At 35.7% G+C, this 69,077-nt stretch overlaps 1 protein-coding gene across 1 annotated transcript; it reads left to right on the forward strand.

Annotated features, from left to right (window-relative positions):
* The first annotated feature begins 33,101 nt into the window (after positions 1-33,101).
* On the forward strand, positions 33,102-60,737 carry LOC104882918 (protein SRG1). Its single transcript, XM_010667335.4, has 4 exons — positions 33,102-33,475; positions 57,680-57,927; positions 58,969-59,299; positions 60,087-60,737. Exons 1-4 carry the CDS (start codon positions 33,212-33,214, stop codon positions 60,342-60,344), a joined length of 1,101 nt encoding a protein of 366 aa, XP_010665637.1. The 5' UTR covers positions 33,102-33,211; the 3' UTR covers positions 60,345-60,737.
* The last annotated feature ends 8,340 nt before the right edge of the window (positions 60,738-69,077 follow it).

The following is a 69,077-nucleotide window of genomic DNA, read 5'->3' on the forward strand; positions in this document are numbered from 1 at the left end:
ATATCTTCGAGTAAATTAAACTCAAATTACAAAATTTATTAAGAATATGTGTTGTATTAGATTATATTTCAAAAAAAAATTGACTTCAATTATAGTTTATTTAAAATTCAATTCAGAAATAGTTGAAATTCAAATTCAAATTACATCATAAATGCTCGAAAAAGAAAAGGAATTTCGACAAAAAGTTGTGACAAAAATATGAGAACTCGAATTTTTTTTGTGCCCATTTATTAAAAAAAATGGAATTTCGTTTAAAATTCGACGAAAAATTGAGACAAAATATCAGAACTCGAATTGTTTTTTTTGCCCATTTATTAAAAAGAGTTTTAGATTAAATAATTAAACCCATATATTGAGATCAAAAAATAATTCCTGTGATGGAATTTCAAAATATACCTTAATTTGGGGGAAATCGAATTTCAACATAAATTGTAGAGCTTGCGCCATGACTTGCCTGAGATAATCCTTAGCTAATAATCGACGGTCTCAATTGAATCAAAGAGAGAGAGAGCGAGAAAAAACAAGTGTGTGGTTTGATTTGGGAGAAATACGGGTTTGGGTAAATAGAGATTATCGGTTTCGAAATTGGGCAGTCGTGTGTTTTAGATATTCTAGCTGATCATGACTTGCATGATGTTCAATTGAATATAGAGAGAAAAAAATATGGGTGGAGGATTGGTGGTTTGGTTTGGGAAAAATGATGAAGATGACGAAGTTCAATTGAATTGAGGAAAATATGGGTTTGGGAAAAATGGGTTCAGCAGCTAACAATCGAAGAGAGATAAAAATGAGTATCTACTGAGTAACAGAGAGAATATCAATTTCTTCAAAAAATGGGAGCTTTGACTTAAAAATGGAGGAGTAGTTTGTGGAAATTTTTGTCAATAGCCAATATTGAAGAATTGGAGAGAAAGAAAGAGTAGTATATCTGTTTTTGTCATGGGACACATGGGGTGCATATTAACGTTTTAGTGAAATATATCTATTTCTATCAAGCTATATTAGCTACATGCAAAATGCAACAACAATTGTATTAACTTTTAGAGCAATATTTTAAAGTAGCTTAATATTTTAGTGCAATGTTATCTCACCTCTATCTTTTTGCCTTAATGGATGTTAAGAGCTTTGACTTAACATTGCAAATGGTTATGCACTCTTATTGACTTAAAATTGTAATACTAATTGATAGTGGTAATTGACTTAAAATTATAATACTAATTCATAGTGGTAATTGACTTAAAATTGTTATGCTACATGATACTTGGTTGACTTAGATTTATCTTACTACTCTAAGTTGGTTCTATAATCTTTTATTGTTTTGAATATTTCTTGTTTGATAGCATTTTTGCAAATGCATAAATTATCAAGGGAAAAAGATTTTTCAAGAACAAAGGTGATCAAATTTTTTTTAAAAATAAAACTTCCAAACATATTTATAGTATAAAGACTACACTAAGAACATTACATATGCTACGATATAGATTTATAATGGACGACTTCGAAGCGCAAATAACACAAGAACGTAGGACGAGATGGATGAAAATAAAAGGCGACAGAGAAATTCAATGACCCTTAAACAAAGAGATTTTGAAAATGCAAGAAGACGAGCTAGACGATAAAATGATGGTGTAACGCCTCCAAATATTCAATTTTCGTTTTTGGTTTGTTTTACTACTAAGTAATAGTTATACCCAATAATGTCATCGTACGCATCGCATGCATAAAAACCTAGTATCACATAGTTCATAGGCTTTTAAGTTGTTCAAACCCCAAAAACATTATTTCACAAAAAAATAAGGAAAATAACTTAAGGACAAAATTTTACTCTTTTACTTGCTTCTATTTTCCTTTATTATCTCATACACTTTTACCTGACTTTGTGGGCGTATATATGTAATTGTCTTCTAATATAAGACTAATTTAGTACATATAGTGTCCATAAGACTAATATAAGACTAATTTATTATCTCATATACAATTTATATGACTAATCTATACGTTTAATATAAGGAGAAATTCACAAGAGGGGACCCAACTATTATCTTTTTCTTGTATAAGTCCCAACTACAGATTATTCCCCGCATGTCCCAAGTTTACCATCTTGTGATTTTTGTAAGTCCTGAATTACTTATAAATGGTTTAAATGGTAAGATTTTTGGCGTCGGTAAGATAGATATTGATAATTATGAAGTTTTGGCGTCCAAGTTGGAAGTTGTGATGAAAAAGCTTGACAAGATCAACTTGTCATCGTCTTCATCATCAAGCCCGGTAAATGTCATACAACCTTGTGAAACATGTGGAGGTTGTGACATGTGGTGGCTCAATGCATGGCCATATTGGAGCAAGTAGCCGTGGTAGGGGCCCGAAATGACCTATACGCACCTACTTATAATCCCAGTTGGAGAAATCACCCAAATTTTGGGTGGAAGCAAGGAAATCGACAATCTCACCAACCACAACCCTACTACCAAGCACAACAAACACCCTTCCAAAACCAAAACCAATTCACTCATCAACCAAACAACTAATTTCAAGCCACTTCGAGCCCGGTTTCAATTAAGGGGACGGTTTTCAAGCACAAAGACCCACATATAACCCTCCCCCATCAGAAAAGACTTCACTTGAAGCCGCACTTGAAACCTTCATGACCCAACAAACTAAATCCAATGCGGAAGTGTCCTCCATCATCCAACAAATGCAAGCTCATAATAAGATGATAGAGACACAACTTGCCCAATTAGCCCAACAAATTAGCCAACAATAATCTCAACAATCACTTTTGTGCCAACATAGTAGCAACCCCGCTAATCATGATAGAGTGAATGTCGTTACCTTGAGATCGGGGAAGAGATATGAGGGTCTGGTTATGAAAGAAGTTGAGGTTGAGAAGGGAAAAAGTGAATTAGTTGTGGAGAAAAAGAGTGAAGAAAAGAAAAAAAAAGGAAGGAGAGAATTAAAAACAAAAGAGTGATAAAACTAAAGAGAAAGAAGAAAAATAAAACGGGAAAGGAGCACTCACTCGGCAATATATCTCATGCCAATCCCTTTTCCACAAAAATTTGCAGCGAAAAAGTTGAATAATAAACTTGCTCAATTTCTTGAACTCATGAAGGGTATCCAAATCAATATTCCATTCTTGCAAGCTATAAGGAGATGCTGACCTATGCAAAATTTCCAAAAGATCTCTTGACTCATAGAGATAAACTTGATGATGCAACGGGTTCTCACCTTCCGCACAATGTTAGTGCGATCATTCAAGGAATTATGCCAGAAAAGAAGTCCGATCCAGGTGCTTTTCTAATTCCGGAAAAATGGAAGGTGTTGAACAAAAGAGTGCTTTCGCCGATCTTGGAGACGGAGTGAGTTTAATGCCTTTAGCTATAGTTAGCAAGCTTAATCATACTTTGGAGTCATCAAGGAGAACTATTTAATTGGCCGACCGCACCATTAGAAGACCCATTGGAGAATTGATAGATTTTCTGGTTCAAGTTGGTAAGTTCACCATTCCTTGTGACTTTGTGGTGGTGGACATGGACGAGGATCCTTGCACACCTTTGATATTAGGGAGGTCGTTCCCAGAGACGGCTAGAATGCTCTTTGATTTTGATAACAACAGTCTTACCTTGAGAGTTGGAGATGAGAAAATGGTGTTACGTTCGGGTTCCTAAGGTCCATGAAAAAGCCACTTATGGAAGAAGTTATGAGAGTTGATGTGCTAGATGAAGAGATTAGGAAGATGGAGAGAGCCATGGAGCTTAAAGACCCTCTCCTAAAGACTTTGTGGGGTGAGATAAGTAGGGGTAAACTAGAAGAAGAGGAGTATGAGAAACTCCTAGATGAGTCCGAGGTCTACCACTCACCACATGGAAGGTTTGAAGTACTTAAAGTTGATTTGGAGGAGAGTTCTACGCCTCCTCCTAAGGTAGTGTTATAAAACCTCTCCCCGTCTCATTGAAATATGAATTTCTTGATGATGATGAAGCTTTTCCTGTTTTTGTTAATGCGAAGCCAGAAGGCACCCAATTGAAAATTTTGATACATGTTTTGAAAGAAAATAGAAGTGCCTTCAGCTACTTGCTTAATGATCTCAAGGGGATAAGCCCATCGCTTTGTATGCACCGTATCCATCTTGAAGATGATCAAGCCTCCTCCATTGAACCTTAAAGGAGACTAAATCAAAATATGAAAGAATTTGTAAAAAATGAGGTTTTGAAACTACTCAAGGTCGGGATTATCTATCCTATTACGGATAGTAAATGGGTAAGTCCGGTCCAAGTAGTTCCAAAAGAAGGAGGCTTGACCATAGTTGAGAATGAGCATGGTAAAGTTGTATCCACAAGGTCGATTACGGGTTGAAGGATGTGTATAGATTATAGAAAGTTTAACAAGTCAACCCGTAAAGACCATTTCCCAAACCCTTTCATTGACCAAATGTCAAAGAGATTGGCGAGTCATACACACTTTTGTTTCCTTGATGGGTACGCCAGATTTTTACAAATCCCGATACACCCACAAGATCAAGAGAAAACAACTTTTACGTGTCCTTATGGCACCTTTGCTTAACGAAGGATGCCATTTGGATTGTGTAATGCTCCTTCACCGTTCCAAAGATGTATGACCGCCATCTTCTCCGACATGCTTGAGTCGGAAATAGAGGTTTTTATGGATGATTTCTGGGTGTGTGGTTCTTCTTTTTACATGTCTTAATAATTTGTCTAAAGTACTTCAAAAATATCGAAAGATGAACTTGGTATTGAATTGGGAAAAATGTCATTTCATGGTAGAAGAGGGAATTGTTCTTGGTCACGTGATCTCTAGTCAGGGCATTAAGTTGTTCCCGCAAAAGTTGAGACAATCAAAGCCTTCCACCACCAACAAATGTTAGGGGTGTAAGGAGTTTTCTTGGCCATGTCGGTTTTTATTGGCGTTTCATTAAAGGTTTTTCACAAATGGCTAAGCCTTTGACTCAAGTTTTAGGAAAAGATGCCCCTTTGTGTTTACTAATGATTGTCTACAAGCTTTTGATAGGTTGAAAGATGCGCTTGTTTCGGCCCCAATAATGCAACCACCTAATTGGGATCGGAGCTCCCTTTGAGTTCATGTGTGATGTTTCAGATGTTGCAGTGGGGGTCGTTTTAGGCCAAAGGAAGGAGAACAAGCTTCATGCAATCTACTACGTAAGCAAGACTTTAGATGATGCACAAAAGAACTACTCCACAACCGAGAAAGAGCTATTGGTGGTGGTCTATGCAATTGAAAAGTTTCGTCCTTACTTTTTGGGGTCGAAAATCACTATATTTACCGACCACTCAGCATTGAAGTATTTAATGTCAAAAAAAGAAGTTAAGCCAAGGCTTATCCGTTGGATCCTATTGTTACAAGAGTTCGACAATGAACTCAAGGATAAAAAGTTTGCGAAGAACTTGGTGGCCGATCACTTGTCTAGGCTTCCGTTAGAATGCATGGAAGGAGTTGAGCCAAAGATTGATGACTCATTTCCAGATGAAAAGCTAGTCGCAATAGTGAAGGATTCGATTCCTTGGTTTGCCGACTATGCTAAACTACCTTGGTTGCAACTTGATACCTCTGAACTTATATTCCCAACAAAGGAGAAGGTGTTTGAGAGATGTCCAAAATTATATTTGGGAAGATCCTTTGCTTTTCAAAAGAGGTCCGGATAGTATATACCTTAGATGTATTCCGGAAGATGAGGCGGAAAATGTGATTAACATGTGCCATTCATCCCCTTGTGGTGGGTATATGGGTGTCGCCAAAACAGCGGCAAAGATCTTAGAGAGTGGTTTATGGTGTCCTACCTTGTTTAGAGATGTGTGGATGATTGTTAAAAGATGCGATGCTTGTCAAAGATCGGGTAACATTGGAAGGCAGAATGAAATGCCTATGAACACAATTCTTGAGTTGGAAGTATTTGACATTTGAGGCATGGACTTCATGGGACCCTTCCCTAGCTCATTTGCAAATAAATACATTCTAGTGGCATGCGACTATGTTTCGAAATGGGTAGAAGCTTTGGCATCTCCTACCAACGATGTCAAGGTCGTAATGAAAATGTTAAAGAAGGTGATGTTTCGAAGGTTCAAAGTTCCAAGAACAATCATTAGTGATGGAGGATCACATTTCGCAAAGAGGTCCTTCAAGGCACTTTTAGAGAAGTATGGGGTCTGACATAAAGTTGCTCTTTCCTATCACCCGCAAACGACTGGTCAAGCGGAAGTCTCAAATCGGGAAATAAAGATGATACTAGTATAAGCTGTTGATCAAGCGATAAAGGATTGGTCAAGTAAGCTTGATGATGCTTTATGGGCTTATAGAACGGCCTACAAGACTCCTATCGGTACTACACCTTATAAGCTTGTCTATGGCAAGTCATGCCATTTGCCGGTTGAGCTTGAACATAGAGCATATTGGGCTATCAAGGCTTTGAATTTTGACCTTAATTCGGCCGTGAAAAACGAATGCTTGACCTACATGCATTGGAAGAGTTAAGAAGGGATGCTTATGAGAGCTCCCGCATTTACAAGGAAAGAACAAAAGCATGGCATGATAAACATATTGTGAGAAGAGACTTCAATGTTGGTGATCGTGTCCTTTTGTTCAATTCAAGACTTAAACTCTTTCCCGGCAAACTCAAGTCAAGGTGGAGTGGTCCATTCAAAGTCAAGGAAGTATATCCTTACGGAGTGGTGCTTATATGGAGTCAAAGAACGGGGGCATTCATGGTCAACGGTCAAAGGCTCAAGCTTTATTTCGGAGAGCTCGTTCCAAAAGCTGGTAGCATTGATCTCAATGAGTATGACTACTCCTCCTCTCATCATTGAAGATTCTCAAGACCGTCAAGCTAATGACGTAAAATAAGAGCTTCTTGGGAGGCAACCCAAGAGTTTGTGTATTTTAACTTCATGTTTTGTTATCAGTTTTAGAACAATCGAGTTTTGTTGTGGATAGTTTGTATTTTATAATATCGCCTTTGTGATATGTTGTAGATTAGTGAGGCATAATGAGCTAAGCTTGGGGGAATTCAAACACAAAGTATGATTGACTCAAGTTGGGAAGTTTAGAGAAGAATAAAGAAATAAGAAGAAGCGGAAGCGCTGCCCAATATGAGCGAGCGCTCTAAGGAAGTGCGAGCACTCCTTGGCAACCCTCCAAGAAAATTTACCCTGCCCGATCTGAACGAGCACTCTAAGGAAGTACGAGCGCTCCTTCGCAGCCTTCCAAGGAAATTTGGCCTGCCAATTCTGAGAAATCGCTCAAGACGAGAGCGAGCTTTTCAAGCAGCAACGAGCGAACGCTCCTGGAAAGAGCGAGCACTCCCTGGGGCCTGCTCGAAATTTTTTTCCCTGCCAAAAATGAGCGATCGCTCCCTTCAGCGCTGCCCATCCTTCGATTTTCTTAAACACGGTAAACCCCCTTTCTCCCTTATTTCTTTCAAGCCCCTTAACTTGTGCTATACTCTCTCTCTAACCCTCCCTAAAACACTCAAGAACTCCCTCAAGCTCACTCAAATATCTCACTATTTCCCTCTCACAACCACAAATCTTTATCCCTAACCTCTAACCACCATCAAATACCTCCATTCTCGCTCTCTTCAAGCTTCACAAAACTACTAAGTCAAGGTTAGGGCAATAATTTTCAGAAAAAGGGACCAAATTCAAGCAAGCAAGGTGCTCAAATACAAAAGAAAGGCTCAATTCTAGCTAAAAAAGGGAGTTCATGCATCAAGGGTAACAATTTCTTCGAAACTCCTTTTTATTTTGCTCAAACCCTAGATTGAGACTTGTGAATTTTCAATCTTATATATTGCTTGTTTTTGTTTCTTATTGGGTGATTTTGTGATAAATTAGGTTAAACTACATTCCTACTTTGATTTGTTGATTGTTGTAAGGAAAGGAAGTCACTTTGGTTGAGTAATTGTGGGCTCTTGTCTTGATTGTTTGATTGTTTCTGCTTACCTTTGTCTCCATTGTTATGGATGGAAATAAATGAGCCCGAAACACTGAGTAGGCCTTCCGGTTCCCGTGCTTCACCCGAACCGGAAGTCGAAGTCCCCAACCTTGTCATCCCCCGTCAATTCCAACACATCTATAAAACCCTAGAGTCAAGGAATATAGTTTCAACCCAATTTTACAACCAAAGGGCATGTAGAAATTTGGGTATTCATCGAGATATGGACACTTTATTAAGTAGAATCAGTTGGGTAAAGTTCAACACTGAACAACCCAAAACAATTAAGAGGCTAACCTTGGAATTTATTTCCACCTTACAAATTGTTGTCACTTTCGAGGAAGACGTCTTGCCTCCCGAAACCCAAATCTCATTTCGCATTTTCAACTGACAACAAAACATCTCCCTTGTGAAATTAAATGAGATTTTTGGGTGGGATAAAAAGGCAATATGCCTTACTCCTAGTGGCCCGGAACAAACTTTTAATGCCACGTTGTGGTGGAAAGAAATCACCAACAAAAGCTCTTATGTGTCCTGAAATGCATACCCAAATCATGTCATAAGTCCCTCCCTTCAGGTGCTTTTAAGACTTTTTAGTTACATTCTCTCACCGAAGGAGACTTCCACAAGATCAACACGGAAGAACTAGCAACATTACATGTCATCCTTTATCCCTCATACAAATATGAATTGAACTTTGGTTGGCTTTTGCTTGTAAAAAAATTCTTAACACCAAGGGAGACATTCATATACGGGGGATGGTGACGTGGCTGACAATTGGGCTAGGGTTCAAGGACCTAGTAGAGGCTTGTGACCCAGTTGACCACAACCCCTCACTGGACATAGATGCCCTTAGAACCTTCAGCTTCATTCGTAACACGAATAAAGAAGATAGATTTAGCTGGAGGGTCCATGGGGTACACTATTGTTATTTGCCGAACTCTAACCTAACCTCCTGTCAAGGTCCCCTGGGTAGTACTTGGCTTAACTGGATGTTCCAATGGGGAACCTCGACAACGAGGATGAGATTAACGAGTTCCCAAATAGGAATAGGATAACTGTGGCCCAATCTGTTGGACTATTTGAGGTACGAGCACCTTCCTCTCCTTCCCGCGCCCCAATTGATATTAATAACGCAATCCTTGACATCCGTAACCGATTGGAACGGATTGAATTGAACACTAACATCGTACCTGAACCTCCTTACCTCAACTACCCCTACCAACCTCCCCAAGATGGACCCCTAAACCAATATGGGCACCCCTATTTCCCGCCTAACACCCAATATGGGTATGATTGGCAAGTTTCGGGGTGGATGAACCCTATGGGTGACCCCGCTTATCCTTACACCCTTGACCCAAATGCGCGGGGGTATAACCCGGACACATCCGTTTTTCCAATAGGATATACAGGAGGATGGGAGCCTCATGGTCCACCGGTGTTCGGGGACTACTAGGTTACACGCTAGATCGCCGAGGACGACACTCACCTAAGCTTGGGGGTAAGTGAGGTACTTTATTTATGTTCGGTTTTGTTTTCTTAGGTGGTGGTTGTTTGAGATTTCGTTAGAAAGTGAATGCATGAGGTTGTGGTTGGTTTTGGTTGTGTGCTCTCTTTCTTGTTTGCTTAGTCGTCTCTTGCATATGTGTTTGCTCCCATTTGAAAATCCAAATCACCTTAAAATCCAAATTTCCGTTAATCCAAATCAAGTTTGGTAATTAGTTGTTTTTATTTTGAATGCACTAATTCTTTGTTTTCTTTTCATTGGATTTCTTTCTTGTTTTCTTTATTTTTCTTACTTTATTTCCTTATTTTTCACATGTTTAGTCTTTTTTTTTTCTTTTTCTCTTTCATTAGTATTTGATGTATTTGTGTCGTTAGTGCTAGTTGTAGTGTCGTTGCGTCCCCTTAGATCGAGTCTAGGTCCTTTAGTCGAGTCTTGTGCATGATTAACATCCTAGTTGGTTCATGTCTTGTTCCCAATTCCCGTTCCCCGCTTTGATGCGTAATGGTTCTCGGTGTAATGTGGTAAGCTTGGGGGAGGGTTTGTCATGGTGTAATTCCTAGTTGTGATGCTTGAAAAACTTGCCAGAACCCTGTAAGCCTCGTACCTCTCTATAGTTTGGATGTGTTAGGGTCTCCTTTTTCACATTCGTATCCTGCACCATGAATCACTAGGAAGAAGGATAGTGGGTGTTCATTTAGAATTTAGGATTAACTACATAGCCAAAAAGCCTACCTTTTCATCAATTTTTTTCAGACTTTTGGTCTCTTTTAGCCTTTGTTCTCCCTTCTCTTTGAAGACTACATCTCTAATCACATGCCAAATAATTCTCACTAGTGGAGTTCATTTTTTGAGAGGTTAGGACATTCGGTACTAGCTCGTTGTGGATTGATGATTCGGTTTGCTTGATGGCATTTTGTAAGTCTTATGTGATTTTGTTGATTTTCAATACTATCTTCCTATTACCCCCACCTAGGGGTAATTCAAAAAAAAGGGGAGAAAAAAAATTATATGAAAAAAATGAGATAGAAGAAAAAAAATAAAGAAGGGAAAATAGGAAACACCTTCAACTCGTACCCTTATGTTCGTTTCCTAACTTTGAGTAGTTGTTTGTATTAAGTAAACTCCTTTTTGTAAATAGAATAATTTTGCTAGTTTGTTGGTGTTTAGCTCCCGCCCTGTGGTTTTTGAGTTGTGGTTTTATCTTTAGTAGTGGATTGATGTCTCGGTTCTCTCGACTTTCCTTATCTCTCTAACTCCACTAGGACCTATGTAGCACCACTTTTCCAAATTTTTCCCACCCCCTAATATTAGCCAACATTACAAGCCGTGAGAAGTCCCCTTGACTGTCTAGTCGCTTTCATGGTCCTTCAAGACGGTTATGTTGTGAATATGTGTTCAGACCTTAATAGTGGTGGTCGTCCTTACTTAAGGGTCGAGCAATTGGTGAGCGGTTTGATTGGTCCCGACTTGGTTTCCGCGCTCCTCTCTCCCCCATTCATTACACCATTATCCCCTTTTTCAATCACGAGTGTTCTCGCGTTCGATGGGGCTTGGGATTGAGCTATGAGCTAGATTCGGAATGTTTCTCATGCACATATTTTGAGTTTTGTGTCCTCTTTCCTCATGTTTGCTTGAGGGCAAGCAACCCTCAAGCTTGGGGGAGTTGATGAATGAGTTTTTGTGCCCATTAAAGGTCGTCTTTTTTATGCTCCTTTTAAGCTTTGGTTGAGTAATTTTCGTTAGTTTTTAGTCCATTTTCCATAATTTTTGTGTCCTTGAGTCTTTTTGGTGTCCTATAGTAGTTTGTCATTGTGTTTTGGTGTTATTTCGCAGGTTCCCGCGGTGGCTCATGCCTTTGGTTGGGGTGCTCTCACCATAGTGGAGCTGATTTTGCTGCTTCAAGCTCGGAGCTACCGCTCCTCACTGTAGCTCCAGCTCAACTTGGGCAGATCTTTTGGTTGGACTGCGGAATCTTAGGAGCGAGCGCTCCACGCTGGAGCGAGCGCTCCACGCTGGAGCGAGCGCTCTGTGAAGGAGCGGCCGCTCCTCTGTGCTCTGGCCGATACTTTGCTTTCTTCGCCACGATTTAATATTTTATTTGGAGTGCCATATAAAAGAAAAAAGGGGGGAGATTGTAAAGGGGGGGACTGATTCTACTTTCTAGTTTTTAGTTTTTAGCTTTAAAAGGAGTGAGAAACAAGAGAGAGAAGGGGTGACAACTTCAAACTCTTGAGGATCTCCATTAATTTTATGCATTCATATTGGATTTTAAACTTTAAACTTGACAATTATTTCTTGTAATTTATTTCTTTTTGCACTTGATTTCAATCCAAGTAGTTGCATGTTTGATTTTCTTTAGTTTATTTAATTTCTCTACTCGATTTCTACTTGCATGTTGGCAATTCGTATTTCTATGAATGCTATATTGTTTATCATGAGTAGTGAGTAGTTCCATTTTAGGGCTTGGGGGTGAAAACCTTTCTTTGTGACTATGAATAGTTGATTGGAGCATGTTGATGGGATTGTGAATGTGAAAATTGAGTTTTAGTGTAATTTGATTGTGGTTCTCTTTGCTTGATCACCATTGAAACTCTTCTAAGCTATCCTAACTGTAATCGACAGGTGAATTTAGGATGTGTAGCTCACTAGACTCACTTGTCTTGAATTCACTAAGAGATTAGGTCTTTGAGTCAAGATTTTGTGAATTGATGTGCTTAAGTATGTTGAATTGAGTAATTACCACGAGAGTAGGAGTTGCTTAGTCTAACATAGTATTAATTTGCTTGAGAAGGTGATTAGTTATAACATGTAGTTCACTTCATCACATCCATACCTCAATTAACTAGTTCTCCATTGACTATCTCATATGAACTTAGATTGAAGCCTCATCCACAAGACCTATTTTCATCATATTGTATTCTCCTTATAACTTAATTACGTGCCCTAGTTTAATACAACCCTCAATCCTAGTTGTAAGCGAGACTCATCCTCTAATAGTCCGAAATTTGTGTTCAATGCGAGTTCTCTCTTGGGTTCGATCCCTTGCTTGCTCTTGCTACTTGTTAGTGGGTTGTGTTGAGGTGTTTTATAAATTGTAATTTGGAGGGGATTCTTTGGCCTTAACGACATCCCGAGTGTCGAGATCCTGCCCTACCATTCTCGACTTGCATGAATGATTTGAAAGATTAGAAATCAATGACCCTAACTATGTTCATATATTGTTTGAGTAAAAATTATAAACTATTTGTATTGGTAGATATACATAATATCTATTATATACTAGGAGTATATATCTATTTACGGTTGGCAAATATTACAATCCTGATTTTAGCCTTAATTTGAGTTGTCATATATTATCTGATTATAATTAGGTTAAATCATGATGTAATATATATAGAAGTTTAATTTCGAAATATATATATTTTAATTCATGAAAATCAGAATCACAGTGAATATTAAGAAAATAGTTTTTTAGAACTTTGTTATCATCGCAAATAATATTGAGTGCATTGCAACTATATTAAGATAATGAGGTATATAGATGTTATATAGAAATAATTTTAAAAGGTATGAATAATTTATTGAACATGTAACATACCTTACTTTGCACCTAAATAATTAAATTGCCGATAGAAAAAGCTCCAACACGTGAAATAATCTTAATGAAAATTTTTTTGGGAAGGCATATAGTAGACATTTATTTCGAGATGCAGGCTTCATAGTAAGAATTAGCTTAGACTATTTGGCTCTATGAATTTTCAGATCATCTAAGTTGTATAAATAACTTATTTATAAGTACAATAAATTTAGACCTCAAGAATAAATTTTATATATGTTGATTTCTATAAAATAGTACGAAACGTATCTATGTGACACAATTTGTTTGTACAATAAAGATATTTTCATAAGATTTAATTTCATGAATGTTTATTTTCCTAAATCTATTTGATCATAATATATGCTAAATTATAAACAACTATGTAATTATAGTTATTTAAGTTTTCAACCATGTTAAATGTATATTTTAACTAAAGATTACTGATTCAAATAAATTTGAAAAAGCAAGTTCTATATGATAGTTTTTAGCATCTAATTACCTGTTTTGAAAATTACAAAATCGCCTTACAATCAACTCTATTTTAAACTATTTTGTGGTGTACACAAAAAAATCCGTTTACCAATCAAATAAATCTTTTTAAGAACATTATAAACGCTTTTTACTACTTTACTCAATTTTTCGTAAGTTACATTATTTTTATCGTCTACACGATGACTAAAAATAATTGTTGGACGAAGTACGAAATAAAACAATCTTACATAAAAAAAACAATTGCCATACATAATATATATCGAGCAGACAATATGGAGACAAAACTTAAATAATTTATTAATGAAATTTATTACAAACTAAACATATAATTCTAATTAGGACATAAAGGATAGAAAGAACATAAGTTCTCGATTTCAATTGCAAGCATCACATACTATGCTAGATTCATCTGAAACTTCATAATACTCCCTCTGTTTCAAATTATAAGGCATTTTAGCTAAAAGAATTTGTTTCAAAATATAAGGCATTCTACAATACCAATGTAAGATTAAATGCAACTTTATAATATCAAGATAAGCTTATAGGTTATTTTGTATTATCAATACAATATTTAATGTCAATTCTTATTACCCATGCAAATCTAACTAAAATTAACTAAATTCTTAATCTATGTGCAAAAACCTTAAACGACTTATATTTTGAAACGGAGGGAGTAGTAATCATCACCTTCCCAAAGGTTTCTTTGACCTCGTGTTTATTTTTGTTATCGCATTAAAAGAACTCTGATTCTATAGAAATCTGATTTTCTATCCATATAGTTGAGAAATTATAGCGAATTTTCTTCCGACATTCTTCAATCCCTTCTAAATTTTAAATATAAACATCATGTTTATAAATCGAAAAAGTCGCTATATTATAAAATTGTAAACTAATATTTCATAGACAATCGTGTACAAAAATAAATATATTACCATTCCAACTCGTACAATAGCCTCAAGATTGTTGCACTCTAAACATTGTATAAAAAAATCTATCTTATCAATGTAAACCTATTATGATACGTTTAGCAAGCTTTCAATAGATAGTTTTTGTAGAACTTTTTCATCGTCAGAAATATCATTAAGTCCCTTGCAACTACATCAATAGATTAGGAATAAGAATTATATATATAACACGTGAAATTTTGCATCTAAACAAATCACCGATAGAAAAAGCTACAACACGTGAAATTATGTCTATCACAATTTCTTTTGGAAGACACTCAAATAGGCATTTTTTTCGTGAATTACGCTTATTGTTGTGGTCATTAAGTGGCTTATTGCGGCGGTTTATTTTCGCCGCGCAACAATTAAGGGAGCAGCAATAGGTAATTAATATATTGATGCGGTTTTAAACTGCAGCAATATTTGAACATATTGCTGCGGTTTTAAACTGCAGCAATATTTGAACATATTGCTGCGATTTCTGGGTAAAACCGCAGCAATATGTATTTTATCAATATCAAAAATACTGGTCTATTGCTGCGGTTTCTTCCTAAAACCGCAGCAATAGACGCAGGACAGTAAATTTTTTTTTATTTCTTTTGACTTAATTTTTTTATAATTATAACACAATTATAATATAAATACAGTTACAACAATCCACTGTTACAAATTTGAGAAAAACAAACTTAAAAATTATCCTCTAGAAACAATTATAATATAAATACAGTTACAACAATCCACTGTTACAAATTTGAGAAAAACAAACTTAAAAATTATCCTCTAGAAACCATCACAATTCAGATCAACACTTGAACAAAAACAAAAAAACTCAAGTGAAATTCAGTAAAGCCAACCAAAAAATAAAAACAAAAAAAAGGAAGCAAAATCAAACTTAACTTTAATTTTCTTAACCTAACAAAAAATACCAATTACTTGAATATAAAAAAACACAACTCAAAAAAGACCAAACATTAACACGAAATAAACATCAAATTAATGAAAATCTAAAACCTAAAACCACAAAAATGACAAAAAATAAAAAATTCAGAATCCAAAAGAATTCAATCTAATACCACGTAAACAAAACTAAATCCTTAAACACTAACATATAAACAAAACATCGTAAAATTGAGCAACGTTAACATAATAAACCTCAAAAACCCTCCGAATTCGAACAAAATCGCTGCGAACATTCGCGAAACAAATTAACACAAACAAATTACGGAATTCGCGAAAGTAGTTCAGCTAATCATTAAGCATAATCCAGATCTGAACTTATTGCGCGTCCATTTCGAACAAAATCGCTGCGAAGAACAAAATCGCTGCGAAGAACACAAAGACGAACGAAATCGTCCAGATCTGAAGCGATTTTGTCGAATAGCAAAGACGGACATGCGAGTCTGCGCACTAGGCGACGACGTGATGCGAAGATGAAGTATGCGCTGACTCTTTGAAGACGCCGGCGAGCATTAAGAGGTGCAAAGATGAAGTTTGGGAGGATGAGAGGATGAGTGGGGTGAGAAGGTGACTGAGGTGCGAGAATTAAGAGGTGTTAGAGGCAGAGTGATTTGGGAGGATGAGAGAGCTGAGTGATTTGGGAGGATGAGAGAGGCGCGAAGATGAGGCGTGAGAGGAGAGATGATGAAAATGAAAACAACACTCAACCACCAAACCCTAGTAGTTTTAAATATTTACCAAAGACATATTGCTGCGGTTTTTAGCAAAATCCGCAACAATATATTAAAATAATATATTTTTATATTATTTTAATATATTGCTGCGGTTTTTGCTAAAAACCGCAACAACATGTCTCGGTCAAATAGTCAAACTTTTTCAAAAAATATTCGTTGAAACCATATTGTTGCGGTTTTCTGTCGAAACCGCAGCAATATGGTTATTTTATATTTTTTCTTTTCTTTTTACGTGATATATTGATGCGTATGGGTAAAACTGCAGCAATATCACCGCAGCAATAATCAATTATTCTACTAGTGCCTCTTTTGCTTTATTCCTTATTTGAATTTTTTCCCCTTTTTACCCTCTCATGTCCCTATAATATGGTCCACCATTACAATATTAATTCAATTTTACTCGTTTTCTCTCTCCTACTTTAACCCTTTTTTATTTGTTTATTTATCTTGACCCCTTTCTCTCTCATACTTTGCCCACTCCATACCCCACATGATATGAATGTGAATGTACTTTGGTCGAGTTTTATGGAAATCTAAGAATCTTGAAAGAAAGATTGGATCTTTAGGGTTTTCTTTAAGTATTAAGGATAGAACAATTCGATCAAACACAAAGTAACTCACGAATTGGGTCTTGATTCACTCTCAAACACAAAGTAATTAAGCAATCAATCTTAAATCTCAAACACAAAGTAATTGATTCAAGGTTTGGAAATCACAAAGAAATCCGAAAACTTCACAAAGAAAATTAAAACTCTAATCTCATAAATCTCTTATCTTATTAATGGTCGAAAATCTTGTATTTATAGTACAAGTTTCCTAAGCATATTAAAACTAATAAATCTTAAAGATAACAACTAACAAACTTATCTATCTTTATCTTAAGGATAAAGACAAATAACAAACTAAAAACTATCTATATCACACGCATAATATAAAGCAATTAAAATACATAGACCCCTAACAGAACTAGGACACTATGTACGAAGAATCCTAACAGAACTAGGACTCCTGGACAATGGCTGGCACTGTCTGGCGAACTTGAACTTGATGCTCCTCACACGCATCATACTCCCCTTATTCGAAAAAACTTGTCCTCAAGTTTATTGTGATCCATGAAATCATCCAAATCAAGCGTACAACAATATACACCATGAATATGTGGCGTCGTTCATCACCCTCTTCTGCTGCACAAAATTTTTGGCTTTTTAAATCTTGATTTTTCCTTAGTTGCAATTCATCCTTCCTAAAAAAAACATGTAAAACTTTGGGAAAACCACAATCATCAGCAGCCCTAGGCACCAAAGTAAATGAAATATTAACTAAAGGCTCATATCTTTGCAAATCAACATTAGGTACCACCGCTTCCTCATGAGAAACTTCAAAGTTCAAATCTTTATCCTCAAGACAAGAAAAAGTTTCGATCTTTTCTTCATCCTCAACAATAAGAAGTTGTTGTTTTTCTTCATGTCGTTTGTCTTGAAGTTGAACCAAATCATTCAAATCTTGAAGTTTCCATGAGTGTGGCCAAGTTTTCTTTTTCCTTTTGTTGCCTCTCAAGTTCCTTTTTCTTTCTTCGATTCTTTGGACATGCCTTCGAATAGCCAATTCATTTTCATAAATGCCTCTTTCCGTCTTTGTTAGCTTAGAATAAGTCAAGAGATCTACTAAAATATCAATAGACTCTTCAAGATAATTTATTAATGGCTTTAATAGTTCTATACCAATCATCCATAATTTTGTGTCAAAATAGTCCATCAAAAACTGTCCAGAATACCCATGCAATTTAAAGATCGAAAATTCAAGAAATATAACTCCAAATTCAATGAAATTTTGTCAGGATCTAGTCCTATATATTTTCAGCACTCAACAAAATTTCACCAAAAATTCCAAGTATATCAACCACAACGACCATTTATCACAACCTGCCAGATTCAACGAAACAGACCAATGAACAAAACGTCCCGAAACTATACGAAACGATCTTCAATTCCCACGAAATTTTAGGACAGTAAACTAGTTACGTAGTAGTTCAGTTTAGGCTTAAGAATAACCCAAAAATTCGTTTCCAACTAGGAGAACGAAAATAAACAAAACGCACCTGGAAACTGTTTGAATCTGGACGAACAAACTGCAAGTTTTTTTGAATTTTTTCGACCAGCTCTGATACCACTTTGATATGAATGTGAATGTACTTTAGTCGAGTTTTATGGAAATCTAAGAATCTTGAAAGAAAGATTGGATCTTTAGGGTTTTCTTTAAGTATTAAGGATAGAACAATTCGATCAAACACAAAGTAATTCACGAATTGGGTCTTGATTCACTCTCAAACACAAAGTAATTAAGCAATCAATCTTAAATCTCAAACACAAAGTAATTGATTCAAGGTTTGGAAATCACAAAGAAATCCGAGAACTTTCACAAAGAAAATTAAAACTCTAATCTCATAAATATCTTATCTTATTAATGGTCGAAAATCTTGTATTTATAGTACAAGTTTCCTAAGCATATTAAAACTAATAAATATTAAAGATAACAACTAACAAACTTATCTATCTTTATCTTAAGGATAAAGACAAATAACAAACTAAAAACTATTTATATCACACGCCTAATATAAAGCAATTAAAATACATAGACTCCTAACAGAACTAGGACACTATGTACGAATAATCCTAACAGAACTAGGACTCCTGGACAGTGGCTGGCTCAGTGGCTGGCACTGTCTGGCGAACTTGAACTTGATGCTCCTCACACGCATCACCACACAAATGGATCCTCCTTGGTATCTGTAGGAACAGTAAAAGGAAGATCTTTAGGAAACGGAGGGAGTACTTATTAAACAAAGTTAAAAGTATATTTTATGACCAAAGGTAACTTATTCAAACAACTCTTAGAAGGAAAATATTTATTATTTTTTGTAAAGAAAATTTGTTTTTTAATTACTTTTAAATATCTATTCATGCATAATATCTATTGATTAATATTTTCCACATAAATCCTTTATTACAAATGAAGGAAGTATATCACAAAAAATTATATCTATTTTTTGCTCTATATTCTTTCATTAAAATACATCAATTTCATAAATAGTACTACTGCTAATTTTATGTAATTTTAATCAAAGTTGTAAGAATTATTTGTCAACGTTATTATTTAAATTATTTATGAAAAATTATATTATATTTTTGTCTACATATTTTTTATAATACAAATATATTAGAAGATTATGATTATGTATGTATTTTTTATGAAAAGGCTTAAAAGAATTAGATCGAAAATTAAATAATACAAAATAAATATATGAATATAGCATCGAATATAAAGCAAAATATCTATTTTCTACTAAAAAAATCATACGAAGATAGAACATCACATAATATCAAATCTTACAAAAAAAACTTCTTAACAAATTACACTAATATAGTGAGCAAATATGAAAAAAAAAATTTAGACCAAATCCTCCGTCAATGAGGATATTTATTCTTTAGATACTAAAGACTCTTTTAATGACTAATTGAAATAGTGTCATTTATTGCTCTTCAATAGCCTTCAACTTCTTTGTAGTAGATTCTTGCATGTCAAGTGAAGACTTGTCATTATCTTTCTTTCCATTCTTTTCCAACGTAATAAGTCGCTTTCAGGTAGTGTCTGAGATGCCGATGATTCACCTTCAAAATTTAGCAATTCCTATAAGTTAGAAAAAGTGGACTAGTAAGAACTAAACATTAAAAATATCAAACGTTGATTTATTAAATTTCAAGCATCAACACAACATAGAATGAACCAAACCTAATTAAACATTATAATTAAAAGCTATCTTAATTGGTTTTTAACTTGAGAATATTTGAATTTCAACATACCTTATCACCTCCACCATCTTTAACATTTTATGCCTCATTTAGCTTCTTCATATACAAGTCATGCTATGAAATGAGAAAATATAAATAACAAATATTATTATGAGAAGAAAATTTACTAAATATTCGTTCAATTTAATTGCCGAAATAATAGTTGATGATGTAATTACCTCAATATTGATATAAAGTCCCATGCATCCACTTGTCGATCACACTAATCTCATCAGTTGTGCTTACAATGGTGTAGGTAGAATTTCATCTACAACATTATTATATGGAACCTTCACTTTAAACAAGAATATTTTGCCAAGGAAAATATTGAATTCTTCGAGAAATGTAGTTTCCAACGAATCCTTAAGATAAATTATTTAAGAGATAATTAGAGGTCATTTCAAGAATGATTTTATTAAAAAAAAATCTAAAAACCGTGAACTAATTAAATCAATTCATAACAATCTTGTCTTGCAAGTCCAGTGTCTCTTTGGCCGTCTTACCAACCAACTTGGATACTTCTATATCAAACATTAAGAAAGAAGTATCTACAGTCTTGTATGATACGATAAACTTGATCTTTTAACCTATTATATTAGTATTTTGTGAAACATAGCCAACAACAAAAATAAATGTTACATTATTATTGATTTAATATAAAAATAACATAAAATATAAATTTAATTCTAAAATTACGTCCTACCTTAGGACGGTTGATTCGACAACATGACCATCCTTCTTACATAAAGTTACATCTCCTTCTTTAACCACTCCACTATTACATCTTTCTCAAGCATCATAGTACCAATTATATTGAATATCAATATCTTCAATAGTTGTCAAGCTAACACATATTTCAGCCTATAATAAAAATAATATTGTTCATCTTTTCCAAACAAAATAATAGAATACTCGTTAACCTTATTAAAAGATATAGACAAAGTACAAATTTATTAACCTTATTCATCTCAAGTAGATCCGATATATCCTTGATTGATTTCTCCTTAAAAAATCATTTGTGTCATTAGATAATTGTGTCAATTGTCCACTCTTTTGTTCACCACTTGGAGAAAAGCTACACAATTTAAATAATTATATTAATAAAAAGTAATATATATATATATATATATATATTATTATTAATATATTTATTAATATATATTTTATATAATTATATATATATATATATATATATATATATGTACACTGATAATTGAATAGTAAACAAAAGAAAGTAAATTGAACTCGAACCTATTCTTAGCTTGAATGTGTTAATTTCAGGAATATCATTATTAATGAACAATCTTGAAGCATAGCATGAAGTGCAAACTTGAAGCTCTCCGACATAATTCAATTTATTAAAAACAATAATCAATATAATCAAGTTCATGCATATTAATATAAAGAGAAGAAAATTATATATATATATATATATTTAAAACAAACCATGAAAATTAGCTAGTTTGCCAAATTGAATTATGACAATAATAACACCATCATTTCCTTCGCTGTTGAGAAATTGAGTCATCTCGTCAGCGTGGGTTGTCCAAAACACACAATTCAAGCTTGTATTACTAAAGAAAAGATGCACACAATTGACAATCGATATTAATACAGATAGGTATATAAAATTGTTTATATATTTAGTATTTAAATAACAACTAAAAATCTTTACATTAAAGATTACCATGTGTCAACCAACTCAATAGTCATCATTTGAGATTTAGCCGTTTCAGTAATTCCACTCTATCCCATGAGTTGTCCAATGACATATACTAAATCATATATTAGGCGTTACATTTATGTACTAAAGATGAATATATGAAATTTGTAATTATATAAACATTACCAATATAATACATGTATGGTAACCACTTAGCTATAATATCGTTAAGTTTAGCGAAAGTGAATCCAAACTTTGGAATATCGAAAACTCGACATTCCTCAATGCGTGATCCATAATTAAGTAATAGTACACAATTATGGGTCATTGACTTTTCCATAGCACCATTTTCCCGAACTAAGAAATTGGAAAATTGTCTAAATTCACCCTCCTTCATACATGGCATAAATTGCATTATTAGTCCTTTCCGACAGCTAGTTTGAATCTTACTCCCCTAAAAAGGAAAAATGTAAAAATTAGTATAGCATATAATTTACAAAATATGTAAACTTTAAAAGTAATAGGCTTTTTTGCGATTATCTCAACATCCATCAAGACCATTTCAATGCTTTCACCTTCAAGTTGAAATTTGAAATTAGGCCTCTCCCAAACCCTAATAATTCGAACCTCAATAGTGCACAATTTCATCCCTTTTATAATTTCACTAATAGCCATAATTTTTTTCTCATTTTGTCTTTCGAAAGCCATCATGAATAAATTCTATGGGTGGACAAATAAATGATTTTTAACTTGTGATAATTGTACACATTAAGATTGTGAGTAAGTAGTGTTTTTATAGGCAAGCTATCACATTGAGGCATAGCGTCAATATGGAATAAATTATAAAATTAAATTCCTTATTGGACAATATAATTAATTTGTGAAAGATATATTCAATTTAATTAGGGATTAATTTGTTAAAAAGATTTTTGAATCAAATTTGGGAGATATGATTAAATCTATTTAGGAATGATTTATTTAAGGATGTTAGGAGATATAGTTAAATCAGGCTCATATGTTAAAAGTACAAAATGAAACAAAATTAGCATATTGATTGATGGAGATAATCTCGGTTGATCATATTGGTTGATGGAGTAAATTTCGATTGACTAAATATCAATATTTGCAAATCAAATAAAATCATACGATTTTTGATATCATTTTCGGATCTCATAAATTGATATACATGTAGTTGACACAATTGAGAATTACAAAATTTTGAAATAATTTGTTCAATTATAGAAAATATTTATAGAAGATATAAATAACTAATAAGGGAGATGATCCAATCTGTTTAATTCAAATTTTAAGAAAATGATTTTTTTTCCTACTATTATAAGTGGTTTAATATGGCCTATTTTTTCAAAATCCATCTAGACATTTTTTTATACTTATTGGCCAATATTTTTTACACATTTTTATGTATGCTTTATAAATGGAAAATAATATATTATTTTAGTACTTGTGGATAATAATGAACGTATTTTTTTCAAAAATGATTCAAACATTCGGAACACCCTTTCGTATTTTTTCAAAACATGAATGTATTCGTCTTAATGACTGGTTTTTGCATATTAATTACGAAAATTTTGCATAATTACGCAAAAAAAGTCATAGCGGATGTTTAATATAAAACTTGCAATATATGAGCAACTATCATTTTTATTCATTAAAAAAAAAAATCGAAAAATACACAGCCGAAATATAATTCCTAACTATTCAAAAGAGAATAAAATAAAGATAAAAAGAGTAATACTTTCATAAAATGGCTAATAATATAGAAATTAACCATCTCAATCCTTCAAACATGCATGTATACAACTAAACGCTTCATTTGAAACTTGACGTACAAGCTCAAATTGGTTACGTGCATGCATGATTTGAGCTATATAACAAACAGTCTTGTGTCCATTTGCATCTAAATTATCTAACTTTGTTGTTATATCTATAATCTCTTCCTCATAATTTCAAAATGCTTCTAAAAATGATTTAGTTGCATCCACATAATTTTTCAATTGCATTGGAACTCTAGAATCCATGGAGAATAAAGAAAAATTTGATGACCACTAAGAAATATAAGGTAGAATTTGTATAGAGAAAACGAAGCAAAAGAGTTTAAGTGAAGTGACTAAAAGAAGGTCATGAGGTTATTTATAGGACAAAAAAAATTCGTTCACTTATTAGAAACCTTAATAAGTTAGTTGTTGAAATTAAATACATATTTGGGAGTTAAAGTATATGGTTGAGAGTGTTTAACTATATTTTTTTAAAAGCAATAGTTTATGTAAGGATTGATGGTTGAAATTAAGGCTTACAATATACATTAAATTTATGATTTTTTTCCACCCATTCAAATTTGCTTAAATTAATAACATATGTACAATAAATTGGATATAAGTAAATCTCAATACTAAATAATCTTTTGAAATCAAATATAATTGAGATGCAATATTGAATAAACTCGACACGAAAATAAAATCAAATAAATTGACACTGTAGATCGAAACTTTACACAAACCCACTTAACAAAAGCAATCACATTACTCAAAGTTTGAATCTTTTAAAACTCCCACTAATTAGATACTATCTAATTACTCAAATATTAAAACTATTGAGATACCCTTTAAGTATTCTGGTCAACATTAATTTAGATCTCAACTTGCTTCAGAAGATCAAACACAAAAAAGGGAAATGAAGACAGAGATATAGAAAGAAATTAAAACATTATTGCGTTGATATTGCTGCATCTTGTTGTAAAAGAAGAAGCCTAACTTAGATATCGCAAAAAAAAATGTATTCGATATTGAAATTTGTTAAAACCGTGGTAAAATTTATCAAAACTGTGGTCCATTCTTTCAATTTGAATTAAAGCAAAATCTTTGAAAAAGTAAAAGAATGATAATTTGAAAGACAAAATCAAGCACTCATATATTCGTGATTGAACTTAACGGTGCTTTGAATCTTGACGACAACAAAAGAAGCATGCCTTGTATCATAGTTAATGTTTCGCATGATTTCGCCACTTTTGGCGAGCTCGAGAGCGCCATAATCATAAGGTATGTCATAGATAGATTAGTAGTGAAATTAGGGTTTTTAAAAACTGAGAATCCTAGCTTTTGATCATGAAATCCAAAAGGCACAGACCGTGTCAAAAACAAACTGGAACCAGTTTAGAACATAACACAACATGACTAGCATTCTATCATTGTATAGGACAATGTATAGCGGAACCATACACAACATGCTATCAAAGTATGGCAAGACCTAAAACATAACAGCAAAAAGCAAGCAAATTTGCAAATCAAACATATAGTTTGTCAAGAATAGTACAAACATATAGTTAGGTAGATTAAAGACTTAAAATTTAGGATTAACAGGCATTTCTTGCAAAGAGATTAGGGTCGATTAATCAGGGTAACAAAACACCAATAATAAAATATAAAATTAGCCAGTTTTATAAATCCTAAAAAAACCCACCTAACATCTATACACAATTAGCAGTTAAGGAAAAAACCTTTACATCCTAATGGCCTTTTAAAAATGCTTTGGAGACACATGTATATTGTGTAATGAAATTCGATATTACTAATTTTTTTTGACTGAACTGAGTATAAGGACCACGAGGAGCGTAATAATGCTCCTCAACATGAACCTCCATAACATCATCGCCGATATTGGACGTCTCCAGATTTTCTTTCTCGTCTTCTTTAACATTTATTTCATTTGGACAAATAAATTACTTCACTATGTGGGAGAGAGTGATGAGAAGCTGATTTAATAAAGGGGATCCACTTTTTGTCAGAGAAGTTTTCTCTATCTATATCATAAAAAGTGCTGAGTTTTTAGATATTGACTTATTAAGCATTGGTCAATATGAATTTTTCAACTTCTTACATAACTATTAGCATGTTAACAATAGAAATTTGTTCTACTTAGTTAAAGTAATTTATGGTTTTGAATAAGCATTTGAAAAAGGCAGGCACACACATTATATGTTGAACTTTATCTCACATACTCGTTAGTGGTCTAAAAATCAACAGGGAAACGAAAGCCCAGAAATATGATCAAGATTAACTGTAGACTTAAATTGTATGTCCAACTACGGAGCTCAAATTCTCTTCAATTCAATAGTCAAATTTATTCAACTATATAACACAAAATAATAATATTTTTGATAATAAAATGATTTATCTATTGGATAATCGAAATTCCAAACAATACAAAATCATCAGAGACCAAACTAATTGAATTAACCGGAACATTTGAGAGAGAGAATACAATTGAAGTTTAAGAGACGTGAGAATGGAACACTTGCAACATTCAATCTCCCAACCACGAATATGCAATCCTCGCCGTCCATCTGTCAAGGATTCTGCACTGACGACTTTCAGCTTTTTCTCGTCGATCTCTACTTCCATTGTCGCCCCTACTTTTTCTTTAGGCTGATTAAATTTGGGGAAGAACTGTTAGTTATTTTCCAAGGTCTTAACAACTACTGATACCAGGAACTGCTAGTATTGTAAATGACGAAAAACGTAATCAAAAGCAAGTAGATATGGTTTTGGAGAGAGAAAAAAATGGGGAAGAGAACGAGACCAAAAGAAGAAGAAAGAGAACCTAAAATCAGAAAAAAAAAAAGGAGGGAAAGGAGTTACATGTGAACCAGGAAACAATGTCGTCGAAGCGTTTGCTGGAACAAGGTTTTTCCATCACCTCCTTCTCCCCCTTCTTAACCATCAATTGACTACATCCTGAAATTGCGGGTTGGCTTTCGGCGTCGAATTCTTCGACTTCAGCTGAAATAAGTTTTTGCCATTAGTGGTGGGTGCCATTTTTGAAAAAAAAAGGAGAGAGAGAGAGAGAGAGAAAAAATACCTAATTGTTGTTGGGGAAAACATCCTTAAAATCCTTAGCTCTATCCCAAATTTTTGTCATTGATGGATTGCTAAAAAGCCCTATGAAACCCTAGAAAGTTGACTAAAGCTTGAGAAACTAAAGAGAAAGAGGAGAGAGAATCGACTAGTGGGGAGGAAAAATAAATGAAAACAGAGAGAGAAAGGAGATGACTTAGGTAAGGAGGAAAAAATTTGTGTGGCTGAGATTGGAGGAGGATTGGATGGCTCAGATTGAGTAATGCTTAGGAACTTTGAATTTACAGTGTTTTCGCACCCATATCATTGTTGATTTCAACATTGTTTCACTTCTAACTTTTAAAAGGTTAAGGATGTAGCTGAAGATATTTGAGGTCAAATAATTATGTTGCTAAACACGTATAGTCAAAGTATGTGAGTTATAAAAATAGAAAGGGATTAGTATTCATAAAATTTATAAAATTATGAGGGATTACACTTGCCAATTATGCATGCAATGCGTGCCTGATTTTTATTTTATTTTATCAAACAAATATTATAGCCTTTTGGGGCATAAACAGGGGTAAAATTGAACATTAGACATTTTTTGGCCAAATTTCGTCTGTTAAGAGTCTATCGCTTATAAGGGTGTTTACCAATCCATGATCGGACCAAAACTGGCTAGACTGATGGACTAAAATCTGGAAATTTTTTGGAAATGGACCGGAATTTCCGGTTTTGGATTTGATGGACCGAACTAAATTATTTGATTTAAACATTTTTATAAATTAGATACATTAAAATTTAATAATTTTATTAATGACAATGTTGATAAAGGTAATAAATAATAGGTTTGAACTTTCTAATTTTAAACTTTTTTAATATATAACTTTTGTTTACAAAAATTAAGAAATTCTAATCCACCGTTCAGGACCGAAATTTTTCGAGTTTCGACCAGATCGGACCAGAAACATAGAGTCGGGATTTTCTCCGAACCGGACTAGAATACTCGATCCAATGCGGTTCGTACCAAATTCTGGTGTCGTCTTGTCCCGTCTACTGTCAGGCCTGTTCTTTGCACAACCCCGGTCGCTTAACCCTTCTCTTATAATGTTATGTGAACTTATTTAGGATGTTTATATTGTAGTATTAACTTAGTCTTCTATGTGATAAAATCATTTCACTTTTTTAATTGATTAAATTTTTCGGTTTAATGTAATATTTTATTATGCTTGTGAATTGATTAATAAGATTTTTGATTGAAGTAATATTCATTTACTTTTTTCAAAATAAATGAACTTAATGTTATAGTCAATGTTTCTTTTTTAATTGGCTCAATTACAAGTTGATTGTTTTTCATATTTAAGTTAAATTTTTAATGTTATATTTGAGTCTGGCTTTATTTTTTGCCTTTTTTTTAATAGTTGTTTTGCTAATGGACAATTATGTAATTTTGTAAGGGAACACTATAACTCTCCATTGCCTTACTTGTACTCCATCTATTCCATAATATAGTGCTCAATTCTCATTTTTCACGGGAATTAAGGGAATGAAATAAGTGGTAGGAGATCCAAAAAAATGTATTTAATGAAGTAACTTTTTAATACTTTAAACTAGTTTTTTTTCTTTTTCCTTTAAACAAAATTAAAAGACAATAAATGTTCTTTGCAATGGTGTAAAGCAATAAATGAGATCACACGTTCTGAGAGAAAAGTAGGGGTATTTTGAAAAGTTTTTGTAAAAATTAAGGATAATTTAGTCCAATCAAATTGATAAAAAAGAAAAAAGAACAGTCTTTTGCGAGGATATTGTAACACCCCCAAAATTCCCTCTTTGGGAAAATACATTTAATACAAAACTCCTAGAGAAACTTGAGAGTATTACCACCACGTGATAACGTAAAAGGCTTAAATACTAACTACTGACTAAACTTTAACTAATATAGCGGAATAACTGAACTAACTTCTCTTCACTAGTAGAAAAAGGACAATTTGCGTCCCCTGATTTGCGTCGCACAGACACGGAAACGACGCACAGTTATGATTTGCGTCGCATGTAGGGAGCTGTGCGACGCAAATCACAAAAATCTCTCCAGCAGGTGCGCAGAATATGCGTCGCACCGTCCTCACATGCGATGCAAATTAACAATGTGCGTCGCTTGTTGCGTATGTGCGACGCATATTCCACGCACTAGTTGGAGAGATTGGTTCCCAATGTGCGTCGCACTATATAAAGGTGCGTTGTAAAAGGCTAATGTGCGTCGGACCCCTTGGCCCATCCGACGCACATCAGCCCACCCAACTCAATTATAGAGCCTCCCTCTCCTTTTAATTTTCCCAAACCCTAAAAAAACTCCAGCCGCGTCTTCCTCACCCTCAAACCCTAAAAAAACTCCAGCCACTCTCTCTCACCCTCTCGCGTCTCTCTCTCTCCCTCTCGCGTCTGCGGTTCTTTAAGTGAATAAACTCTAGGTTTTCTTACTTGCTCTAGTGGCTGGCAAAGGCCAACCGAGAGGGGATAACGAATGGCTCAGGAATCGACCGGTTCCGAGCAGATTCGTGGAATTATTGTAGAACAACTTCGTCGATTTTAAACAAACAGAGCCTCCGGCGACAAGAATTGTTGTTCTGTTGTCTCTCGCTCTCCCTCTCGCGTCTCTCTCTCCGCCGAACGAACAAACAGAGCCTCTTCGTCGACAGCGTATAATCAACAACTTCGTCTTTACAACAGAACAGAACAACGAACATTGAAGGAAATTGAAGGTTCGTTTTTTTTACAACAGAACAACGAATATTAGCCTCCGGCGACAGGTTCGTTTTTTTTTTTCAAATTTTCAATCTGATTTTATAATTTCCAAGTCTACAATTTCGTTTTTTCATTTTTCATTGTTTAGATCTAATTTTTTTTCAAGTCTACAACTTCTGTTTTTTTTACGTTTTATATCTACAATTTTTTTTCAGATCTACTTCTGTCTTCTTCATCGGAAATTGAAGGAAATTGAAGGAAATTGAAGTTTTTGGTGCTTTTGTCTTCCATAATCAGTTTCGTTTTGTGTAGGAGTTGTAAATTATGGAATTTTGGTGGTTTATTGTTTTGTATTCGAGTGGTAAATTATGATATTATGGAATTATGTTTGTTTATTCTGTTGTGTTCGAATGCCTTCTTCTTCTGTTTGAATGCAATATAGTTCGAATTTTGGTGGTTTATGGAATGCAGTAAGCTTGTTCAATATTTTCATTTCATTTTGTTAGTGTAGTTTGTTATTCTACGCAGATTCTTGTAGTTTGCACCTCATTCCTAGTTTTTTTTAATTAATTTTTTTTTTTTTAAAAAAAAAATGCAATTTGCGTCGCACGTAGCCCAAGGTGCGACGCAAATCACTCATTTGCGTCGCACCCTAGGCGATGTCCGACGCACATTTCCCTTGGCTGGATGGAGTTGGGGGCTGGCAAGACCACTTGCGTCGTACCGTATAAAGGTGCGACGCAAATAGTTGAACCATCTGTGTCGTTTCCGCATACGACGCAGATCATTTTTGAGTCATTTGCGTCGAGGGCTTTGGCGTCGCACCGTAGTCCGACGCAAATAGGCGCCTCACATCCGACGCAAATTGCCTTTTCTGTACTAGTGCTTTATAGAATAAGTTTATTGTACATCTATTTAACAATGGATTAAAGAAAATAAAATAACAACTCCTTGACTACTTATGATTCCTCACTAGCTCCCCCATATGAAGTATGCATAATATCAACCTGTAAAATCTGCTCGCCAAAATAGGGTCATCACAGGGACAAAGCCATAAAACAAAACAAAAAAGCGTGTCAGTAACAATACTGAGTACATGTATATGCGGAATATTAAACACTTTATTTAATTAAACATTTGAAATATTTAATTTCGAAACATCTTTCTGGATACTTGATAATACTTGTATAATATAAAGTATATAACCTTGGTAAAAAATCATTTCTCCTTGTCTAGGTACCTTTCCTAACGTGTGCAGACCCCCAAGTGTAATATTCCTTAATGAGTTTATTACGAGGGGTTACTACCTTGTCCACATGACTTATACAAAAAGTACATGGGTAAATAATACAATGACTACCGTTCTTGCTAATAAATAACAAACTGTTGCCTGGGTAAATCATAATAGCTACCGTTCTTGATAATAAATAACAAGTCGTTGCCTCTTTATCATTGTGACCATAAAAGATCCTTTATCTAATAAAAATCCTTCTGAACTAATCCTCCTTTTAAAAGAATAATAATTCTTAATACTTAGCCATATAAAGGCATAAATAAAATAACTCGCTCATGGGGTAACCTTTGAAAAATAATAATAGTTCAAAAACACTCCTTTTTAAATATTTTAACATGCATTTAAATATTAAACACCTTGTAAATTATATGAATATAGAATCAACGATCAAACTTTATAATAATATTGAACTAAAAAGCATGATTCAAGTGCATAATAAAATTAATAAACATTCATGTTCATACAGAATACATATAGTTCATAATAAAACTTATTAAAACGTGGACTTCAATCCAAAATATTTTCCTAAAAACATGATACTAAAAAATAATTATTAAAGATCCAAATATACATCACCTTGAAAATTAATAACTATTAGGAGAGAAGAGAAATGGTAGCTAGGCTAAGAGATAGATAGATAGATAGATAGATAGAGAGAGAGAGAGAGAGAGAGAGAGAGTGTTTAAATTTGAGAAAAGAATGTATTTCTCAAATTTGATGTAAAAAAAATGATAGGTGGAGACCCCCATTTATATTAGGAAACTAAAAGATGGATTTAGGAAAAAAGATAAACTAATTTAGCTAAGATTTAACTAATATTTATGATTATCCTACTAAGATTTCGAAAAGATATAAATTATCCCATAATACATAATTATAGAAGGTAAAATAAATAAAATATAGCAAAAGGAAAAAGTAACCAAATTTATCAAAACATTTTTCACTCCTTAGTCCTTTGCTGCCTCTGGAACTTTTATTTTATATTTTTTTCTTTTTTTTGAAAAAGAAATTTCATTAATTGAAGGTCAAACGACATCTATAATAGATACTAAAGAAAAACAAGATACAATTAAACAAGGTTAAATCAAATTTGTCTTCGAAAAAACTATAATGAATCAAATCGAGCAATAAAGTGCAGGCCCCTTTTATTTGCTGAATCAAACAGCTATTGATGAGGAAGTCTATCATTCTGACATAGTTTGGGAAGAGCATTCTTGATCGAACCATGTTAACCGCATCCGAGATTCCAATATCTTCATGTTGAGTCTTGAACTTCAACCAATAAGAACAATTTCTCATAACAAAAAAAAACCACACTCACAACTCCTATAGGGGAGAAAAAGATCCCCACAACAGAGACTAAAAACCCCATAACAGGGTTTGAAGAAATCTCATAAATAGATACTAATTTATGCAACAAAACAAAAAAATAAACTAAAAACTGAAAAGTAAAGAGAAAAGGGGGGGGGGGGGAGGGGGCTTACCATGGATGAAATCACAGCCCTAACTGATGAAGAAAGAGTAGGGGAGGCTAGGGTTTTAGAGAGAAAAAAGAGGCTTTTGTTTCAAAGTTTATACGATGAGGATTTTCTTTTCTAAACTTTTTAGATTTCTTTAAAACATTTTAAAATTTTGTTACCAAAGTATTTTAATTTTAAAACTAGTAAAGTTACGCCCAAATATCTATTTGGGCTAAAATTTATTTAAAATACTCAAAATATTTCTAAAAGCCTATTTTAAAAGCCTTTTAAATATATAAAAAGTCTTTTTAACAATCAAAACTTTTATAAAGATATAAATATTAACTTACTAAAAATACAGAGTATTAATTACAGATATACCAGGGTATTAGAACATTTTGTAGGGATACACCTCACTAAATTTTTTTGTTGGGATATACCAACCTAAATTTATGTTTTGTTTAAAGGTACAAAAAATACTATTTCTGGCGAGAAAGTCAAATTTTCTACCTTTGACTTGCTTAAGTACTCTTTGTATAGTGCGTGATATTCAATAGCTTCTATTACATTCATTTTCCTCAAACTCTAAAAAATTATTAAAAGATACGGTCTAATTTTAATATAAAAGTAGACCTAGTCACCAAATGGAATAAACTAATCACCGAAAGAAATTAATCTAGTCACTATCGAGCTAATTCTCTTTTTAATATTGAGATTATCATTTCCTAATTTTAATTTAAAAGTAGGCGGTCTCTTACAAAACCAACTCTCAACTTTCTCAATGTCAATTTGTGGCTTACTCGCGAGTTCCTACCAAGTTAAAGACTGGAAATTTGACTTTATTGCCGGAAATAGTGTTTTTGGTACCTTTTAACAAAATTTAAATTTAATTTGGTATATCCTCACAAAATTTTTTAGTAAGGTATAATATCCCCCACAAACTATTTTATTAACTTGGTATATCTCCACAAATAACTCGAAAAAGAACGTGAGCACTAATAGAGATATTGTTATTATGTTTGATGCGATAGCACTTCTTTAAAGAGGAGAAAATAACTTGAGATATTGTTATTAAGTTTGATGCCATAGCACTTCTTTAAACAGGAGAAAGTAACCTATTCAAATTAAAGGGATATATAGAGAGAGAAGCAGACATGGACGCTGAAAACCAAAATCTAAGACTAGGAAAATCAATACTTGTACCAAGTGTTCAAGAGCTAGCCCAAAAATCATTAGAGTCGGTGCCAGAAAGATATATTCAGCTTAATCAAGAGCCTATAATTTTAGGAGCTGATGATGAACTCAGTAATCATAATGATTTTCAAGTGCCAATCATCGACATGAAAACTTTGGTTTCTGGAGACGTTTTGGAGCTGGATAAAATGCATTCAGCATGCAAGGAATGGGGTTTTTTCCAGGTTTTTTGCCTTTATATATATTCACACAATCTCTATGTTCTGCATCTAATTTCCTTTGATTTGATTGATAGTGTTTAGTTTTTCTTTTATTTTGGGTTCAATTTAATTTGTTTTGAAGACTGGTCTAGGTTCATCATTATGATCTTGCCTTGTGATCTGTGAAGTTTTTATCCTTAGATATGATCATATATGACTCATTGTTGGCCACTATATTATACTACCTCCGTTCTTTTTTAGTTGCAACGTTTGACAAATTGCACTATTCATGTTCTCTTATTTGACCACATTTATTGATTTATATGTTAAACAAAATATAGTCATGTGGGGTCTTGTTTGATTCGTTTCGATGTAAGCTTTCATAATATCAAATTTTTATAATTTTTACTTACATACAATTAGAGATAAAACGATTTGAAATTGTACATTGGCAAGCGTGAAAGTCAAAACGTTGCAACTAAATAAAAACGGAGGTAGTACTTCATCAGTTTAAAAATAATTTTATCGTTATATTTTTACGTTTGTCGATATATGATTTCAAATGTTAATACCTTCAATTATTAATGAATAAAAATTATAAAAAGTTAATATTAAAAATATGAGTTTTTTGTCAGAAACAACTTTTTAAAGTGTCATTTTGTGAGAAACAACCTTATAATTTTTTTTTTAGAAACAACCTATGAACTCTTTTTTTTTTTTTATGAGATCAGACTATTAGCCCATTTTCCGACATTGACTTCAGTTTTACGGCCTTGACTTTTTTTACCCCTTCTCTTTTTTATTTTTTCTTGAAATTTAATATTTCTCCAATTTCCTTCTTATAAACCCACCCTATTTCAAAACCAATAAGAACCATTTTCTCTCTCCTCTCTTCACTTCCACCCAACTCATGAATTTCACGGTCCGGTCGTGGGCCATAAAATCTCAGCCCGACCCGCTACGAATCACGGTCCGGCCCGCCCAGCCCACACCAGTGGCCATCACTAACGATAATAAAAGTATAAGATATGAATAGTGAATACTATGCAAATGGTGCTATTATTTTTAAACGGATGAAGTATATAATAAAGCACAACTAAAGATATACTTTATATTTTTGGAGTCTTGTTGGAGATCGAATTTGCGATAGGTACAATTCTGGTTATTTTAGCTTCATTGGAATGTTCAAGTTGGTACATGGTACGAATGAGAAATTCAGTTTCCTATGTTCGATGAATGATGGGAGCGAGTACGTTGGTAAAATCAGATCACAGGATACATCTTATGATCCTACAAAATCAATAATATAATCATACTAGATTATGCTAAAATATCAAAATCGAGTCAGAGAAACCCATAAAACTGTTGGTTGACCCAAAATTCAATAGATGAAATTTGAGAGTTTAACTACTAATCCACTATAATTTCAATATTTAATGTTTTAAAATAAAATATAATAAAGACTTATAATTATGTGTAATATAAAGACATTTTTTTGAGAGGAATATGTAATATAAAGATATAGACAAGCTTTTTAATCTTTAGCACTTTTATTACGTAATAACATTCTCTTATCCTAATTCCATTGAAATTGTTATTTTTATCTCCAAATATTTATAAATTTTTGTTAAACAAGTTATCATGGCATAATGTCCATTTTTCAATTTCGCACTAGAAAAAATATTACGAAAAACTAATAAAATCAAGTATGAGTTATGAATAATAATATATTTGATAAACTTAACTGATCCGAGACATTGCCCGGATCAAAATACTAGTTTAATGTAATTTGGAGAATTGGAGGTCTAGACTTATGAAAAAATCATGTGTTAAATATTGAAACATTCAATATTAATTCTAAGATGTTTTGTTTATTATATAAATGCAATTTTTTAAAAGGCTTTTCACATTCATAAATTCCTAGTCCTTGAAATATAATTTAGTAATTAGTGATAAGTGTCAATTAAAGCAAGTAATAAGTAAAACAAATATAATTATAATTACAAACGTAAACCATAAACAATTTAATGTTCCGATTCATTCAAAAACAGATGAATGACAAGTGCTGATTATAGTTAGGCTAAAAATTGATAAAGCAAAAGCAAGACCATTCAAACTATATATCCTGTCTTTTAAGTGTTATGATCTGTATTTAGTCTATGAAGTTTGACTTTTATATATGTTAGTGCACAATTTTGTTTTGAAAGAAACTACATGTTATAATGAATTTGACAAAATTACATATGATTATTTTTTTATATTTTTTTGAGGGGTACATATGATTATATTTTTCTTTACGTATAAATCATAAATACTCCCTCCGTTTCCTAAAGATCTTCCCTCTTTTCGTTTAAGGGTGTTTCCAAAAGATCTTCCCTCTTTTGCTTTATTCCTTATTTGGCAAAACATATTTTCCTATTTACCCTCTCATGTTACTATCATATGGTCCATCATTATATTATTAATTCAATTTTACTCCATTTCTCTCTCCTACTTTAACCCTTTTTTATTTGTTTATTTATATTAACCCTTTCTCTCTCCTACTTTACTCACACCATGCCCCACACAACTTGATTTTCCTTGGTATCTGTAGGAACAATAAGTGAGAAGATCTTTAGGAAATGGAGGGAGTAGTTGGCAAAATAAAATATGTGAATAGCGTTAAAATCTAAAATCTATGGATTAAAATAAACTAACCGTATAGTTCTTAACTCATTTTGTCTGGTTTATCAATAATTCACATTCACTTTAGAAAACAGAGAAGCGCAACAACACACTTAGCAAAAACACAATTTGGTGTTGTTTGGTTGCAAGTTGTTTCCGGTGGAAATACAAGTTTCTAGGGAATACAATATGGGTGTTGTGTTTGATTGGATGGAAATGAGAAAAACATAGGAAAAACAAATCCCAAGAGATATAGAATTTCCCACAGAACATGAGAAATCGCTCACAAAGTTCCCCTTAATGAGTATTTTCTAGAAAATGCAATTTCTCTAATCTCAACCAAATAAGTTTACATAATTATTAGGAAATTAATAAGAAAAAGAATTTCCATAAAATGTAACTACATATAAAAAATAATTTCTCATCTGAACCAAACGAGCCTACTGCTATCAATCAGCTACTCCGAATCTCCGATCATTAACGTTATTGGCTGTTTACGTGTTTCTATCAATCACCTACTCCTATCATCAATGTTTGACTCTGTGTACTAATTTTTTGAGTGTTGTACTTATACATCACCTTTTGTCTATTTCTATATCAGATTTTTTTTTTCAACGCCTATCCACTTCTAGTAGGTGTGCCCACCCATCACCTTTATCTATTTCTATAGAATTGTGTTGCTATTAATTAAAGGAGAAATGATAAACATCTAATTAAAAAAAAAATACGAACACTATCTGTTTATACATAAACACTATTTTTAGTTGCATAAACACTAGTTATAGTTACACGAACACAAGTTGTAGTAGCATGAACATCATATATTAGCATCGAAATTTTCTGACAGTGCCCAATTTTCGAGATTACTTTTTTGTTTGACTGATAACTTTTTTTCATGTATATTGACAATTTTACCCCTGCTAGATGTTTATAAACATCTAGCAATTAGATGTTTATCATTTCTCTAATTAAAGCCCATGTATAGAATTTGATTATTTCACAATACTTTGCTGACCATAGTGCAGCTGGTATAACATCTCTCTAGAAAACTAGAGTTTCTCGCTCTAAAAATTCTCCCCTGCTTCTTTTTTTTTTTTTTTTTTTTTGACAACGGGTAAAATTTGCATTAAATAAAAAAGAAATTACATCCTAGCGGTATTACAACCGGACATAAAAAACAACAAATTGAAGCTAGAAGAGCTTCTTTGCGTACATATTCTAAGGAACCTGAGTAACTTATTACATATCCAGACTGACTTAAGATTAGCATAAACAATGATAGGAGGAATTGGGGACAAAGTCTTGATGAAGAAGACACAATATGAACGGAAATCTGATGAGAGACGACACCCATACGATCTTCCGAAATAGATTGTCGCGGATCCGAAAAAAGAAACCAAGAAGCTACGTCCATTGGTAACTTCTGACCCTGTTTAGAGGGTACTGAGAGTTTAGTCTCACGAGACTGAAACTCTAACGGGGTGGAGGTCGAAACTTGCCCCAAATTAGATTGGGGGGCCTCCCACAAGATGCAATTTTTGAGTGTGATGACTATGAAAGTCATCACAAGAACTTGGTGTGAATTATAATAAAATAATTCACCCAAAAAGCAGATCCGAAGATCCCACCACGGCCTCTCTACTCTAGAAGATCGAACCAAACCAAGATTACTGGAACCATTACCTCTCATTTTACCCAATACTTGATCTCCTACCAATTCAAAACTGGATCTGAAAAGACCTAAACTAAATCTTAAACTAGGAACATAAACAAGACAAAGGATATAATCCCAAAACATAATTCTACGCCGTTATCAACTCCGATTAAACTTCAGAAAACTGCAAGACACACAACAAAACAGAATAGTAAGTGAAAAGGGGAAGGGGGACACTGACTCAATTTACTAGAGGGACGGGGGACACCTAATCTGTTAAGCAGGGGAAGGGGATAGGGGAAGCCCAACGAACACTAAAGAGGGGATGGGGAGGGGGAAGCCCAGACTATACTAAGAAAAATTAATCAGGGGAAGGGGAGGGGAGACACTTACCGGTACCACAGGGATGGGGGAGGGGGAGCCCAGACCTAAGCTATTAAAACACTAAGCAGGGGAGGGGGAGGGGAACCATTAACTGCTAACACTAACGGGGATGGGGGAGGGGGAGCCCGGACTTGACGAAACCGACTACGAAAAAGGGGAGGGGAGACAATAACGGCTAATAGAAACAGACCACTAAGAAGGGGAGGGGAAAACCGAAGGCAGCCGGAAAAGTTAATCGACCGAACGACTACGAAGGACGGTCGAATGATGCGAATCAACGAAGGAAACTGAAAATAAATTGAAAAAGAAACTCGCCGGAGATCCCGCCGGAGATCTATGCGGCGCCGGAGCTCCGGCGAGTTCCTAGGGTTAGATGAGATTGGGGTTTTGTGTTTAGAGAGAAGGCAGAGGATTTAGAGAGAGACCAATGAAAGGACAGCATGGCTAATGATCCCAAGAAACCTCATCCCAAAACTCAATGTAACACACGCACTTTACCACCGAGGCACTGTTATACAACATAATCTTCTAAATATATTCCCCAACATTCATTTTCTCACCATATACTGATCTGCACACTAGATCAAAAATCAAATGAACTATTTCCTCCGTTTTTTTTTACATATTACATTTTTCAAATCATGGACTCCTAGGCAATTTTGGGAGAGGAGAGAAATGGAGAGAAAGAAAACAAAAAGGTCCCATATGAACATATGATAGGAGAGAGCTAGAGAAAAATTATTACTCAAAATAAAAGTATAAAATCTAATTTGAGATTTCCTAAAATAGAAAGTGTAACATGTAAAAAAAAACAGAAGAAGTATCAATATCTAGACTTTGATGAAGTCTTTAGTGGAATTTGAAAAAGAATTGGGCCAAAAGTTAACTCTGAAACAGGAGAGATGTTACGCTCAGGAGTAGTTTTCCATATGGCTGTAATAGGAAAATTCAAAGATACTCATGACTTTTCAGTTGACCAAATCGAACAATGGATAACAACATGTTGGATCACAAATGAAGAAATAACAGTGGAAAAAGTAGGCAAACTTTTTTTTTCTTTTACTGCACCCATGAGGATAACATGGATAACCCACTAACAAAGTAAAGCATATGTTTTTAGGGCGCACTCATCATATTCAAATGTTGGTTTCCAGGAGCATCGATGTGAAGCTTTGATTCCTCGGATGCACCCTTATGGATTAGAATTGAAGGTATTCCTCTCAATTCTAACCAACTTCAAGCTTTGGAGAAAATTGGAAGGGTCATTACGTTTGATAATACATCTTTACAAGATGGACCAAAGGAGTTCTACGAGCAAAAGTTCAAGTAAAACTAGATAAACCACTCATTCTAGGCTACTTCTAGGAATACCAAATTGGCCACTTTTAATGGATGGACTTTAGATACGAAGGAATTTTTAATTTCTACAAGAATTGTGGAAAATTGGGTCACAAAACGAGGTTTTGTAAGAATAAGGAATCCTATCATACCATCTTATGGAAAGATTTTATGTATGCAATGGTATTTTGATCAGCCAGTTCGACAAAAGTCTTGTCCTATCGAGTTGAGTTTGACAAAAAAAAATTATGGACAACTTTTAGTTTGGATGAAGATGAGGTTAAGACCATAAATATTTCAGGTTGGGGAAAATACTAATGTTCATTTCGGATAATCCGATTGGATTCAAAAGATCGGATCGAATATAATCCGATCCGAATTTGTCTGAAAAAATTGGGAATCTGAAATTTCGAATAAGATATCGAAAAACTAAAAATTTATATTTTCAAAGGAAAAGTTCATAAGATATGTTTTGGAGCATCAAATATTTTCAGATATCTAGTCATGGAAGCAGATGTTTCGAACCGGTTCGAAAAAAATTGAAAAAATCCCAATGTTTCGAATATTTTCGGATATTTGAAATTGGAAATTCGAATCTAATATTTATGACATCTTTTGACTTTTATCGTTTAATCTTATTTATCGATTTTTTCACCATATACCCTTGACAATTTTTTTTGCACCATATACTCTTTTGACTTTTGAAATTCACCAAATACCCCTACTTTTCAAAAAATACGTTCACTTACCCTTAATGACTAACGCCGTTAAACCCCAATAATCATTAACCCTAAACTCTCCTTTAACCTTAATTAACTAACTTAAATCTAACCCTAACCCTAACCCATAATCTAATATCCTAACTCTAAACACCCCTACCTCACCCTAACTCTAACTCCAACCCCAATCCCAACCCCAACCCCACCAGCCTACCCCCCTTCCACAACCACCACAGCCCAACCCCCCCTCCCCCACCCTTGCAACGTCGCTAGCCTCCACCTCTACAACCTTCCCTGCCCCCTTCCCCACCCCTACCCCGCAGCCTAACAACCCTCACCCCACGCGCCACACCCTTCGATTTTTGCATTCCATACCACCACCTTGCTGATTTCACACCCACTTCCCCCACCTCGTCGATTTCCTGGAACTGTTGCGGTGGGGTGCGAAAATCAGTGGTGGTGGGGTGCGGAAATCAGGTGGGGTGGGGTGCGGAAATCAGTGGTGGTGGGGTGCGGAAATCAGGTAGTGGTGGGGTGCGAAAATCCAATGGTCGTGGGGTGCAAAAATCTAGTGGAGTGGGGAGGTGGTCACAGGTGCGAAAATCCAGTAAGATGGGGTGAGGTGCGAAAATCCGGTGGGGTGGGGGTTTGCGAAAATCAGAGGCATATGGTGAAAAAACTGCTCTTTACTTACATGGATGAATATTCAATTATTATGTCGTTATAGTGTGATAATAATATTATAATATCCAAGTGTATTCTATTTTTGACAAGCTCCAAATTTGGAACACACTAAAAGCGACTCAATAACAAAGTAAGAAAAATTGATTATGATAATCCAACATTCGGGACATTCGCTCAAATTAATCCCACACAACTTTTGATTATTTTTTGATAATATGACTTTTTAGTACGATGCGCCCATATTACACCGTAACCTATTGACACAAATTGTTGATCATTAAAATAGGTTAATTAGACACTTGGCTTATTCTAATTTATTCTAATCTAATTTAATCTAATTAATTTTAATTTTAATTAAAATAACTAAAACAAATAACCACTAACCACACCACCCAATAACACCCCCAAGGCCAACAAACCCCCCATTCCTCCGCACACCACCATGACACAATTCCACTACTACCAAGAGTACCAACCACCAGCAAATCTCTGCACAACCTGTCCTAGTACCTTCTCCAACTTTCCCATTTTGAAATTCACTAACAAAATTTCGACTCTAAACTTCAACAATTTTTTTTGATTTTCTGGCGACATGGACACACATCAGGAAGATCTATCACCAACAACAATAATGAGGAGAGAGAATTTGATCCAAATCCAACGCACACAGCCAGTCCACTTTTATAAGATCCACAAAGATTCCATAAAATAAAAAACCACTAATGGCACCCAAAGCCCCTGCTCCACCTCATTTACTGGCAATCGAAAACCAACCTATAATATGTTAATTTTTTTAGATTTATATGAAAATGGGCCTGGGTAACCCAATAAGGAGGAGGAGAGTTTAGTCCATTTACAAGCTAGGAGGTTCCATCCTAAAACCAATTGGTGATAGGAGGAGTAACTCCTCATCTTATAAAGTGGTTTATTCTCTCCTCTTTCTCCAATGTGGGACACTCACAAGTGGGCACTTAATGGGTTTCAACACACCCCCTCACTTGTGAGTGTCCTTAGAAATTCAGAGCTAACTGGAAAGGTCAAAGCAATAATCCTCTTAGGGGCTGGACATCCTGTCGAGGTAAATCCTTATCTAGTAGCTATCAAACACCCAGTATAGACGATACCTGCAACCCGGGCTCTGATACCATGTTAATTTTTTTAGATTTGTATGAAAATGGGCCTGGGTAACCCAATAAGGAGGAGGAGAGTTTAGTCCACTTACAAGCTAGGAGGTTCCATCCTAAAACCAATTGGTGATAGGAGGAGTAACTCCTCATCTTATAAAGTGATTTATTCTCTCCGGCCTCTTTCTCCAATGTGGGACACTCACAAGTCGGCACTTAATGGGTTTCAACATAATAATCTACTCAATCTCCCCAAAACCCAACGTCGTCAGAAGCCTCCTTTTCCGGCATCTATTCGGTGTCTCTAACGGCGAGATCTGCGTCGATTGAGAGAACGATTCTAGGAGAGAGAGAGAGAGAGATAAGAGAGAGAAGAATAATTTATGAAGTTATGATATGATGATGGGTGGAGGAGATGATGATGGGGGTTCATTCGATTAATGTGGTGGGGTAGCTGGTGCCTTGGTGGGGTTGGGGTGGTAGGTGTTGTTCGCAAGAGGTGGGGGAGAAGTGGGGCGTTGGTGAGTTTTGAGGAGTGAGGGGTGGTGAGGAAGAGGAAGAAAGTGAGGGATGTAAGAGCAGAAACAGAGAGGTTAGAGTAGAAAAGAGAAAAATGGGGAAAAAATTTAAAAAAATATATTTAATTTTACAACTTTATCAGGTTATCTATTTCATGGTTCAATTACTCAATACGAGTGCATTGTGCTAGAAGGTCTAATTATTAAAATATAATTAAAAGGTGGGATTAATTTGAGCCAAAGGTCCAAATGTTGAATTATTAGAATCAATTTTTCTAACAAAGTATGATTGTAATTTTTTTTTTACCATAGAGCCATATCCTCCATCTACCCCACAGTAAGGCATTTGAGATATAATTTGAGTTTAATTTTTTTTAAAAATATATAGCTTATTATGATATTAAACTCCACTTATTTCATACCTGGAACATATTATGTACAATGAGGATATTTTCTTTTAAAATTACACCTTATAATATTTGTATGTTATTGTTAGATTATATTTGGAAGGTTGCATACTACCACCATATATCTATTATATAAGTCAAGAGGAGAGCTATGATGTATTCTTATAAAAAGACTTATATACTCTTAATCTCACAAAAAATAATAAAGAAAAGATTTTCCTAATTATTTCCTTATTTACAAATAAGGATAATAAGGAAAGTTCTACATTATCAAAAAGAAATACATAAAATGTGTAAAAAGAGAAAACTCACATTTAAAAATATTAACTGATGACTAAATTGATTTTCAAACAATTATAAAAGCAAATATTTGAAGAGATTCTTACTATTTAAACTCTTGATTGCAATAATATTTTCAAATACCATGCATTAATAAACCATAGGAGAATTAAGAAACTTCAGAAATATTCATTTTTTGGGGGCTCACAATCAGTAGAGATAATCTCGCTCTATTTTATATGAGAACTTCTCACCTTTTTGTATCCACCCTCTTTATCCAAAATACCCCTAATAACCAAAAAAAAATTAATAATTCCATTATCTCGATTTTTTCAAAAAATAAAAGGGGAAAAAAGGATTCCTACAAGTGGAAGACAGTTACCTCTTCCATCTGTACCAATAAAAACATAAAGTAGTAGTAAACTTGAGTCACCACACCCCTCTTTCGGATAGAGTTTTCATGAGTTGTATTCTTCGAGAAAAATTCCCCCGATTGATAACATGCTTGCTCACATCCCTCCACCAGACGCTTTCTTTTATTATCTGACGGGCATCCCGGGGTTGCTGAGAACCTCTGGGGAACCTTGAAGAGGCGTAGTAGCTTACTTCTCCCTAACTGAGTTACCCTAGAAGGCCGACGCAATCCTTCCCTATGTTTAGGTCCCAACGAGTTAGGCTGAGCCATTACCTCGAGAGGGACGAATGATTTCTTTGTGAAGAGAGTCGCAACCATATCCATGCAACTTTACTGGAGTGTTTGTTGAATATGAGGTGCAATCAAGGTGATGTCTCTTGTAGTTATGGGTGGAGGGTCAGCTACTTATATCCATGCTGATTGATTGACTTCGTGATGCAAATGAGTTTTTCGCATCGGGGTGGAATCATCATAGTGGAATACAGGATAGCATTGTAGGTGTATGATGATGGGATGCTTGAGCTCTACCGAAACAGTTCGCTTGGGAGCATGTCTTCTTGGATGAGGCCATATTGCTGAGTGGTGGCGAATTAACTTTGTTTGTAACTTCTTGAAAGACGGCACCAAACTATTTATGTAAATAAATTAAGGTTTGTTGAAGGTTGAAAGACTTGATGTGGGCCCAAGAAGGTACACTTGAGCTCCGTTATCTGTCCACCGAAATCCATCAAAACAAGGTAAACTACCCGGGGTTTGTTACGGGATCGCTCCTATGATGCTCAAGTCATATGTGATTGAGATAGAGATAAGGTGATCAATGAAGAGAGAGATGCTCTAACTTTTGGTAGGTTAGAATTGAATATTGGTCTTTTGATTGGTGAGACAACCCTTATATTTTTTTGACAACCCTTATTTTTTTGGCAACCCCTATTTAAAAAGGATGAGACCTCCAATAAATGAGGGTACTTGAGTCTGCTCCAACTGGTGGAGGATTGTGTTCACCGGAGGTAGGGGTATTTTAGTAATTTTATTGTAGATGTGTTGATCCATAAAATGAGCCCAAACACCACCAATTAGCTAGCCTAATTTATGTTAGCACTTTGCAATTCCCTTCCCCATAAAGTATATCCTGCTTCCTTGTGATACTCCATATTAGTTTACCTCATAAGGCAGGTTCCACTTAAGCACATATCTTATACCCAAACCACCTTCCTTTTGGGGAAATAAAGGGAGTCCTAGTCAACATATATGGGTCTCCTACTATTAGTTTTTCTATGCCATAAAAGAGTCTTGAACACTAGGATCATTTGCTTGATGATAGAATGACAAAAAAAACATATATGAGCCTAGGATGCGTGAATGCTCATAAGTACCCATGGAACAAGCTCAAGTATACTAGCAAAGGAGATGTTCCCAGTTGACCAGACTCTGATATTATATTAGCACTTTTCCACCAGTTTCTCGTAGTCAAGTTTTTTAATCTATGTGAAAGATATTGTAACACCCAAATATTCTTTTAAAACTTGTGTCGTAATTAATCATTTTTTTTTTAAAAAAACAGTATAAAAAAAGATACATGTACCTAGTTTAATGGTGTTTAGGGACCTATTATATGGATCATGTTGATTATTCTATATATGTACTACCAAATATTTAGCTAATTGTTAAGCTTTATATGTCAAATAGAGATTTGTAAATCATCAATATTAGTTGGTTTCACTCCTAATAAATGAACACTAAATTAATTTGGTTATTGTCTCACTTCTGGTTTCATGGAGAGATAGGTCAATCAAAATCATCAGGTTGTTTTTTGGAATGTAGAGAGAGAAAGAGAGTGTATTTGCTGTAAGGATGAAGCTATTTCCCATTATAGTCATTTGGGGTAGTTTTCATTAGGTTTAAAGTATATCGGGAAAAAAAATGCACGCCAAAGAGTAAAAGGGGGAAAACAAAAAAGGATAAGCTATTTCTATTTAACACACACACACACACACACACACATATTGTTTGGACTCATGAATTGGTCAAAATAATAATGATGCCCACCTCAAATGTCAACATGGCATGCTCTCAAGAAGCATATCAGCCTTCTTTAAGCTGAGAAGAACTTTACCATATAAAGCAGATAACTTTCATAAAACCATGATACCCCAATAGGATTTTCTGGAAAATCCGCAACATTATAAAAGTAGTGAGCCCAATTAGGGAGCAGGTATTCAATTGACTTGAGCGTCGGAAGAGCTTTTTCAGTAACACCCACGTGCCAATTTTTCTTGTTTTGTAGGATCTCAAGTAACAATACTAGGATTATACTCCAACTCGGGATTTTAGTCTCTTTAATCACACATCACATCTTTGACTAGTTTCTAGGAAGAATCGTTGGTGGAGGATGGAGCAGGATGCCACAAACCTACTCAACAACAAGAGAAGGGACAATATGGAGAAAACCCATTAGGAGGAGTTGGCCTATTCTCGAACTCCCCGAGGGGGGTGGGAAGGATCCCCTCTTGGATCCAAGAAGATGAGAACGGAAGATGAAGGAGACTCATGACCCTCTGACATAGAAGTCTCGTCTTCGTCAACCGGGTAGTACTTAGTTTCATGTCACCATTCAGTTGGGAGATCATGGAAGTCCCTAAATCGAGCAAGGTCAAGGTTCCCCTGATTAAGCAGCACCCGATAAACAGCGAACCTGATGATCATATCGCGGCCTATAAGACCCATATGAGTGTGCAAATCGGGTGCAAAGCCACTTGGCGTTGTTACTTCCCGACGACTTTCAAAGGGTTGGCGCTCAGCTGGTTCTCGTGGCTGTCTCCCTATATAATCACAAATTTTTCTGTATTGAAAGCATTATTCCATTAGCACTTCATTGTCGGACATCAGCATAAGAAAACAAGCATTCACTTAATCTCAATAAACTAGGAAGAACACGAGAGTCTGGCTAATTATATCAAACGATTCAATGAATAGTTCTTAAATATCTCTGACCTCCAAGGCGGGGTAACATTCACCGCCCTGATGTCAGGGCTATGGCCACGAAAAGTCCAGATGGTCTTTGGTTGAGAATGAAGTCACTACATTCACAGAGGCCATGATTCGAGCACAAAAGTTCATACATGCCTCAGACATCTGTAAACCAGTAGCCAAAAAATCGAAGAAAAGAAAGGAGGAAGTCCCCTACCGTGAATCCAATAAGTGCAACAAGAGCAATCAACAACTCAACCCGAGAACTACAGATCACGGGAACGATGCCCGCTTCAACAAAAATCGAAGGGAAATTTACCCATTCCTCCCCCCATAAGGGTTTTGAAGGAGATAAGGGATCAACGACTATGATGTGAGTACCACTGAAAGTGTGAGCATACCACCAAGGATCGTCGGGAATTGAAGAAGGCCTTGGATCACTTGGCTGATCAAGGGAAGTTGAACAAATACATCGAGCACTCTCAGGAAGAGAAGGGTAAGGAGAATGAAACAAAAAATGAAAGTCATAACAACGACGGGTATGTCGGGGTAATAGAAGAAGGTCATGCCTCCGTGGGCCTAATCGACTGAGCCCGCAAAGTGCACTTTAAGCCATGAAGCAATATATTCAGGAAATTGAGCCGATGAAGGCGAGGTGTTCCGTCATGACGTTTGAGGAGCCTGACTGGCACATTCATACCCCCCATGACGACCTCCTCGTCAAAGAGATGAAAATCGTCAACTTGCGGGTTAAAAGAATTTTAGTCTATAATGGCTCATCAACAGATATCATCACCCTATAATGACAACGCAAGCTCAAGTATACCGAGAAGGATGTAACTCCGATCACTCAGTCGCTGTTAGGCTTCGGGGGAAGATCTGTATACACCATCGGATTTGTGAAATTGGCATTGAGGCTCGGGGAAAGAGGAAAGGGTAGAAGCCTACCAGTTGACTTCCTGGTGGTCGATATCCCGCTACCTTAAAATGCCATCATGGGCAAGCCCACTATGAAAAAGATAAAAGCAGTCATCTCGGAATACCAATTACTTCTGCATTATGAGATGGATGACGGCCAAGTCGGGAAAATCTATGGGGACGACTAGACAGCCCGGGAATATTACACCAACAGTTTCAAAAACAATGCTACAGAAGAACCCCTGAGGAAGAGAAAGAGAGAAGACCATCCGAGGGAGACTTCCACTAGCCTAGGAATCTACTTGTCGGAAAATCCAAAACAATACGAACGACCCCATCCAGTCGAAAAAGATGAAGAAGTCATTACAGATGAGGATATTGGGCACAAGCTAAAGGTTGGTAAGAGCCTCAGCTCCAAGCCGAGTCGAGCCCTTAAAAAGTTAAACGAGATCGAGCCGAGCCTAGTGTTATTCGAGCTCGGCTCGCTCGATAAGCACCCCTAGTCCTTACCATCATCCCGGTCTGAGCCTTGGGTGTAGAACTAGGACCCTCGAAGATCAAGAATATCAATGGTGGGAGCAACAGAGCTCGGGGAATCTTCAACAGAAGCAGAGGCCTCGAGAACGGGGAACTCAGTGACCACGACAACTGGCTGGGGAGTGACGCCCTAGACTTAGGAGATGATTGGGGTTTGATCAGCATCCCTCTTTCCCTCCTCATCCACACGATAGTCAAACTCAGCCTCTATGTTGTGCTAGTTGAATGAGGGGTCACTTTGAATAAGTATGTCCGGAGCCGCTCCATGGTTTCCCAAATAGTAAGACGGTAGGAGTTAGAGGACATCTTGCCCAAGAAGCTCAACCCCTCATCTGATCTCTTACATCCCTGAAGATACTCCTCATATACCACTAGTAGAATAAATGCTATTTGCTGCGGTTAAAAAGTGTCCTATTGCTGCGGTTTTCGGCACGCAGCAATTAAGGGGGCAGCAATAGGTATTAATTATATTGCTGCGGTTTAAAACCGCAGCAATATCGACAAATATTGTTTCGGTTTTTAGGCCAAACCGCAGCAATATATTTATTTTATATCAGATTTTGGATGCATATTGCTGCGGTTTGTGAAGAAAACCGCAACAATATCCTATATCTAATAATAAAAAATAGACATATTGCTGTGGTTTTTTTTTTGAAAACCGCAGCAACAGGGTCTGTACAAGTAAATTTTTTTTTTTTTTTTTTTTTGCATTTTACCATCAAATTTGAAAGACAAAACAATTATTATGCAAAATTCAAAAACATGAAAAATATAATATAAAAAACAACAAATATAAAATTACACCAATTTCATCCTAACAAATTAGATAAAACTTGAACAACTGCCATTTTCACCCAAATTTCTTCCCTCTAATTCAACATTATACAACTCAAATACATTACTAAGCTACTAAGGGTCTTTAGGGTATGACTAGTGTATATAAATAAGACATATATACAACTATAAACGGAATCTCCCTGATGCATTTCTTTGCGAGAGAAGTTATCTTCCAGCTAACACGTTTAAATGGCGGTGTTTGGGTTCATCGGAAAGTTCCCTTCAAGACCTGCTAAACCAAACAAGCAGTTAACTCTAATTGATAGCAGCAGACGAACCATATGAGGCCTGCTGCCGGACACTTATAACATAAAGATAAATTTCACAAGATAGAAACAGAGAAATTGGTGATGGCCATGTTAAGATTAACTCGAAACAACTTTTTAGATTAGACATGCAATCAGTACGCCAAACTTTACTGGTCCTTCTACAATAAAATGCCAACAGTGCAACCAAATTTAAGCTTGGCGGAGCCAAGACTGAGCTCCAGCATATTCCGAGTTTACTTAAAAGGAAAGAAAGCTGAACAGTCTATTTAGAATAGGGTTAGTTATCAGAGAAGAAAAATTGGAACGATATTTACCTGCACCCAAAGAGAAGCAAATCCTCTAAAATTTCACCAACAATGGACGAAAAAAAAGTGGTTTACAAATACCCGGATCCATCAAATTGCAATTCGAACTTCAAATTGATGCGATTCTTTGATTCGAATCGATTCACTCCCTAAATTCGCAATAGATCTGAATAGAAAGAACGATGAGAGAAGAAAGAACTCGAGCGGCCGACGAACTGGAGAAGCGAAGGAGAACTCGAGCGGTCAACGAACTGAAGAAGCGAAGGAAAACTCGAGCGGTCGACGAACTGAACGGTCTTTGTCGCTTCTCAGTGAGCCATCGACGATCGTCCTCAACTGAATAAATCACGCAAATCAAGACACGAATCTCGAAGAATCGAACACCTTACTCGCCGGAAATTCGTCGAAGGCGGCGAATTGGCTTGTTTAGAGAGGTTGAGAGAGATGAGAGAGAGAAGAGAGGGTTGAGAGGATGAGAGAGAGAAGAGAGGGTGAGGCGCTAGGTGAGAGATAGAAAATGAAGGAAAAAACCCTAAGTGTGAAAGAAACCCCGTCTTTTTTTTTTTGTAAGTGACAACTAATATTGCTGTGGTTTCTATGTAGGACCGCAACAATATATTAAAAAATTATTTTTTAAATATATTGCTGCGGTCCTACGTGGAAACCGCAACAATATTAGCTGTACAAGGTCCCACATGTTTTTAAAATGGTAACCGTTAGACAATATTGCTGCGGTTTTGGGCGGGAACAGCAGCAATATTGTCAATTTCTATTTTTTTTATTTCTTTTTGTGTGTTATATTGCTGCGTATAGGTAAAATCGCATCAATATCACCACAGCAAATAGCATTTATTCTACTAGTGTACATTCTCAAGCTTAGCATGAGCCTTCTAAAGTTTGTGCTTTGAAGTCTTGGATTTCTTAACGACGTCGACTAGTTGAAGCTTAAGATCTTCGATATTCTTATGAGCGGAGTTGCGCTTAATGATGGCGGCCGCAAGAGAAGCCTTTATTTGTTTATTGGCTTCCTTCAGCATGTCCATATCATTGACCGCTTTCTGCGCCTCCTCGAAAGTCTCCTTCTGGCCGTCAAGCTCATTATCGAGCCTGGTAATCTCAGCCTCGTAGACAGAGACCATTTTCTTTAGAATGTCCATCTCTTTATTCAAGGCAACATCGTTAGCCTCGAACTGAGCCCGGCGGTTGATCACCAGGTCATTCGAATGGAAGTCTGCGCCTCGAACTGAGCCCGGCGGTTGATCACCAGGTCATTCGAATGGAAGTCTGCAAGAAAAAAAGGGGTCAACAATGGCAAAGAAAATAAATCACGGAACATATTTATACGAGGGATAGTCACATACCTCGAGCCAAGACTTGTGAAAAGCGTCAACTTCCCCATGGCCCAGGGCAAGAAGAGCCTCATCATAGCGTCACTGTAAATCGCATTGACCGTGTTCTTCACCCTAGCCAGCTTTTAGGCTTGGTGATTGCAGTGAAAGGGACATTATTGGACCCAATTTGATCAGCTCGGGGTCGCTTGGGAGGAGGTTCATCAAAAACCTCGACACGACCTTCAGTTTTCCTCGGGCTTCCTTTTGCTGCCCGTAGAGACGCCTGAGGATGCCTTTTCAGAGGCCTTGGATGCTGCCTTTTCAAGAGCTCGAGCCTTCTCAATGTTCCCTTCAACTACCGTGAGTGAACATAGGGCTCCTTAGCCCTCTTGGAATCAATATTCTGGAAATGGATAAGGTTAATATAAGTTGGGACGCTATGTTAAAACAAACAAAAATGTTTAATTTACCTTTGGAGATGGAGGGATCGACATAGTTTCCATTTCTAGCTCATCCAAGAGCTTAGCGGCTAACAACATTATCGACAAATCTTTCGGCCGTTGCAGGAACTAGTTGATGTCAGGTAAGAGATGAAACAAGAAAAATGTCAAAACTTTAGCAAAAAAGCAAATTCTTACATTTGACAAAGGGAAATTACCCTTGTTACATCTACAACTCAACCCCGCCGAGGCCAAGCACATCTCATTACGCATCTCATGGTGGGTAAGCAACCAGTTCTTGGGGACATAGGTTAGGGCCCCTGTTAGAGTCTTGGGCATCATGGAAAGGTAAATCCCCACAACCGGGAGAAACTCTTTGATAAGCTCTTTGAGGAGCAACTCGGGAGAAATATTAAGGTGTAAGTGGACGACATGACTGTTAAGAGTAAGAAAACAACAAATCATGTTGAGGACTTGGCAGAGACACTGAGCACCCTACGACGCCATGGTATGAAGGTGAACCCGAAAAAATGTGATTTTCGAGTGAAAGGGGGGAAGTACCTCGGGTTCGTGATTGATGAAAGAGGAATTTAAGTCAACCCAGACAAAATCAATGTAGTGTTAAACATGTCTTTGCCAAGAAATGTGAGAGAATTTCAGAGGCTAACAAGATTCCTAGTAGCACTGGTCGCTTCTTATCTCGTTCGGCCAACAAGAGCCTTCTAATTTTCAGATTACTCAAGAGGAAAGAATTTGAGTGGGACGATGAGGCAGAGCAGGCCTTTCAGTAGTTGAAATAACAGTTAATTAGCAACTTTACCCAAGCTTATCTCACCCTTGTAGGGAGAAACACTTTACATCTATATATCGGTCGTAGAGTACACCCTCAGTGCGTACTCATGGCGGAAAGAGAAGGAGCTCAACAACCAATTTACTTCATAAGCCACGCCTAAAGAGGTGCCAAGGAAAGATATAGTCAGATTAGGAAGATGCTTTTTCGCATTATTAATGGTAAATAGGAAGTTCAAGCCATATTTTTAAGCACATCCTACTAAGGTCCTAACCCGACAACGAATCAGAAAAGCATTTGAAAGCATAAATCATTCGGCTCAGATGACCGAGTGGGAAGACCAGCTGGCAGACTTCGGGCTAGAATATGAGCCTCAAAGAGTAATCAAAGACCCAGGCCATAACAGATTTCACCAGCGAATGTAACTCCCGGCCCATTAACACAGAGGAAAGAGAGTCGTAGGAGTTACAAGTAGATGGGTCAGCCACCAAAGCAGGCAGTGGCGCTGGGCTAGTAATCATACTTGCAGTCGAGGATAAAATGAAGTACGTTATGAAGTTTGATTTGCTGGCCTCAAATGATGAGGCTAAATACGAAGCTCTGATCCTAGGCCTCCAAAGCTGCATCAACTGGGGAGCTCAGCAATAACGGCCAAATATAACTCACAGCTTATTGTTGGACAAGTTTCGGGGGAGTATGAGGCCAAAGAAGACAACATAAGGATGTACCTGAATAAGACCCGAGAACTGAAAGAAGTTGTCCTTATTCAACATACATCATTTCCCGAGATTAGGAACTAGTAAGCAGACACCTTGGTCCGAATGGCCAGTTCAGCTGAAGGACTGACTTCTAGAACTATCATTTGGGAAGTCCTTGATCAACCCAGCATCAACTCGTTACAAGTACACACTATCAACATGAAATATACGTGGATGGAGGATCTGGTCCCCAACCTGAGGGACGTGATACTCTCATGGGATGGTTAATATGGCATGAAGGCCATTTGTACAAAAAATCATACACCCACCCCATACTGAAGTGTGTCACTCCCTTCTACGGAAATTATATCCTTCGGGAAATACATGAAACAACTTACAACAGCCACTAGGGGACTAGATACATAGCCGGGAAGGTTCTAAGGGACGGATACTACCGGCCCTCTCTCAAACATGACACCGCTGAATTGGTGAAGAAGTGCCCTAACTGCCAGCTTTATGGAGATATCCCTCGGGCTCCAACTAACCCCTTGACGACCATATAATGAAGAGGAGAAGAGACTCAACCTCGAATTGCTCCCCGAGTCCCAAGGCAACTCCCTACTTAAGTCAATACGCATCAAATAACGCGTTGCCACGCAATTCAACCTTAGGGTTAAAGCTAGGCATATTCATATTGGCGATTGGGTGGTCAAGAAAGATGAAGCTACGGGATTGGCACATTTGAAAGGGAAGCTCATGCCTAAGTGGGATGGACCTTACAAAGTCATGGAAGTGATCAAGCGGGAACATACCGACTTGAATCACTTGATGGAACTCCTCTGCCCCGACCTTGAAATGAAGATAACTTGAAGAAATATTATATTTTATGTAACTTGGCCACACATGAGCCCTATTCTTGTTACCGGGCCACACTTCAGCCTTATTTTGTAAAATGGCCACACTTGAGCCATGCTTGTAATTGAGCCATTCTCGATCCTTTAGTTTATTTTGTTAAAAACAACTCGGGGCACTCAGTTTTACCCCATAGAGTTGGCTTGACCTCGGAATTATGAATGAAAATCTAATGTTTTACAAAACAAAACTTAGTTATCACAATTGCATCTAACAAAATAAAGAAGTCGGGAAAATTGCAAAAGAAACCATAACATTAAGGAAAAAGTTTAAATACAACCTAAACACCCCAAGAACATAACTCCTTAAAGTCAAAGAAATCTAAGTACAAAAAGAGGAACCTAAGCAGCTAGAGCCTTATCAGAAGAGCTATCGGTGTTGTCTTCACCATCATCCTCCCCCGAGTGCTGGGTATTACTGGGACCCTCGGGATAAACAATATCAATGGTGGGAGCAACAGAGCTCGGGTTATCTGCAACAGTAGGAGAGGCCTCGAAAACAGGGAACTCAGTGACCACAGCAGCCTGGGAAGAACTAGGACCCTTGGGAATAAGTCAGTGACAAAAAATGGTTAAGTACCTCACACCTAACTCGGGATTCTCATAGAATGGCTCGTTAGCGCCCGAGTTCGTTCATAACCCTTCTTGGGCTTGACAGGGGCCCATCACTTAGCCAACGATGGATAAGTACCTCACACGCAGCTCATGATTCTCATAGAGGGGCTTATTAGTCCCTAAGATGGTGCATAACCCTTATTCGCCTTGCTAGGGGGCTCTTACTTTGTCAAAAAATGACTAATTACCTCACACCCATCATAGAGGGGGTCATTAACCCCCGAGTTCGTGCATAACCCTTCTCCGGCTTGCAAGGGGGCTCATTACTTATTCAAAAAATGGCTAAGTACCTCACACCCGACTAGGAATTCTCATAAAGGGGCTCATTAGCGGTCGAGTTGGTTCATAACCGTTCTCGGGCTTGCTAGGGGGCCATCACTTAGGCAAAGATGGATAAGTACCTCACATGCAACTCATGATTCTCATAGAGGGGCTTATTATCCCCTAATATGGTGCATAACCCTTATTCGCCTTGACAAGGGGATTTTACTTATTCAAAAATTGACTAATTACCTCACACCCATCTCGAGATTCTCATAGAGGGGGTCATTAACCCCAAGTTGGTGCATAACCCTTCTCGGGCTTGCCAGGGGGCTCATTACTTATTCAAAAAACGGCTAAGTACCTCACAACTAACTCGAGATTCGTTCTCATAGAGGGGCTTATTAGCTCCCGAGTTAGTGCATAACCCTTTTCGGCCTTGCTAGGGGGCTCATAAGTAAAAAAATGGATAAATAACTCAATACCCAACTCGGGACCCTCATAAAACGGCTCGTTAGCCCCCAGGTTAGTACATTACATTCTTGGCCTTACAATAGGGCTCTACACTTGGCCAACAATGGCCAAGTATCCCCCATTCAATTCGGGATTCAAAGTGGAAAATGTCATTAACCCCTGAGTTGATGATGACCTCTTAGGTTTGAATAATTGGCAAAAAATAAGCTAAAAATACCCAACTCGTGCTTCACCGTGAAGCACCTAAGTGACCCTCCAAATCGATCCATGGCCTCGGTCGTGCCAACTAATCCGATACTTCCAACTCGGGACTATTGCCAACGAATAAGATAGCCCAACTCGGGACTTACATCATTGTTTCTCAGGATCAACAACTTCACCCCAAAGGCCATGGACCCCTCACCCAGGGATGCTCCTTAGCTTATGAACAACACTCAGACTAGCTGGCTTTACGCTCGGGGCTGGTTCTTAGCCTTAGGACAATACTCGGACTGGCAAAGAAGGGCCTTGCGCGCCTTGCCCTCATCTCGAGATTAGCTAGGAAGCCACCCTCTTGGCCTGATTACATCACCGGGGGAAGTAGATTTCCCAAGCAATGATGAACGGAACTCGAGAGAGCCAAGGGAAGTTCCTCCAATAGCACTCGAGGTAAAATCTGCAAACGATATCCCTCCAAATAGTTAGAAATTTCATTGGACAACCACCTTTAAAGGAGAGGTCATTCCATAGCCAGTTATCCAGCATGGGGCTAATTGTTTGGCTCCTGGATTGGTCAAAATAATAATGAAGCCCACCTTAAAGGTCAACATGGCATGGTCTGAAGAAGCCTATCAGCCTTCTTTAGGTTGGGAAGAACTTTACCATGAATAGCAGACAACTTTTCTAAAAGCATGGATGTTCCTCAATAGGGTTTTCTTTGCGGGAAATCCCAAATATTATAAAAGCCGTGAGCCCAATCAGGGAGCAGGAAGTCAATTCTCACCTTAAAAAACCAGATATCTCTCTCTACATTACTTTTTTTTTTATCTATCTACGTCAACCAACTTGAGCGGCGGAGGGGCTTTCTTGGGCGCGCGCGCGCACACACACACACATATTTATTTTCTTATTCTACAGTCTAAAACTATACAAAAATCAAGCCATTATTTGTAATAAAGATGCAAACTAAAAGTATAACAATGAATTTAAAGAGAAAGATTGGAAATTATACCGAATAATAGTCTTTTAAACGTCTACAATATGGCATGAAGATAAAAACGGTTTCATGACCAATTTTGTACTAAATACTAACATAAATTAATGATATGAAATTTCGCATTGCTACAAGTTGATCAATATTAAATCATAAAATTTAAATTATCACCTCTGTTATAATTTAAATTTTGATGATATGTAATTACTAACTTCAAATAAATGAGTTACTATCATCACTCAATACATACAATATCAAGAGCAGTATAAACTTAATAGTTAAACAATATAAATCGTGCGTCACAAGGTAACTATCCTATATACAATCGCACACACTGAAATGAGAAATAAGATACTAATATGGGCCCTTAGACAATGGATGGTCAACATCATTGCCATGTCATTAATTACATTTTCGTATTTATACATATTTTCAAATTGATTTCCAGTTTCTTTACTTTTACGAAAATTTCATTTACTATTGGACCAATTTTATTTACTTTCACTAGTTTTTCATTACGTTTAAATTAACTCAAACTTATTCAAAATGATACATTTACAAAATAGATTGAAATGTTAATTGTTAATGCTAATATTTTATGTTCATTAATGTGTTTTTTGTTCCTTCAAAATTAAAAATAGCAAGTATATGAAGTTGCATATTTGGTTATTTATTTTTCAATAAATATGGTTTACTTTAATGCCTTTTTGCTTTACATTTAAAAGCAAAATTGGTTATCATTCTCACTATACACTTGGTTCTTAACTAAACATGATTATATGTATATGTATACGTATACGCGTATATATATGTATACATGTATAGATACGTATATGTATATATATTTTATTTTTAAAAATTGGTAAGTAGAACTTCTCTGGGCTGCCCTCGCATAAAGCCTCCACCCAGAGGCCCATTACAAACCAAACTTTTACCACTAGGTCAAGCCTTACTTAGTTATATATATAGAAGTGAGTTCATATGAGAATGCATACTTATATGAGAAATGAGAATGAATTCTACGCGCTATAACTCTTATGAATAAGTGATGTAAACCTAATGAAAAAGTGATGTAACTCCAAAAAAAAAGAATATTACAAAAAAAATTCAATAAATTTTTTTTAAGGGTGTATAACTCTAATGAATAAGTGTTGTAACTCTAATTCAGTCGTGTGGTTGAGATTCATTCTCATTTCTCATGTAAGGACCATTCTCATGTGATCTTGTTCCCTATATATATATATATATATATATATATATATATTGGGTCCCCTTTTGGAGATCCGTGGTAAGATAAATTACCTATGAGCTGCACTCGTACAGGGCACTCTTCGAGAGGCTCAATAAATCCCAACTCCCCTCCCTAACAATATTAATATTTGCTTTCATCAATATTCGAACCTTGATATCCCATGTATATGTATATATGTACAAGTATATGTATATATGTACAAGTATATGTATATATAACTACTATAATTTCATGATATGCTACAGCTTATAAACCATGGGATCGACGCCTCCTTGGTGGAGAAATTCAAGCTGGAGACCCAAGAATTTTTCAATCTTCCACTAGAAGAAAAGAAAAGATACTGGCAAACTCCATCCGAGGTGGAGGGTTTTGGGCAGGCCTTTGTTGTGTCTGAGGAGCAAAAGCTTGACTGGGCGGATATCTTCTTCTTGACGACCCTTCCTAAACATTTACGAAAACCCAACTTGCTTCCCATGCTACCTCTGCCTTACAGGTTCTTTCTTCCTCTTCTAGTCTTGTTTTCTTTCCTGGTGATATCAATATGATGTTACCTTACACAACACACGCGGCATGAATATACTACCTCCGTTTTAAATTAATTGTTACACTTTGACATTTTACACTATTCCCAAATTGCACTTTGACCCTCGTTTGTGATTTATACGTGAATAAAAACATAGTCATGTGGGATCTTGTTAGATTCGTATTAGTATGTATTTTATTAATATGTACTTTTTATAATTTTTACAAATACAAAACTAAAGATATATGTCCTCAAAATTTTGCATTGGCATGCGTGAAAAGTATGAGTGTAACAATTAATTAATTTGAAACAGAGGTAGTATGTCATACCCCTGCCCCCGCCCTTGTGCATGTAAGAGTGCTGAGTTCCAAAAGAGTTAAAAGGGAGTTGTCTTCTATTAGAGATTAATCTAAAAAATTCTAAACGTTTGAAGAAAAATGTGAGAAAAATATCTAATATGTATTTAGAATTATCTTGTGAAAAATCTAAGATATTTGTACTTGAAAGAAAAATCTAGAAGTTAGGATACACAACTATAAATATGTAATATGTGCATGAGTTGAGAAGGGAGCCAAACAAGTGAGCTCCACACAAGATATTATGAACTCTCACAAACACACTTGTATAATTAATTATCAATAAAAATGCAATTTTATGATTCTATTCGAATCCATCAAAACTTCCGTGTGCACCACAAATTTTATCATCTTCACGGGTGAAATTACTAAAATATCATTTCTTTTGTTTAGTAACAAACAATTTACTAGCTATGTTTCTCATTTTGAAATTTTAGTTTCCTCGCGTTTTAACCTTGTGAATTGTGCTTGTTAATTGGCGGAATTAAGATTTATATATGTTACAATGATGAAACTTTTTAGAATTGGACTCAAGCAAACTAAAATCCGGTGTTGTGACATGATACGAGATGAGAGAGATGACTTATCTTGCCTCCAAACTTAATTTCTTTACCAAATGGAATAAATCAATAATTCCTAAAAAATAAAAATGCAGGGATACATTGGAAACTTACTCAGCCGAATTGCACAAGTTAGCTATGGAACTTCTGGATTGCATGTCAAAAGCTCTAACGATTGACACAAAAGCCATGAGAGCAATGTTTGGTAATCAGGGATTATTTCAATCTATGAGGATGAATTATTATCCACCATGTCCACAGCCAGACAAGGTAATTGGTTTAACGCCTCATTCTGATGGCGTTGCTCTCACTATACTCCTCCAACTTAATGAAGTCGAAGGCCTCCAAATAAGGAAAGATGGCAAGTGGGTTTCTATCATGCCTCTTTCTGATGCCTTTGTGGTTAATATAGGAGATATCTTGGAGGTAAGCAATAAATTCTAAATTACACTCTTTTAAAAATCTCATATATTGTTCAGCAATTATTTCATTGTCGATGATAAATATATAAAAAAAGTCATTCATAAGGTGACATGTGTGTTGTTTACATAACCAGAAAATAAGGGGCTTTTGAATTAAAAGTTATCAATCGATGTTATAGGGAACTTTTATCATACGATTTTAATCAAGAAATATTATTGTCATCGAAAATTAACTATAGTGACATCCACTACTGTTTTATATATATATTATATATATATATATATATATATATATATATATATATATATATATATATATATATATAATATATATATATATATATTGTCGTGAGGGGTTCACAGAACGAGAAATTAAGATGTTGCGAGAACGATAACACGGATTCCAAACAAATCAAGTATGCCGATGAAGTTTATTGTATCTTTTCCTTAAGTAAAAAGGAAAAAAGAGAGTAAATGACCAAGATTTTATGTCATTGATCATTGCATTAAAATTTAGGCAAAATAAATTGAGTGCGTCCCCTCAAAAAAAAAAAAAAAAAAAATTGAGTGCGTTGATGGATGTCAAGTTTGAATAAGACTGTTCTATAAGCAAACTTAGCTTAGCTTGACCTTATGGTATGGTACGATATATGTTGTTGGCCAATGTTTAACATGATATATATACGTACACTGAGATTTAATTAATGGGAGTGTGAATAACACCTTTCATGTATAAGAATCCTCGTAATTATGCATGCAGTACTGATCCCAAAATTTTGTTGTTGTTGAAGATTATGAGTAATGGTATATACCGAAGCATTTTGCACCGGTCAGTAGTGAATGTATCAATAGAAAGGATGTCAGTTGCTGCCTTTCACAGCCCGACATCAGATGGGGAAATAGGCCCGTTACCTGACCTTATCACGCCGAGTACTCCAGCAAAATTTAGGCGGATAAGTGTGGCTGATTATTTTAGGGAATTGTTTACTCGTTCCCTTGATGGAAAATCTTACCTTGATCGCATGAGGATCACTAAAAATGCTACTTAGATACTATTTATTCCGTCCCACAAAGATATAAATAATTGTTGGAACACATAGTTAAAGGTGATAAGTTGTAGTGTAGTTATCAAATGTTATTTTTATTAAAAACTAGATGCAATATGAGTTGGTGGACTATTATGTAGTTTTTTATTGATAAAGTTGGAGCGTGGTTGCAATGTTGTAAGAAAAGTAATATAATAGTTTTTGAGCCATGTTAATAATGAAAGTGTTTAATGTAATATGGGACAAACATAAAAGGACAGTGTCCAGATTATTCTGAATGGGATAGAGTACTACTAGATGAAACGTTACTGCTCGAATATTTTTAGGTCTTCTATTTGTATGGATGACACGGAAAACATTATATATGTAATCGAAGGTTGTATGACGTTTTAATAATCCAAGAAAAATTGTTTATGATATAATTAGATTCTTAGTTTGCTTTCATGGATATAGTATTACTTGATATTTTCAATACGACTTGATGTGGTATTTTTCGATAATCCTATTTCTCATGGAAGCTGAATTTCGTAAATAATATTAGTTCATTGCTTCTCATAAACTTTTTACTTTTAGCGGCAACAATTTAACTTTTAAAATTCTAAAATAATAGTTTGTGACAGATAACGTTTGTGTTCTGAGTGGTATAAGTAATGTTGAGGTGAACCCGTATCTCCACGCAAGTTAAGCCGGTTTGGATTCCTGTACTACAGAACACATAAACTAACTTTGGGGGTTGATCCAAGAAACGCCCTTCGATGCCTAAGTTAGTAAAAATAAGTCGGTAGCTCTCAAATATTGTAAAATTATGATTGTGAACGTACCTCAATGACTTTGATCAAGGGGGACTTACATCGCGTGGCTGGATGTGTCATAAGCTTGATACGACACTTCTCCTATTGGCTGGATGAGATTCTATCATCTGTCTGTACTTAGCTTTAGACCCATAAGCCTTGCATGAAAATAATAGACCCGGCCTAGTCCCATTATTGATGGCCCAGGCACAAAGTACTGGAGAGTGCTCAATAGACACTAGTATGCCTACGAAGTGAAATGAAGATGCTCTTCTTGCGTCTGCGGGAATACCTTGGTAGTTTGACCATGACAGTCTTGGGCAGTCTACGTGGACTGGTATGGAACTTAGGCTATGTTCAGTTCACCTGAAATTTTCTGATCTGAACTTATCTGATCTGATCTGATCTGATCTGAACTTATTTTTTCTGATCTGATCTGATTTGAACTTATTTTTTCTGATCTGATCTGATCTGAACTTATTTTTTCTGATATGATCTGAATTTATTTTTTCAACAAGATCTTATCTTTTATAAATATATATTATTACTATTATATTATTACTTTGTAAATCATTATTATGCAATACATTATAAGATATTCTTTATAGTGTTACTATTATTATCATTTTATTTCTATTACAACTTTTATACAACTTTTATTATTAATAATTATTATTATTATTATCATTATTATAAGAACAACAATAATAATTATAATCATAATTATTATTATTACTAAAAATAATTATATAACTCAAGTCATTATTTTATAAGAGCACTTATACAATGTTTCACACTTTCCCTTAAAAAAAAGTTTCACACTTGAGAAGTCGGCAAACTGAACTCTTTTTTTTCCATATAAAATAGAACAAGATATACAAACAACTATGACTTGAGCAAAAAATAAATAAATATCGTGCAACTTCAAATAGCTAGAGAGATTTGAAATTCGGTAGGAAGAGGTATACCGAATCTAAATTTATAATTTGTATCTCACACTTAGCTTATTTTGAAATGTAATCCGAACATAGTAGTTTCGTTATTATGAATTTGAGATATCATATTTTATATATTTCTTATTTTTGCGTCAATCTTATGTTCTTAACACGTGGCTTTTAATTTTCTATTATTTAATAACAACAAAATAACTTAATATAATAATAACAATGACATTTATAATGGTAACAATAAGATTAATAATAATTACCAATATTAATAATTAATAAGTACAACAACAACAATAATAATAATTCTTTTGAACAAATGTACTAGTAAATAATAATACCCCCTTTGTATTTTTTTTATCTTTGTCACTTAGAATCTTGACACTATTCACAATAAGAGATAATCTTTTAGATTTTTCTCAATATATAAGAAAAAATATAGTCATGTGGGGTCTTGTTTGATTCGTCTCAATGAGTACTTTATTAATATTCAATTATTATAATTTTTATTAATATGTAATGAAAGATATTTAATAATAATAAGTTTTTAAATATAAGCATGATATGATCTGAACTGATCTGATCTGATCTGATCTGATCTGGTCTGATCTGATCTGATCTGAACTTATTTTTTCTGATCTGATCTGATCTAAACTTATTTTTTCTGATCTGATCTGATCTGATCTGATTAGATCTGAAATAAACAAAAATAAAGTGAACTGAACATAGCCTTAGACAATCCCATAGAATTAGCCCCCAAGCGGATATGTTTGATACAATCATCATCCTACTATGTTGATAATAAAGTCGTCCTAGATGTTGAAATTTCGGATTGAACTTAGGTGGATCTGGTAAGTCAGTAAGATTGATAAGGCATTATTAATGTGGCTTGCTGAAGACGAAATGTCACCTCGATTCTTGCTCCAAATGCTGCTATCCCCCAAGTAACGATTTGATTGATGGACGTTCGTCGGTTGACATGTGGCGTCATCTAAAGAGGGCAGTTAAAATGTTTCTCAATTGCCACAGTTGAAATACTGATATATAGGGGGTCCCCCCCTCCCCACATCCCATTTCACACAACTTTTAACCCCCTAGTTAGCATTCTTTTAGCTATTTATCATCTCATCACAAACTTCTATTTTCTCATATCTTATTCATTTTTTGCTCGAATTACCTGAAGTCATTTGCATTGTCTTAATCATCGTCTTCTGTCTTGTAATTGTGTAGTTGTAGAAGCGTTATTGTCGATTTTAGAGTTCCAGACAAACTTGCATGTGGAACTTCAACTTACTTGGGTTGCTCCACTTTCTCTCTTCTTACATGTTCCAGGTAACATTGTCTTCTACAAAGTTCTAAGTGTGTTTAATTTAATGTAATTAGATATCTCTTCTACCTTAGACTCCCATAATGACTATGAGATTTATTCCTCTATGACCGATAGTGGTTTTAGTTCTGGTAGGAATATACCGCTAGTATGAACTCTCCCTTGTTGTTGAGAAATTCTGGTTGTGGACATAGCTAGAGAATATATATCCAAGTCTGGTAGGGACAGTAGTACTTTTGGTAGGGCTGAGAGTGCAACTTCGTAACCGGCAAACCCTACGTTAATCTCCATTTTAGAGCACTTCTCCTCTATCCATTCGCAATATTCCTCCTTCCCGTTCACGTCCTTGCGACAACATGATTGGCTTAACCGAGAAGTCTCGGGAACTTCCTTTAACCGGGAACTTCCCTTCTGCGATCGGGAACCTCCCTTCTGCGATCGGGAACCTCCCTAATACTCAGCCCCTGTTGAGGCCTCATCCTCAAGGCCGGTTGTAGAGGCAGATGAAGGGAACTTAATAAGTGACGTAATCGTAATCGTAGATGAGTATGAAAGGTCTGATGATAAGGACGACATCAATGAGGATTATATTCTTAGTGTCGGATTGGCGATGATGGAGGATGATGAGGCCACCGACATCGAACGATGACGCTGAGGATCCTCCTGATGTTATACTGGAGGATTATGATAAGACCCTTGGCAACCTATTCATGTCGTTCTATGAATAGGCCAGGGGAGCCTATCCTATTAAGTGTTTAACAATAAGTGGAGGGTAACCTATATGGAACATGATTTCTACTGGAAGGGGTCGGTAGCATTTGCCTTCCCATTAGAGATGGCAATATCCAGTGGATCACCCGATCACCCGCTCCACCCGGTTTATTAAGTGGGTGAAAAACCCGGTTTAAATGGATGATAGCCGGGTGACGGATAATCGGGTGATGGATGCGGGTCGGGTTCGGGTGATATTTTTTCATCCATATCCCTATCCATCATCCGTTTACCACCCACCGTCACCCGTTAATAAAAAGTATATAATTTTTTAAATTTTTGGCTTTTAAAAATATTTTTATGTTAATAATGTGGATTAGAGTTAATTTGGAGACGATTTTACATAGTAAGTAGAATTATATAAATGGATTAGTGGTTCTTGTTAGTAATTTTTCTTTCTTCTCCTAATATTTGATTTCACCCGTTAATCACCCGATCCATCCGTTAACCCGGTTACAAATGGATGGATGGATTCGGGTGGAGATGGATGCGGGTGATGGATGGATCGGGTGAAGTGGGTGGATGCGGGTGATGGATGCTGGTGACGCTCCACCCGCCCCGAACCCGATCCATTTACATCTCTACTTCCCATGACGAGTTAGTGATACAGTCTTTTAGATGCTGGGTAACCGACTACCCTCGCGGTCAGGTGGCGATGTATGCACATTTAAAGTGGACTTTAGGCTAAGATTCCCATTGCACCGGCTCATAGTTAAATTCCTCACTATCTTCAACATTTTCCTGGAACAACTAATGCCTTTAGTATGGCGTAACTTGATAACCTATGCATGGATTGTTCATTTCAAAAAGTTTTTAGAAACCTTGAGCCTTTTTCAAAAGTTGCATTGGCTTAAAGGGGATAATTCGACCAAGGGTAAAGAAAAGTACAAGAGGTCTAAAGCTATCTATCATTGTGCACCTGCCCAAGAAGCTGATGGTGTATCCTAAACTCACTTCCCTCAAGGAATGGTAGTTGAGGTTTTTCTAACTAAGGGTGGGTGCCTGATGAATTCCTTCTTTGTTGAGCATTACACTTGGCTGCGATCAAAGATGCATCACATCAAGGACCTTGGTCTGACTTCTCGAAGGCTTATGATGTTCAACTACTTTGACGAGCAGGTCATTCCGGCTCCAAAAGGAAAGAAGCCTAACCCAGTGTCAAAGACCTGGCTGCCTCACGCCTTCTTCATCCTTACCAACTCGGCCTTATTAGCGTCGGCATTTTGCGAAGCTAAACCTCAAGGTAAGCACTCAAAGTTATTTTGGCCGAATCTGTTGCCCTCCGTTATGCTTTTTTCTTTATTTTTCTTTGTTGCCATGCTTATTTTTGTGTTTTTTTTTTTTTGTAATTGTTGGTTCTTGTCTTGTGCAGGTCGTGCGCACCTTATATGGGAGGGGCTACATTTGAAATAACTGGGTTCCGATAAAAAACATGGCACCCAAAATTCTCTTCCATCCCCTCTAGTAACGGTGGGATGCGAGTCAAGATTATTGGCTGCGGTCGCAACAATAGAAACGAGGTCGGGAATAATGTTGGCTAGACGTGCACTGATGCTCCTACCAAATTCAAATTCTACATGCAAAACCGACAGGATCCTCTGAAAAAAGCTAATAACAAGCAGATAAACTACCGTATCAGACGTCCTTGAAGAAGGAAGACGACAACTTTACCATCCCTTCTTCATATAATGTTATACCTCCGGATGAGGACTTTTGAGCACCTCCCCTGCCATCTTCTCTAATCTCTCTTAGGCCAAAGATATACAAGCAGCTCATGTTGCTAAAGATGGTTCCAGAGCTTCCTAACTTTAAGAATTGCAGGCAACCATGTATCCTCACTCGAAAGGACCCTGGCACCGATTATGGAGCTGGGAAAGCACATATAGGCTCGTTTGCTGGTTAAACTTGGGGGTTAATTTTCTCCCCAAGTGTGATGTTGGTGACGGCGAATCACTTAGCCTTGGTAGTTCAGCCATCCACTGATCTTGGTAGTGTACTTTATTTTACAAACACTTGAGCAACTATAAGAGGGGGGGTGAATTGTAGTTGGGGAGATTTTCTAACTTTTTTGCGGAAATAAAGCAATCTTTAACTAAGAAAGAGATAAATACATAAACTTAAAAGAAATAAGAACACGAGAATTTTTACAAGGAAAACATCCTAGGCCCAATAGGAAGAAAAACCTTGACCACGAGGGATTTTGACCCAATTCTCTTTAATATACTTAGGCCAAAAGATTCTCTTTTGTACAACCTAATCTTGGACCTTCTCTGTTCCTCTAGGAACTTGTTCCCTGTCACCTTGTTCCCCCTGAACAAGTGATTTTCTCTCTTGACTTCACTCGAAGTCTTTCTCTTTCTCTCTCTCTCTTTTCTTTCTCTTTCTCTTTTTTCTCTCGAAATGATTACAAATTTTGTTTCACACAACCCAATCTCTATACAGTGAATAATAATGAAAGAAGAGATGAAATCGAATATACTTTCACAGAAAATATTACAATAAAATTCTGAAAGCTTAATTCTTTTGTTCGTTACAACACAACTATAAGTAGCTAATTGACTGCCCCATGATCTTCTTCACGTACATAGTGGAAGCTAAAATTTATCCTCACTCATCCACACTTTGTAGCCGTTAGAGATCCGTTGGAAGTTATGCTGTTACGGTTCCAAATCTTCAGCCACGATCACACGCCTTAGAATTAGGTGGCAGTTGTGGGTTGTTATAGTTCCTAAAATCTAGGAACTACTTCAACAGCCCACCTTTTTAGGTGCTGGAAGTTAGCGGCTCACAAAGCTTCTCGACCAATTAACTGTTTCAATTCCTGCTCATATACTAACTTCTAAGAACATTATGGTCTCTTATATTTTCACAAATTAAGGTCCATAATATTAATTAGTGGTCAAAAACACAAATAAAGTTAATAACTTTATTTTTGATTAAACTCCTAATCAATTCTCCATAAGTTATTAAACATGATATTTGTGAAATAAAATAATAAACCAAAGATAAAATAACAAACCTAGATTATAAAATAATATAAACAAATAAATCTAATAACACGAAAAAAAATCTAATAACACATGAAATAAAATAAATAAATCTAGTAACACACGAAATAAAAGAAACTAAATTACTCAAAGATAAATATTTGTCATCATCAAAATAGTGAATACAACAATATTTTCCCCTTTTTGATGATGGCAAATAATTGGTCAAAAAATTTCATTTTTTCGTTTTTAACAAAATGAAATAAAAACAGAAAACAGCAAAACAAAAAAAAAATAACACACAACCTAAGTAACTAGACTCAACTAGGACTAGGAACAAGATCAGGATCTACTGGGAACAGGAATGAGCAAAACATGCATATGAAATTTGGAAAAATTTGACTATACCAATAACATCTCTTCCCCCTTTTGTCATTATCAAAACTAAGAATATGAACCTGCAGCACTAGAGAGTCAACAGTCTAGGTAGCAAGCAAGTCGCTCAAATAAATATTTTATAATATTAGCCATCCAAGCACACCAAAAATACGAAAAATAGAAAGCAGCGATATGGACAGCAGGTAAGAATCAATATGCAGAGCACAAGAGTAAAGAGAAAAAGAGGAGATATTAATGTACTTCATGTGTCTCAAAAGGACACATAAAGAGAAAACAAAAAAGAGGTTGTTTAACAAATATTACAGCCACAAAAACTTGTCCAATTATGCATAGTAAAAAAAGAGATTAGGGCTTGGGACGTTTAAAAAGGGTGGTGATCACATAATCAATTTTGGTGACGACACCATCTACTTTGTTCCTGATCCCCGTATCAGCTTGCTTAATGGCCACCAGTTGTTGCTGCTGCTGAGAATCTAGAGTAGAGACAGTGGCCTCAATGACATTGATCCTAGAGTGAAGGAGAGTAAGAGAGTCTTGAATTTCCCGAAGCATTCTGTGTAGTCCAGTGGTAGACAGCAAAGGGAAATCAACAGTTGTGGAAGGAACTGGATCTGAGTCTAGGTGAATAAACACAACTTCCCCTTGATCCTGCTCCTTCTGAGACTTGGACCCAGCAATTCGTTGACTCTTCCTCACATACCCACCAGGAACTCCCTCTTCACCCAGTTTCCTCTTACCACCCACTTCCACCTTAATAGGTGTCACTTCCCTCTCAAAGTCTAGCTTCCCATTAACCAACCTTAAACTGAGTCTTGACAATGTGTCCTTGGTTAAGTAATTTTGAGGTTCAAGACAGAAGGAGGGACTAGCAAGAAGTTTTACTTCGCAATTTTTGAAGATGGTAGAGAGAAGATTTCCATAGCCAACTTTTGTATTATGAGAGATGCAATGTGACAGATGGGAAATTATCAAAGAAGGTAGGTTGATTTTGATGTTCTTGGCAAAACATTACATAATGGAGAGATCCATTAAACTAGCCTGGTTTTTTTTCAAGAGCGGGGTAAGACAAAACGCCACAACAATTCAAATAACAGTTTATGGAAGGGGGAAAGTTCTTTTTGATTTAGGGACAATGCATTCGGATTTCCATTAAAGAAAGCAAGAAATTTGTCATTAGAGACTCCGTAGATATTCAGTTTTGCTCTACCCTTAACATACTCTTTATAACCATCAATTGGAACTTCAAACCACTCCACCAACTTCTTCTCAGTTATGGTGACAACACTTCCACTTACGACACTCACACAGACTCCGTTAGTGATATTAAAACTGGAACATATATCTCGCATTTCTTTTTCATATAATCCATCATCTAAACTAACAACTTTCCACCATTTTTGAAATTTTAAAATGTTTAGCAGTTCCATCCATTTGGACTTTTTGCACCATGCAACATAAATACAAAAACCCACAAGAAATTGGGATGATTTTGTTTTCTTACTTCTTGTTATGGCTGA

This window comes from Beta vulgaris, chromosome 8, assembly GCF_026745355.1.
Source record: "Beta vulgaris subsp. vulgaris cultivar EL10 chromosome 8, EL10.2, whole genome shotgun sequence".
Classification (NCBI taxonomy): domain Eukaryota; kingdom Viridiplantae; phylum Streptophyta; class Magnoliopsida; order Caryophyllales; family Amaranthaceae; genus Beta; species Beta vulgaris.

What these genes read in the sequence shown, in the direction of transcription:
- LOC104882918 (XM_010667335.4), top strand. Translation starts at nt 33,212, where the DNA reads ATGGACGCTGAAAACCAAAATCTAAGACTAGGAAAATCAATACTTGTA. An exon ending in AGGAATGGGGTTTTTTCCAG is followed by an intron (nt 33,476 to 57,679) that starts GTTTTTTGCCTT and finishes GATATGCTACAG; the next exon opens with CTTATAAACCATGGGATCGA. An exon ending in ATGCTACCTCTGCCTTACAG is followed by an intron (nt 57,928 to 58,968) that starts GTTCTTTCTTCC and finishes ATAAAAATGCAG; the next exon opens with GGATACATTGGAAACTTACT.